General features: G+C 47.4%; 1 protein-coding gene across 3 annotated transcripts; it reads left to right on the top strand.

Moving 5' to 3' along the window:
• Positions 1-10,380: 10,380 nt before the first annotated feature.
• Positions 10,381-66,677, top strand: LOC140394505 (meiosis regulator and mRNA stability factor 1-like). 3 transcript variants are annotated; one of them, XM_072481835.1, is made up of 27 exons: positions 10,381-10,515; positions 19,298-19,511; positions 21,359-22,027; positions 24,225-24,393; positions 28,851-29,074; positions 29,485-29,602; positions 29,949-30,121; positions 30,814-31,248; positions 34,618-34,778; positions 35,650-35,808; positions 36,061-36,244; positions 38,487-38,665; positions 40,331-40,411; positions 41,162-41,398; positions 41,739-41,864; positions 45,479-45,654; positions 48,168-48,388; positions 49,586-49,728; positions 50,414-50,547; positions 51,778-51,980; positions 55,648-55,875; positions 55,969-56,199; positions 57,414-57,626; positions 60,048-60,108; positions 60,396-60,539; positions 61,946-62,116; positions 64,409-66,677. In XM_072481835.1, the coding sequence occupies exons 2-27, from the start codon at positions 19,359-19,361 to the stop codon at positions 64,630-64,632; spliced, it is 5,217 nt and encodes a 1,738-aa protein (XP_072337936.1). In that variant the 5' UTR covers positions 10,381-10,515; positions 19,298-19,358; the 3' UTR covers positions 64,633-66,677. The 3 variants fall into 3 exon arrangements, with proteins under 3 accessions (XP_072337936.1, XP_072337934.1, XP_072337935.1); XM_072481833.1 differs by having other exon boundaries at positions 64,391-66,677; XM_072481834.1 differs by lacking the exon at positions 10,381-10,515 and having other exon boundaries at positions 19,293-19,511; positions 64,391-66,677.
• The last annotated feature ends 304 nt before the right edge of the window (positions 66,678-66,981 follow it).

Below are 66,981 nucleotides of genomic sequence, written 5' to 3'. Positions count from 1 at the left end.
CCCTCCCATTCCCCCCCAACCCCCCTCCCATTCCCCCCCAACCCCCCCTCCCATTCCACCCCAACCCCCTCCCATTCCACCCCAACCCCCCTCCCATTCCACCCCAACCCCCCTCCCATTCCCCCCACTCCATTCCCCCCACACCCCCTCCCATTCGCCCCACACCCCCTCCCATCCCCCCACACCCCCTCCCATTCCCCCCAACCCCCTCCCATTCCCCCCACCCCCCTCCTATTCCCCCCCACCCCCCTCCCATTCCCCCCCACCCCCCTCCCATTTCCCCCACACCCCCTCCCATTCCCCCCCACTCCCCCTCCCATTTCCCCCCACTCCCCCTCCCATTCCCCCCACTCCCCCTCCCCATTCCCCCCACCCCCCTCCCATTTCCCCCCTCCTCCCATTCCCCCCCACCCCCCTCCCATTCCCCCCCCACCCCCTCCCATTCCCCCCCACCCCCCTCCCATTCCCCCCCACCCCCTCCCTTTCCCCCCCACCCCCTCCCATTCCCCCCCACCCCCTCCCATTCCCCCCCCCCCACCCCTCCCATTCCCCCCCTACCCCCTCCCATTCCCCCCCAACCCCCCTCCCATTCCCCCCAACTCCCCCTCCCATTCCCCCCCACTCCCCCCGCCACTCCCCCTCCCATTCCCCCCCACCCCCTCCCATTCCCCCCACTCCCATTCCCCCCCCACTCCCCCTCCCATTTCCCCCGACACCCCCTCCATTTCCCCCCACACCCCCCTCCCATTCCCCCCCACCCCCCTCCCATTCCCCCCCACACCCCCTCCCATTCCCCCCCACCCCCCTCCCATTCCCCCCCACCCCCCTCCCATTCCCCCCACCCCTCCCATTCCCCCCACCCCCTCCCCCTCCATTCCCCCCATCCCCTCCATTCCCCCCCACCCCCCTCCCATTCCCCCCACCCCCCTCCCATTCCCCCCCACCCCCCTCCCATTCCCCCCCACCCCCCTCCCATTCCCCCCCCACCCCCCTCCCATTCCCCCCCCACCCCCCTCCTATTCCCCCCCAACCCCCTCCCATTCCCCCCAACCCCCTCCATTCCCCCAACCCCCCTCCCATTCCCCCCCAACCCCCCTCCCATTCCCCCCCAACCCCCCTCCCATTCCCCCCCAACCCCCCTCCCATTCCACCCCAACCCCCCCCATTCCACCCCAACCCCCCTCCCATTCCACCCCAACCCCCCTCCCATTCCCCCCACTCCCATTCCCCCCCACCCCCTCCCATTCCCCCCACACCCCCTCCCATTCCCCCCCACACCCCCTCCCATTCCCCCCACACCCCCTCCCATTCCCCCCACCCCTCCTATCCCCCCACCCCCCTCCCATTCCCCCCCACCCCCCCTCCCATTTCCCCCCACCCCCCTCCCATTCCCCCCCACTCCCCCTCCCATTCCCCCCACTCCCCTCCCATTCCCCCACCCCCTCCCATCCCCCACCCCCTCCCATTCCCCCACCCCCTCCCATTTCCCCCCTCCCCATCCCCCCCCCCCCCTCCCATTCCCCCCCACCCCCTCCCATTCCCCCCCACCCCCCTCCCATTCCCCCCCACCCCCCTCCCTTTCCCCCCCACCGCCTCCCATCCCCCCCCACCCCCTCCCATTCCCCCCCCCACCCCCTCCCATTCCCCCCCCTACCCCCTCCCATTCCCCCCCAACCCCCCTCCCATTCCCCCCCAACTCCCCCTCCCATTCCCCCCAACTCCCCACCCATTCCCCCCAACCCCCCTCCCATTCCCCCCCAAACCCCCTCCCATTCCCCCCCAAACCCCCTCCCATTCCCCCCCCACTCCCCCTCCCAAACCCCCCCACTCCCCTCCCATTCCCCCCCACTCCCCTCCCAAACACCCCCACCCATTCCCCCCCACACCCCCTCCCATTCCCCCCCACACCCCCTCCCATTCCCCCTACCCCCCATACCCCCTCCCATTCCCCCTACCCCCCCACTCCCATTCCCCCCCACCCCCTCCCATTCCCCCCCCACCCCCCTCCATTCCCCCCCCACCCCCCTCCCATTCCCCCCCACCCCCCTCCCATTCCCCCCCCACCCCCTCCCATTCCCCCCCACCCCCCTCCCATTCCCCCCCACCCCCACCCCCCTCCCATTCCCCCCCCACCCCCCTCCCATTCCCCCCCCCACCCCCCTCCAACCCCCCTCCCATTCCCCCCCCACCCCCTCCCATTCCCCCCCAACCCCCCTCCCATTCCCCCCCAACCCCCCTCCCATTCCCCCCCAACCCCCCCTCCCATTCTCCCCCAACCCCCCTCCCATTCCCCCCCAACCCCCTCCCATTCTCCCCCAACCCCCCTCCCATTCTCCTCCAACCCCCCTCCCATTCTCCCCAACCCCCCTCCCATTCCCCCCCAACCCCCCTCCCATTCCCCCCAACCCCCCTCCCATTCCCCCCCAACCCCCTCCCATTCCCCCCCAACCCCCCTCCCATTCCACCCCAACCCCCCTCCCATTCCCCCCCACTCCCCCTCCCATTCCCCCCCACACCCCTCCCATTCACCCCCACACCCCCTCCCATTCCCCCCCACACCCCCTCCCATTCCCCCCCACACCCCTCCCATTCCCCCCCACACCCCCTCCCATTCCCCCTACCCCCCTACCCCCCCACCCCTCCATTCCCCCCCACCCCCTCCCATTCCCCGCCAACCCCCCTCCCATTCCCCCCAACCCCCCTCCCATTCCCCCCAACCCCCCTCCCTTTCCCCCCCAACCCCCCCCCTTCCCCCCCAACCCCCCTCCCATTCCCCCCCAACCCCCCCCTCCCAACCCCCTCCAACTCCCCCCCAACCCCCCTCCCATTCCCCCCAACCCCCCTCCATTCCCCCCAACCCCCTCCCATTCCCCCCAACCCCCTCCCATTCCCCCAACCCCCCTCCATTCTCCCCCAACCCCCCTCCATTCCCCCCCAACCCCCCTCCCATTCCCCCCAACCCCCCTCCCATTCCCCCCCAACCCCCCTCCCATTCCCCCAACCCCCTCCCATTCCCCCACCCCCTCCCATTCCCCCCACACCCCCTCCCATCCCCCTCACCCCCTCCCATTCACCCCCACACCCCCTCCCATTCCCCCCCACCCCCCTCCCATTCCCCCCACCCCCCTCCCATTCCCCCCCACCCCCCTCCCATTCCCCCCCACCCCCCTCCCATTCCCCCCCACCCCCCTCCCATTTCCCCCCACCCATTTCCCCCCACACCCCCTCCCATTCCCCCCCACCCCCTCCCATTCCCCCCACTCCCCCCTCCCATTCCCCCCACTCCCATTCCCCCCCACTCCCCCTCCCATTTCCCCCCACTCCCCCTCCCATTCCCCCCACTCCCATCCCCCCACCCCCCCCCTCCCATTCCCCCCACCCCCCCTCCCATTCCCCCCACCCCCCCTCCCATTCCCCCCCACCCCCCTCCCATTCCCCCCCACCCCCCTCCCATTTCCCCCCACCCATTCCCCCCACACCCCCTCCCATTCCCCCCCACCCCCTCCCATTCCCCCCACTCCCCCTCCCATTCCCCCCACTCCCATCCCCCCCATTTCCCCCCACTCCCCCTCCCATTCCCCCCACTCCCCCTCCCATTCCCCCCACTCCCATCCCCCCCACCCCCCAACCCCCATTCCCCCCCACCCCCCCCCCAACCCCCCCCCCCTCCCATTCCCCCCCCACCCCCTCCCATTCCCCCCCCACCCCCTCCCATTCCCCCCCCACCCCCCCTCCCATTCCCCCCCCACCCCCCCTCCCATTCCCCCCCACCCCCCCCTCCCATTTCCCCACTCCCCCCACCCCCCCTCCTCCCATTCCCCCCCACCCCCCCTCCCATTTCCCCCACTCCCCCCCACCCCCCCTCCCATTTCCCCACCCCCCCCACCCCCCCTCCCATTTCCCCCCCCTCCTCCCATTCCCCCCCCCACCCCCCCTCCCATTCCCCCCCCCACCCCCCCTCCCATTCCCCCCCCACCCCCCTCCCATTCCCCCCCACCCCCCTCCCATTCCCCCCCCACCCCCCCTCCCATTCCCCCCCCACCCCCCCTCCCATTCCCCCCCCCACCCCCCCTCCCATTCCCCCCCCACCCCCCCTCCCATTCCCCCCCACCCCCCCTCCCATTCCCCCGACCCCCCCTCCCATTCCCCCCCCCCCACCCCCCCTCCCATTCCCCCCCCCCACCCCCCTCCCATTCCCCCCCCCCACCCCCCCTCCCATTCACCCCCCCACCCCCCCTCCCATTCCCCCCCCACCCCCCCTCCCATTCCCCCCCCACCCCCCCTCCCATTCCCCCCCCCCACCCCCCTCCCATTCCCCCCCCACCCCCCCTCCCATTCCCCCCCCCACCCCCCCTCCCATTCCCCCCCCACCCCCCCTCCCACCCCCCCCTCCCATTCCCCCCCGCACCCTCCCCCCTCCCATTCCCCCCCCCCACCCCCCCTCCCATTCCCCCCGCACCACCCCCCTCCCATTCCCCCCCCCACCCCCCCTCCCATTCCCCCCCCACCCCCCCTCCCATTCCCCCCCCACCCCCCCTCCCATTCCCCCCCCCACCCCCCCCTCCCATTCCCCCCCCCACCCCCCTCCCATTCCCCCCCCACCCCCCCTCCCCCCCTCCCATTCCCCCCCCACCCCCCCTCCCATTCCCCCCCCACCCCCCTCCCATTCCCCCCCCCACCCCCCCTCCCCCCTCCCATTCCCCCCCCTCCCCCCTCCCCCCCTCCCATTCCCCCCCACCCCCTCCCATTCCCCCCCCCACCCCCCCTCCCCTCCCCCCCCCACCCCCCCTCCCATTCCCCCCCACCCCCCCTCCCATTCCCCCCCCCACCCCCCCTCCCATTCCCCAACCCCCATTCCCCCCCCCACCCCCCCTCACCCCCCCTCCCATTCCCCCCCTCCCATTCCCCCCCCCACCCCCCTCCCATTCCCCCCTCCCATTCCCCCCCCCACCCCCCCTCCCATTCCCCCCCACCCCCCCTCCCATTCCCCCCCACCCCCCCTCCCATTCCCCCCCACCCCCCCTCCCATTCCCCCCCCACCCCCCCTCCCATTCCCCCCCCACCCCCCCTCCCATTCCCCCCCCACCCCCCCTCCCATCCCATTCCCCCCCACCCCGCCTCCCATTCCCCCCCCACCCCCCCCCCCCCATCCCCCCCCCCACCCCCCCTCCCATTCTCCCCCCCCCACCCCCTCCCATCTCCCCCCCCACCCCCCTCCCATTCCCACCCACCCCCTCCCATTCCCCCCCCACCCCCCCTCCATTCCCCCCCCCACCCATTCTCCCCCCTCCCACTCCCCCCTCCCACTCCCCCCCCACCCATTCTCCCCCCCTCCCACTCCCCCCCACACACCCCCCCCTCCCCCCCCCCACCCCCCCCCCTCCCACTCCCCCCCCCACCCCCTCCCATTCCCCCCCCCTACCCCCTCCTATTCCCCCCCAACCCACTCCCCCCCAACTCCCCCTCCCATTCCCCCCCAACTCCCCTCCCATTCCCCCCCAACCCCCCTCCCATTCCCCCCCAAACCCCCTCCCATTCCCCCCCAAACCCCCTCCCATTCCCCCCCACTCCCCCTCCCAAACCCCCCCACTCCCCCTCCCAAACCCCCCACTCCCCCTCCCCCCCACACCCCCTCCCATTCCCCTACCCCCCATACCCCCTCCCATTCCCCCTACCCCCCCCCATTCCCCCCCCACCCCCTCCCATTCCCCCCCCACCCCCCTCCCATTCCCCCCACCCCCCTCCCATTCCCCCCCACTCCCTCCCATTCCCCCCCCACCCCCCTCCCATTCCCCCCCCACCCCCCTCCATTCCCCCCCCACCCCCCTCCCATTCCCCCCCCACTCCCTCCCATTCCCCCCCCACCCCCCTCCCATTCCCCCCCCACCCCCCTCCCATTCCCCCCCCACCCATTCCCCCCCAACCCCCCTCCCATTCCCCCCCCACCCATTCCCCCCCAACCCCCCTCCCATTCCCCCCAACCCCCCTCCCATTCTCCCCCAACCCCCCTCCCATTCCCCCCAACCCCCCTCCCATTCCCCCCAACCCCCCTCCCATTCCCCCCAACCCCCCTCCCATTCCCCCCCAACCCCCCTCCCATTCCCCCCAACCCCCCTCCCATTCCCCCCCAACCCCCCTCCCATTCCCCCCAACCCCCCTCCCATTCCACCCCAACCCCCCTCCCATTCCCCCCCACTCCCCCTCCCATTCCCCCCCACTCCCCCTCCCATTCCCCCCCACACCCCCTCCCATTCCCCCCCACACCCCCTCCCATTCCCCCCCACACCCCCTCCCATTCCCCCTACCCCCCCACCCCCCTCCCATTCCCCCCCAACCCCCCTCCCATTCCCCCCCAACCCCCCTCCCATTCCCCCCCAACCCCCCTCCCACTCCCCGCCAACCCCCCTCCCATTCCCCCCCAACCCCCCTCCCATTCCCCCCCAACCCCCCTCCCATTCCCCCCCAACCCCTCTCCCATTCCCCCCCAACCCCCTCCCATTCCCTCCCAACCCCCCTCCCATTCCCCCCCAACCCCCCTCCCATTCCCCCCCAACCCCCCTCGCATTCCCCCCCAACCCCCCTCCCATTCTCCCCAACCCCCCTCGCATTCCCCCCCAACCCCCCTCCCATTCTCCCCCAACCCCCTCCCATTCTCCCCCAACCCCCCTCCCATTCCCCCCCAACCCCCCTCCCATTCCCCCCCAACCCCCCCTCCCATTCCCCCCCAACCCCCCTCCCATTCCCCCCAACCCCCTCCCATTCCCCCCCACACCCCCTCCCATTCCCCCCCACACCCCCTCCCATTCCCCCCCACCCCCCTCCCATTCCCCCCCACCCCCCTCCCATTCCCCCCCACACCCCCTCCCATTCCCCCCCACCCCCCTCCCATTCCCCCCACCCCCCTCCCATTCTCCCCCAACCCCCCTCCCATTCCCCCCAACCCCCCTCCCATTCCCCCCAACCCCCCTCCCATTCCCCCCCAACCCCCCTCCCATTCCCCCCCAACCCCCCTCCCATTCCCCCCCAACCCCCCTCCCATTCCCCCCCACTCCCCCTCCCCCTCCCATTCCCCCCCACTCCCCCTCCCATTCCCCCCCACACCCCTCCCATTCCCCCCCACACCCCCTCCCATTCCCCCTACCCCCCCACCCCCCTCCCATTCCCCCCCAACCCCCCTCCCATTCCCCGCCAACCCCCCTCCCATTCCCCCCCAACCCCCCTCCCATTCCCCCCCAACCCCCCTCCCATTCCCCCCAACCCCTCTCCCATTCCCCCCAACCCCCTCCCATTCCCTCCCATTCCCCCCCAACCCCCCTCCCATTCCCCCCCAACCCCCCTCGCATTCCCCCCCAACCCCCCTCCCATTCCCCCCCAACCCCCCTCCCATTCTCCCCCAACCCCCCTCGCATTCCCCCCCAACCCCCCTCCCATTCCCCCCCAACCCCCCTCCCCCAACCCCCCTCCCATTCCCCCCCAACCCCCCTCCCATTCCCCCCCAACCCCCCTCCCATTCCCCCCCACACCACCTCCCATTCCCCCCCACACCACCTCCCATTCCCCCCCACCCCCCTCCCATTCCCCCCCACCCCCCCTCCCATTCCCCCCCACACCCCCTCCCATTCCCCCCCCCACACCCCCTCCCATTCCCCCCCACCCCCCCTCCCATTCCCCCCCACCCCCCTCCCATTCCCCCCCCACCCCCCCTCCCATTCCCCCCCCACCCCCCTCCCATTCCCCCCACCCCCCTCCCATTCCCCCCACCCCCCTCCCATTTCCCCCCACCCCCCACCCATTTCCCCCCACCCCCCACCCATTTCCCCCCCACTCCCATTTCCACCCACCCCCCACCCATTTCCACCCATTTCCCCCCCACCCATTCCCCCCACCCCCCACCCATTTCCCCCCACCCCCCACCCATTTCCCCCCACCCCCCACCCATTTCCCCCCACCCCCCACCCATTTCCCCCCACACCCCCTCCCATTCCCCCCCCACCCCCCCCCCCATTCCCCCCCCCACCCCCCCTCCCATTCCCCCCCCACCCCCCCTCCCATTCCCCCCCCACCCCATTCCCCCCCCACCCCCCCTCCCATTCCCCCCCCCACCCCCCTCCCATTCCCCCCCCACCCCCCCCCCACCCCCCCTCCCATTCCCCCCCCCACCCCCCTCCCATTCCCCCCCCCACCCCCCCTCCCCCCCCACCCCCCCTCCCATTCCCCCCCCCTCCCATTCCCCCCCACCCCCCCTCCCATTCCCCCCCCACCCCCCCTCCCATTCCCCCCACCCCCCCCTCCCATTCCCCCCCCACCCCCCCCCTCCCATTCCCCCCCCACCCCCCCCTCCCATTCCCCCCCCACCCCCCCCTCCATTCCCCCCCACCCCCCCCTCCCATTCCCCCCCCCACCCCCCCCCCACCCACCCACCCCCCCTCCCACCCCCCCATTCCCCCCCCCACCCACCCTCCCCTCCCACCCCCCCCATTCCCCCCCACCCACCCCCCCCATTCCCCCCCTCCCATTCCCCCCCCCCATTCCCCCCCCCCTCCCATTCCCCCCCCACCCCCTCCCATTCCCCCCCCCACCCCCCCTCCCATTCCCCCCCCACCCCCCCTCCCATTCCCCCCCCCACCCATTCCCCCGCCACCCCCCCTACCCCCCCCACCCCCCCCCACCCCCTCCCATTCCCCCCCCACCCCCTCCCATTCCCCCCCCACCCCCCTCCCCTCCCCCCACCCCCCCACCCCCCCTCCCCTCCCCCCACCCCTCCCCCCCCCCTCCCCCTCCCCCCACCCCCCCCTCCCATTCCCCCCCCCACCCCCCCTCCCATTCCCCCCCCCACCCCCCCTCCCATTCCCCCCCCCACCCCCCCTCCCATTCCCCCCCCCCACCCCCCCTCCCATTCCCCCCCCACTCCCATTCCCCCCCCCACTCCCATTCCCCCCCCCACTCCCCCCCCACTCCCATTCCCCCCCCCACTCCCCCCCCACTCCCATTCCCCCCCACCCCCCCTCCCATTCCCCCCCCACCCCCCTCCCATTCCCCCCCCACCCCCCCTCCCATTCCCCCCCCCACTCCCATTCCCCCCCCCCACTCCCATTCCCCCCCCACCCCCCCTCCCATTCCCCCCCACTCCCATTCCCCCCCCCCCACTCCCATTCCCCCCCCCCCACTCCCATTCCCCCCCCCACCCCCCCTCCCATTCCCCCCCCCACCCCCCCTCCCATTCCCCCCCCCACCCCCCCTCCCATTCCCCCCCCACCCATTCCCCAACCCCCATTCCCCCCCCACCCCCCCTCCCCCCTCCCATTCCCCCCCCCACCCCCCCTCCCCCCTCCCATTCCCCCCCCCACCCCCCCTCCCATTCCCCCCCCCCCCCCCACCCCCCCCTCCCATTCCCCCCCCCACCCACCCCCCCTCCCATTCCCCCCCACCCCCCCTCCCATTCCCCCCCCCACCCCCCCTCCCATTCCCCAACCCCCATTCCCCCCCCACCCCCCTCCCATTCCCCCCCACCCCCCCTCCCATTCCCCAACCCCCATCCCCCCCCCACCCCCCCTCCCATTCCCCAACCCCCATTCCCCCCCCACCCCCCCTCCCATTCCCCAACCCCCATTCCCCCCCCACCCCCCTCCCATTCCCCCCCCACCCCCCCTCCCATTACCCCCCCACCCCCCCTCCATTCCCCCCCCACCCCCCCTCCCATTCCCCCCCCACCCCCCCTCCCATTTCCCCCCCACCCCCTCCCATTTCCCCCCCACCCCCTCCCATTCCCCCCCCACCCCCCCTCCCATCCCCCCCCCACCCCCCCTCCCATTCCCCCCCCACCCCCCCTCCCATTCCCCCCCCACCCCCCTCCCATTCCCCCCCCACCCCCCCTCCCATTCCCCCCCCACCCCCCCTCCCATTCCCCCCCCACCCCCCCTCCCCCCCCCCTCCCATCCCCCCCCCCCTCCCATTCCCCCCCCTCCCATCCCCCCTCCCATTCTCCAACCCCCATTTCCCCCCCCCCATTCCCCCCCCCCACCCCCTCCCATTCCCCCCCCACCCCCTCCCATTCCCCCCCCACCCCCCTCCCATTCCCCCCCTCCCATTCCCCCACCCCCCTCCCATTCCCCCACCCCCTCCCATTCCCCCCCCCACTCCCCTCCCATTCCCCCCCACCCCCCTCAACCCCCCTCCCCACCCCTCCCACTCCCCCCCACCCCTCCCACTCCCCCCCACCCCTCCCACTCCCCCCCTCCCCCACCCCCCCACTCCACTCCCCACCCCTCCCACTCCCCCTCCCATTCCCCCCACCCCCCTCCTCTGACTCTCGCGCTCCCACCAACCGCCAGCGAGGCCCCTGCCGCTCAGCCTGAGAAACCCCGTCTCCGCGCTTCGCGACAGCGACCCGCTTTGCGGCAACTGGTGCGGAGGCGGCGAGCGCGGGAGGGAGGGAGTGAGTGAGGGAGAGGGGCGGAGGTGGAGTGAGTGAGGGGCGGAGAGAGGGACAGCGGGAATGTCGGGCGGCTGAAGCAGGTAACCACCGTCCCTGCGGCCAGGCCGCCCTTCAGCGCCGAGCATCTTCCCGCTCGGGGAAGTCAACAAATGTTTCTGCGTCAAAGGGTTTCGGTTTCTGTCTGTGGGCGAGAAAGGCCCGATCGTAAACCCCGCCGGCCGCGGGTGGGGATGGAGATTGGGGGGGGGGGGGGGGGGGGGTGATAGTGTGGGGTCAGAGATGGTCCTACCCCGGGGCCCAGCCTGTCTGCACCGCCCGTTTACAGCTCTGTCTATGTGTGTGTGAGTATGTGGTGTGTGTCAAACTGCACTCATTGCAAAGATGTCCTTTCAGACATATAAACACCTTCCTTTCATCGCCTGTGGTTTGCTTATCTTTTTGCAATCCTGACCTCAGAAATGAATCTTGGCCCATTTATCCCCCCCCCCCCCTGTTATGAATTGCATAAATCGGGGGATGCAGTTGAGCTTTGTCAGGTCCTTGTTGCACACTGTTTTATGCAGGGACATCACAGAAATAAATTCAGCCTCATCGCTCGCCCAAACCTCTAGCAGTGTTTCATTGTCGATGGGTGCTCCCAAGAAATCTGTACCTATTGAGTCCCCCCTCCTTGGCTGTACAGGTTGGGAACTGCCTAGGTTTGATTGCGAACGTCTGCTGAATTTGCAGATTTTCCCCTTGGGTTAGAGAAGGAAGATTGGCCAGGATTGTTGTCTCTTCCTTCCCAGAGGTGTCCTGTGACCAGTGCTGGAAAGCATATGTGGATCTCTAACGAGGACTGGATGAGGCTCAATTGTGATATCTTATGTAGTTGCATAGTCTATCTGCCACGGTTAATACATGAATAATGGTCAAAGAATCAAAGTGTAGCTGATTCCTTTTCGAATTGTACTTCTAAGAGCCGGGTGGTTATGATGGAGCTGTATAAAATGTACAGCTAGTGTACTGTGTGGTCGCCGCACTGGAGGAAGGATGTGATTGCGCTAGAAAGGATGCAGAGGAGATTCACCAGGATGTTGGTTGGACTGAAGCGTTTCCATAGAAACCCTCCAGTGCAGAAGGAGGTCATTCAGCCCATTGAGTCTTCACCGACCCTCCAAAAGAGCACTCTACCGAGGACCATTCTGTCGCACTATCATGGCCAACACACCTAACCTGTGCACTTCTTTGCACTAAGGGGCAATTTATCATGGCCGATCCACCTAACCTACACATCTTTGGACTGTAGGGAGGAAACTGGAGCATCCGGAGGAAACCCACGCAGACACAGGGAGAACGTGCAAACTCCACACAGTCACACACAGCCGGAATTGAACCCAGGTCCCTCGTGCTCTGAGGCAGCCATGCGAACCACTGTGCCACAGCTATGAAGAGAGGCTGGTTAGACTGGGATTATTTTTCTTAGGGCAGAGACGGCTGAGGGGGATTTGATTACAGTGCACAAAATTATGAGGGATTATATACAGGGTAGATAGGGAGAAATCTTTCCCATTAGTAGGGCATAGATTTAAGGTAAGGGGCAGGGGATTGAGGAAACACTGTTTCACCTAGAGGGTGGTGGGAATCTGTAACTCTGCCTGTAAGGGTGGTAGAGACGGGAACCCTCACAACAATTAAGGAAACATTAAATAAAATTGAAATGAGCATTTAGATGAGCACTTGAAACACCATAGTATGTAAGGCCATGAACCAAATGCTGGAAAATGAGATTAGGATAGGTACTTGATGGTCAGTGCATACATGATGGGCCAGTGAGACTCTTTCTGTGCTGTATACTGCTATGACCAAGACAATTCTTACTGGAGACATTTGCCTAAAAGTAATTATATAGATGGTATGCGGTTGAGATTTCTGCTGTTGTCAGTTTCTGTCGTCTCTACCTACTTCGTTGATGATCAGGACAGTAGCTGCATTCATATTTGACAATAGGCAACCAGGTCACTGGAGGTCAAATTGTGTCCTAATAGGAGTGAACCGTGGTATCTGATTAACACACTGAGCAATCAGATATGTTACTGTGCTAACATGTAACAACTAAATGTGACTTGTTTATGCACAAATGTAGTCCTGCCAAATTCAAATAATAATAATCTTTATTAGTGTCACAAGTAGGCTTACATTAACACTGCAGTGAAGTTACTGTGAAAATCCCCTAGTCGCCACACTCCGGCACCTGTTTGGGCACATTCAGGGAGAATTCAGAATGTCCAATTCACCTCACAAACACGTCTTTCGGGACCAGTGGAAGGAAACCTACGCAGACATGGGGAAATTTGAATGTAAAGAAAATAAATTTAATGGCACTCGATGGATATTGTGGTGCAGTGGTAGCGCCCTTGTCTCTAAGTCCGAAGGTGTTCCAGTCCCAACCCAAGGCTTAATGGCCAAGGAAGTTGCTTTCATAATGCAGCCAAATAGGTTGATTGTCAATCTGCAAATCCTTCCAAATGCCAATGACAGGCGATAAGAGTAGGAGAAATTTGGTGGACATGGTTCATGGACTAAATTTGTTGAAGTCAGTGTTGAATCCAGAAGATTAATGTGCCTAATGGGAAGATGAGGTACTGTTCCTCCAGCTAGTGCTGGGCTTCACTGGGACATTGCAGCAGGTCGAGGACAGAGATGAGAGCAAGACGGCGAATTGAAATGGAAAGTGACAGGAAGGTCGAGGTCATGCTTGTCAACAGAAGAAGATAATAATAATCGCTTATTGTCACAAGTAGGCTCCAATGAAGTTACTGTGAAAAGTCCCTAGTCGCCACATTCCGGCGCCTGTTCGGGGAGGCTGGTACAGGAATTGAACCGTGCTGCTGGCCTGCCTTGGTCTGCTTTCAAAGCCAGCGATTTAGCCCTGTGCTAAACTAGCCCCTAAGTTACTGTGAAAAGTCCCTCGTCACCACATTCCTGGCGCCTGTTCGGGGAGGCCGGCACGGGAATTGAACCTGCGCTGCTGGCCTTGTTCTACATTGCAAGCCAGCTGTTTAGCCCACTGTGCTAAACCAGCCACTGCAAAGCAGTGACCCAGACTGTTTAGCCTCCCCAATGTAGAGGAGATCACATTGGGAGCAGCGAATACAGTACAATAAATTGAATGTACAAGTAAATCACTGCTTCACCTGGAAGGAGTGTATGGGGCCTTGGGCAGTGAGGAGGTAAAGGGTCAGGTGTTACACCTGCAATTGCATGGGGAGGGGATGAGATGTTGGCCATGATAGAGAAGTGGACCAAATTGTCACAGGGAACAGTCTCCTTGGAGTGCTGATGGGACAGCTGAGGGGTGATGTGTTTGGTATCATGCTGGAGTTGGCAGAAATGGTAATGGGTGATTCTTTGAATTCAGAAGCTGGTGGGGTGGAAAGTGAGGACGAGGAGAACCGTATCATGGTGCTGAGGGGAAGGGGTGAGGGCAGAAATGGATCAAACATGGTTGAGGGCCCTGTCAACCATAATGAGGGAGAATCCTTGGCTGAGGAAAAAGGAATATCTGTCAGAAGTGCTGTTATGGAATGTAGGATCATCAGAGCAGATGAGATGGAGAAACTAGGATTGTGGAATGGGGTCCTTATAGGAAGTAGGGTGTGAGGAGGTATGGTTGAGGGTTTTTTCCTTTTATCTGTATGTTTTAGTCATGTTGGTTGAGGGATAAATGTTGATCAGGACACTGGGGAGAACTCCCTGATCTTCCTTAAAATAGAACCCATAGATTTGATGTACTTCTGAATTTGTGTAGTAGAAAGCTCACAGTTAATTTATGGTGTATCAGCCCTCCTTTGAAGATCATATTTGATGTTACGGGATGACAGTATTGCCGAGAGTCTTCGAGTATAATTGTGTCTTGTGAACAAATGGCTATTGAACTAAGAGTATTTTTACTATTGTTCTAGAGAGATATTAGAGAGCCACGACTAGTTATAACTGCGTTGCTGACATGTTCCAAGTTCACTCACTTTCTGCAGCAGGATCAGTTAAACCATTTGTCAGAAGACTTCTTCTGATGATTTATTTATTCTTGATTGGATTAATGAACTTGGTTGACGAATCTGCTCAGAATGTTCACCTAAAAATTGTAGCCAGTATCAATGCAAGTAAAAAAAAATCAGAACGTGAAAAGAATGCAAAATCGAAGTGAAAATAGTGTGAAATTTAAAAAAGTGATTTGGAGTTACAAATACATTTATTCTTTTTGTTTGTATTATATTTCTTGCATCTGTAACTTAATCAAGATCCATAGTTTTGTGCACATATGGGCTGCGGCCCAGTGAGTAATTCTCTTTTTTGATTTCTCAATAGTGATATGCAAACATTGTATGTGATTAATTTGCATTTGTACCAAGTGCATGTTATGAAACATACAACCAAATCTCTATAAAGCCAGTCACTCTGATACGTCAGTCTTTCATGATTCTTGAGAACAGAAGTGCATTTTGCTTTGGTCTTCCGACAAACAAAGTGAGTACAAATGGGTCAACCACAAACAGCAGAGTGTAGTTTGCAGCTCTCTGCTTGAGTACCACTTTACTATAGCTTGGGTTCTGGTGTAAATGTCGTTACGGTGCGTTAGAATCACTGGGTTGCCTGGCCCTGCAAGAGAATTGTTTCATTTCATCAGAGACATAGGAAATTAGCATTTAATCTCCACCTTTAAACTGTTCTTTTGTTCACCTCCACTCTTTACTGCCTCTAATTGCTTAAAATCTGTTTAAAAAAAAATTATTTTGGGACCAATGCCATTCTTCTGTCCCGTTTGTAACATGGTGGTCAACGCTGTTCACCCAGTTGTGGCTCGTTTGCTGAAAAGATGCATGATTCGCTGGCCTCTGTTTTCTTGGGCATTCATAGCCAGCTGAGCTGATTGTTTCTGATCGCTTCTTCCAATGCCCTTCCAAACAGTCAACCTCCAGAGATCAAGGCCATGAGCGACTGTCTCCCAGTTATCAGGTACTGTCTGCCACCTTCATATCTTGCTTGCAGGTGTTCTTGTGCTGGAGGTATGGATGCTCAAGAGGTCATGACCCAGTGGCAAGTTCACTGTGCAGAAGGTCTTTGGATAGATGATGGCTGTAAATCCAATGAACGTGGCCAAGCCAGAACAGACATTGTTGACTTGGAAATGAATGCTCTCTGATGGAAGTAACACACTGAGTTGGTGATCTTGTCCTGCCAATGAATGCCAAGGATATGTCTGAGACAGCAAAGGCGGAAATTGTTCAGTCTTTTCTCCTGCCTAAGACCTGTTGTACAGGAGTGTGTTGAGGATGCAGGCATGGTAGATTTGTAGATTGGTGTTGTCAGTCAGGTTGGACATAACAGATGCAATGTGTACATTGATTTCAGCATCAAGTGACAGATTGCTAGTGATTGTGGAACTGAGAGTTTTGAAGCTATCCACAATCTCCAGATTCTCATTGTCAATGCTGAAACATGGCAGTATGACAACATCCTGGACTATGACATTTGTCTTCTGATTCTGATGGGCATACCAAGACATGAGAGAGTCTGTTCATTTACTGCTGAAAGGGTTCCTTTGTATCAAATGCTAGTGCGGCATGGAGCAAATCCCTGATAAGGACTTGGTGTGCCTTTATCTTGGATTTCAGGCAGACAAGACATTACAACCTTCCATCAGTTCTGGTATGTAAATAGATACCCTTAGTAGATGACCTGAAGGCATATGGGAGCAATAAAGGGAAGAATATACCAAAAGAGTGTCAGTGCCAGAACACATCCCTGTTTGACCCACTGAGGATTCCAAAGAGTTCTGATGTTGCCCTGTCATGGCTGACCTTACCCATTATGTTGTCATGGAAAAAGATTGTAAACATGAGGAGCATGGAGCAGAAAAAAGTGAAATTCAATGAGAACATTGTAACTTCTATGAATTACGATGAATGAGTTGTACCTGTAAAACCTCCGGTACCTACGACCAATTTATTTATTCAAACGTTTTACCGAGGGGTGTCTTTATTTATGAGGAAGCAAACCACAATTCAACAATATTTATTAATACAATTAACCCTTATATTACCTCATAAAACAAGAGGATACACCAAATTCATGTATACTGCCCGCAAAGATGGCTTGGTCGGCTGTGGGTCTGATCGCTGGAATTCCTCTGGTCCGTCTTTCACAAAGGTGGTTTTTGCTGGAGGTGTTAGGAGCAGGAGTTCAGCCCTTCAAACGCCTTCGAACCTGCTGTGACATTTAATAAGATCATAGCTGATCTGGTTGTGGTCTCAATTCCACTTTGCTGTCTACCATTCATAATCCTTGTTATGTTTGTTAAGTTTAGTTTTATTTCTGATGCCTGATTCTGCTCTTGAATTGTTCTACACCAAACACTATTAAACAAATCCAGCCATAGTTTGAACATCATTAAGAATGCGACATTGCTAAAGGACCATTTCATTTTTAGGTCACCTTGAAAAGGTGTTAAGAATTTAAAGGACATAATTTGACATTTTAATAACTGCTTTCTTTTATAATTTCTACATAGGCAACAGTAATATGATTGGCAACTTAATTATTACAAAACTTACAATAATTTGGATTTGCAACAGCATTATATTTAACACAGCATGACCCAATTTTATATTAAAGTATCGCACCCTTAACCAGTTCATGAAACAGCTTTACATTTTCATGGTTCATTAACAGGCTTTCTTTTATTAATATCGTGCACATATAGTCTTTTGCTTCTGCAGACTTAACTTGCATAGACTGTAGGTTCCTCACCTACATTTTCTTCAAATCATTCAAAGTTCTTCAATCATCTTTTCAGCCTACAAGTTACTCCTATACCCCCAACCCTGGCTCAGCTCCGTTAATTTGCCAGGATTAAAGCATCGTTACGCCAGATAGTCTGGGCAAACTCCCCAGAAAAGTGTAGAATTTCAATTAAAACTGCACTAACACATGTGAAGGCGTTAATGGTACAGCATATTTTATGCCTGTATAATGCATCGCAAAAGCTGTTAATTAAAAGTTTGGGTTATTTTCAAAGTTGCCCCCAAAACCTTGGCTGAGGTTTTCCGCTCCCGTTCTTCTATGTGGTTTGGAGACGGAGTGGAAAATCCTGCGAGAGGCCCAAATCATGTTTTACGCCAACACGGAGTCTCGCTGCGTTTGTCCCCAGCAGCGACGTAACGGGAATCCCAACGTTCAATGTTGGGAATTCCATTGTAATAAATTTGAATCTAATAATCAGGCCTTTATGCCTTACCACCCCCGTTAGATTATCGATTCCACCATTAATTACGACTGGTCTCCCACGCTGGGAGGCAGACCCACCGGAAGAGCTCCGGGCCCATTCTAGCATGTGTGTACCGGGGCGGCCTTTATAAATAGTGCGCCGATCTTTAAAAAAACAAAGTTGTTGGTTGGCTCCTGTCAGTGCCAAGTTGTGAGATCCAGCCCTTCAAGTTTTTAAAAACTACGTTCTGAGCAATACTACAGAGAAAGCTGCCTTTGGGGCCGGTGGCATCAATGCTATTCTTCCCACCCATTGCCACACTCTGCATTTAAAAAAAGGAAAAAGACCCTTGTTATGTCAGCTTATTGCTGACTGGAGAAATAAATGTTTGAATAATTGAATCCTTTGCTTACCGGTAAATCTAAGGGTCAACAGGTCACTGGTTACTACCTAATAAAGGCTTAAGGAACCAGAGAACTTGAGTATTGCTTAAAAAAGAGACATGCTGTCGAAACTTTCTTTTTGTACTTGTCAGGGCAGATGCAAGAATACCAAATTTCAACGGGTACAACAATTTATACTGTATGAGAAAAGGGATACTGGCAAACAAAAAGAACATTTTGCAGGCATTGAGCCTTTTTTGAATTAAGCAAAAGCATGGAGAACAATAATGCCTGGTGCATTTTCCATGGCAGCACCTCGACTAATCAGCCGACTTGCCAACCAATCAACAGCCTTTTGCTCAAGCAGTTTGAATGATTGGACTACCAAGAAACACAGAATAGAAGAATCAGCAGACTTTAATCTAATAAAACATTAACCGTAGAATATGTCAGTGACAAGATAACTGAAACCAAGAGTAGTCTTTGTTTTAATGAGTGTACTTTGGACAGAAGTGTATTAGTTTTAGTTTTGCCTTGTGCAGGGCTGCCTCCCTTTTATTCAATATGATCCAGTGAGGAACCAATGCACCATTGCTAAGAATGTATTTTTGTGACTTTAATTGTTACGTAGACGTATGAGCAGCTTCAATGATATACCCCTGGGAACATGTGAGATATAATTGATTCAAGTTGCAAAACTGCTGGTGTCTCTTGGGCTGCAGTAATATATGATCTGCTCTTATCTGTTGAATAAAGATCACAAAAAGACTGCATGTTGTGTATTGCAGAGTCTCAAACCTGGTATTAATTACACCCTGTTGAATGAGTAATTTCAGAAATAATCTAACTGCCTGATAGACACACTAGTAAATTTAGTTGTCTCACTAACTTCATTTGTTACTTCGCATCTACGTCAAAAAAGTTTATCTTGTTGTGGACAAAACTATCTTGCATTCTAACATTGTGGCTGGGAGGGGGGAACTCTAATTTGTACCATTGTTTCTTTGTGAGTGTGTAAGCTGTGCTTAGTTACTAATTTGCTTTGTGGTGCTAATAACCACGTAAAGAAGTTAACCAAATAATGCTGACTTGCTGTTGCATGTCCTAACTTTGTGTTATGTAGATGAAAGTAGTGTAGACTGGGAAAAGCTAAATGCAAGACAAAAAGCTGATGCAGCTGCTTCACCATTTCCTTCTGAACAATATTTTCTTATATTTTTGTAAGTACAGGAAGGAAGAATGAAAGGAAGTACAGATAAAAGGATGCTGAGGAAGTATGTAAAGCTATATAATGGATGGCAACAGAAAGGAGAACGCTTGCAGTAGGCCAGCTGGATGGCTGAATCAACCAGACGATGATGGCAGCTTTTCCAAACCTTGGCTCTGGAAAATCTCCAATTGCTTTTCAACAGTTGAACAGATATTGCCGACGAGTAGCAAAACGGTAAATTCTCATTGCAGCCAATTATATTTACTAACTTTCCAGTCATTGTAACAGCAAATAGATTTACTTCTGAAATATAGTGGTAAGATTTTGTATTCAGTGCAAGCAAGGCTGCATGTTGTGTATTGCAGAGTCTCAAACCTGGTATTAATTACACCCTGTTGAATGAGTAATTTCAGAAATAATCTAACTTCCTACAAGTGCATGTTTTGAAGTTGCACACTCCAGTTAGAAAATAGCAATGGTTGATTATAATTCACTTAATGGATGAGATATCCTACAACACTGACTAGGATCATTTTCAATTGGTTTCACTGAAATTCTTTTTTAAAATAAATTTAAGAATACCCAATTAATTTTTCCAATTAAGGGGCAATTTAGTGTGGCCAATCCACCTACCCTGCACATCTTTGGGTTGTGGGGGCAAAACCCACGCAAACACGGGGAGAATGTGCAAACTCCACACGGACAGTGACCCAGAGCTGGGATCGAACCTGGGACCTCGGCGCCGTGAGGCTGCAGTGCTACCACCTAGCCATGCTGCCCATCACTGAAATTTTCTTGAAAACCTAATGAGTTTCCTTTCGCTGTGTAAATTAATGTTTTGTCATTGTAAGTGTTCTCCTCCATGAGACATTGTCCATTTATGGGCAGTGTTTGTCACCGTGTAACAGTTTTTGTTTAGCAAACGTTCCACTTGTCACAAGCATAATACAGTAATACCCTCACCATAATCAAGGAAATTCTAGGTCTTGACTTTTATTTTATTTTATGTTGGCCACTCCATTTCAATTAGTGGGTTACAGAATTTTGTGTAATACCTGCAGTTGTGTTAGAAGTTGGGAATGAATTGTCGTATAGTACTATCTGCTGGAACAAAAGCTGAAGTTTGAAATGGGTACTTTTAGTCAGAATATATTTTTACATGTGAGCTATTGAGTGGCTGCACTGCTGCCCAAGCTTGGAAATTGATACATGCTCACAAGATGATTTGTGTACGATAATGATTTGCGCTGAAAAGAATTATTTTACAGAGTCGGGGCTCTACAACGTAGAAAGATATTTCGGAACTTGGGACTCTTTAGATGAGACCTCAAGAGTTCTAAAAATTGCTATGGCTAAAAATCGGGGAAAGCAGTGAAAAATCCTTTGTAATGTTGGCCTTTGATTATAGTCTCACTCTCCCCCCCCCCCCCAATGCAACAAGGTGCATTCTGGGGCTGGTTTAGCACACTCTGGGCTGGTTTAGCACACTGGGCTAAAAAGCTGGCTTTTAAAGGCCAGCAGCACAGTTCAATTCCCTTACCAGCCTTCCCGAACAGGCGCCGGAATGTGGTGACTAGGGGCTTTTCACAGTAACTTCATTTGAAGCCTACTTGTGACAATAAGCGATTTTCATTTAATTTAATTTCTTTCATTCATTCATTCATTGGCATACAAATGCAATGCCCTAACATGAAAGGAAACAAAATAAAGAAATCCTGACATGAACTAATCTGTTATCTCGGTTTCATTGTATTGTTGCATATTCTGCTTTGTAAATGATACTTTGAATTGTTATGACTCTAAATGGTGAATTGTTATGGACATTTAAAGTAGGACAGTATAATTAATAATTACAATCGTTTCCATAATATTGTAAATATCAATACTTTGTGTATGTGTGAATTCTTTTGTAACAATCTTTGCTCATGTGAAAGGAAATGACTGCATTATTTTCGAATGCAGATTCTATAACTTGTGTGTGAAACGTAACAAGTGTATTTTGTATTGGGAGCAATAGTTGTATACCATACCAGTATCAGAAATTTAGATACTAATCATAAGTATTTTGTCTTTTCTTTCAGAAAAATTGCATGGAGAGCAACAAACCCATGTTAGATTTGAAGGATCTTCCACCTCCCCCCTGTCATGCTATTTCTAATTTATTTGTAAGTGCTCCACCGTCTGGCATTCAGGCCTTTCAACAGCAGCAGTCAACTGGCACTAAAGTAAGCTGCTGTCCTCATGGTGGCAATGAGGCTTCTTGCCCCCTCCAAATTCCCAATGGTGATGGTTGCATTCACTCTGTAAAAGCTGGAGCTTTAGAACACACAAATACTGCAACAGTCACATGTCAGATAGGCGCAAGGCCTACTTTCCACTCATCAAAATCTTGTAAGGTGGCTGTAACTAATGACCGTTTAGCTGGTCCCTGTGTCGAGAATGTTGTCTCTGGTTATCAGCTTCAGCCACCTCTTTCCCAGCATCTGTCCTGTTGTGGCAATCTCTTCAAACAGCTGCAACCTTTCCACAGCAGTATCCACAAGCAGAATCAAACATCTCTGAAACAGAGCTACAATGCATCCAGCTTCTTTTCCTGCATGGAACTCACAGGTGGGATTAGTGGGCACTTGGAAGATCGTGTGAATCAATCTGAGCTACCTAAACGTGTTTGCACTAACTCCTTACATTTTCACATGGCACCTATGTTTCTGAAAGGTTCACATCATTACTGTGATGATTGTTTCAACAAGGTTAGTATAATTTTACATTTTGTTTGATTCAAAGATATAAGAATGAAAAGTGGATGTTTAGAAATTCAATTCTTTAGCTTCAAGCTTGAATTCAATTTAAAAATGCTGACTAGTTTGCACTAGCAGAATGTTCAGCTTATCTGAGATATATTAATCTTTATAGCATGTGTAACTCCTCGCATTATTTATGCAGTCTGCAGGTAACCAATGGAGTATTTATGTATTTGTGGCACTTAACTGTGTCAGAAAAGATGTTGCAAATGTGAAAAATATGATAGCACAGAAAATAGTATAGTCACATCAACAATATTGTTATGCAAAAAAAAAACACAATCAAAGCCCAATTTTCACATATTTTTGCTGTTCTGTCAAGCCTCATTCCTCCCAGCTGCACCTTAATTGTCACTGGGAGAACATTATCATCTGGCCTCCCCAAAGAGTCACTTCATTACATGAATGTTACGTGTGGATCATACACAAGCCGTACCCATCTAAATAGTAATACCGTATACATTAAATACTTGCTTTTGATTGGTAATTTTTGTTTCCTCACCTTCTCCAATGTGTGCATTCTATTCAGTGTCCTTTGTGAAATCTCATTTTATCACCCAGGCCCCCACATATGTTATTCTCCACTATTCTAAAATAAACATCAGTGTACAATTGTATTGATCAACCCAGTTGAGTTAATAGTAGGCAGTTCAACCAGCGGGGTAGGGGTGCCATTATGTTCAAGCTTGATCCAATTCTAATGATGGTGTCCATATGTGCACGTCTTGTAGGAACGAGCAGAAATTACAGATGGGGTTTTCCACGCACCCCCGCGGTGTGTTTCGCGGCACACTCTTGGCCGGCGTTTCCTGTTGTATGCATCCCCACCATCGGGAACCCCGCCGGCGGAAACGGCCAGAAAATTCCGGCATAAAGTGGGAACCCATGTTGAAATACTTTTAAACTTTCATGATCCAGAAATTCCAGTGATCATTTTAGGGACTACTGCTGGTGGATTGAAATTAGCTGCGAGAACCCTTCTGTGTGACTTCACATCGGTACAGTCCCAGATGTCCTCCCCACTGCACCAGTCTGCAGCGTAACCTCTTGCAGAGACATTTTTTCTTACCTTTATAAATTTAGAGTACCCAATTCATTTTTTTCCAATTAAAGGGCAATTTAGCGTGGCCGATACACCTACCCTGCACATCTTTGGGTTGTGAGGGCGAAACCCACGCAAACACGGGGAGAATGTGCAAACTCCACACGGACAGTGACCCAGAGCAGAGATCAAACCTGGGACCTCGCGCCGTGAGGCAGCAGCACTAACCACTGCGCCACCGTGCCGCCCTATTTTTCCTTACCTTTTGGCCGCTATTCACTGTGCTGAGCCTAGTGCACTAAAACTTTTATTCAATATATCTCCAATTGGATGCTAAAAAGGTGCAGGAGCAAAGTGTGATAACCTCACTTGAAACTGGGAAGGAATTCCAGTCAGTCCAGCTCCAAGTGTACATCATGTAGTTTGCTGCCAGAGGGCTGCAGCTGCACCAGTATGCCCAATTTGGAGTGGCTTCTCTCCCCAGAAATGGCCTGACAGATGTGGCCACATTTTAGATTCACACATGAAAAAGTCATAAGTTGTCTCCATCTCGAGGCACCCTCTTGTTCCCCTAGCTAGAATAGCAGCACCCATCCCTCTTGGTCGTGCTCATGAAATTCCAGGGTTGGACTGCCTCCTATTGGCCCTACGGATCTGGCTTAATTGGCTCTCAGAAGTGTCCATATAGGACAACCCCCTCGAAAAATCACCCAATGGGTGCCTTTGTCAGCTGATCTGTAATTACTTTCCCCTTAAATATGCAATATGTGCTGAGCCATGTTAAAAGATAAATGCATTTTAATACAGAACTGTATTACTGGATAAATAATTTGGTGAAATCATTTTCAAATATTGTGCTTTCAAACGAGAGTTGGCAGTTGATATTCAAATACGAACTTCTTTCTGCAAGTATGACTGACTTTGTCGGTATTGTAAAAGTTGAAATGCATAGAATAATGTAACTTAGACAGAGAATATCCATTGCCTGATTATTTGCAGAAATAATACTTCTGTATGAATTTCTTAAAATTAAAACAGGTTGCTTTGCATGTAATCTGAAGAGATGTCAGAGTTTGTTTTTAAAAAAAAAATATTTTTTTACAGCCACCCAGGCGCCCTGTTATCGACGTAACAAAGATTTGGCCAAATATTGCTCCTCCTGCTCAGCCTGTTCCAGTACCCATGTCTTTGTGTAATGCTGTTCAAATGGAAGGTCAAACTTCAGAGCCACCAATTACAGCAGGAAGCTTGGGTCTCCAGCCGCAAAAATATGGTATGTGTGATTAGAATGTTATCCTAACTTATGCTTTATTACTCTTTCCCATAGATATTAACATCTTCTTTAAAAAAAAAAGATAATTGTATACATCTACGTTGAAACCACCCCCGTCCCCCCAAAACAAAGTTTAATTACATTTTGGGAAGCAGTCAGATGAAGTATTTCAAGCTTCAGGAGACTTTGCTACATTGCTTATGATCAGCCCTCTGCAAAGATATTGAATCACAAACTGACTACTATCAGTTATCTTGGGAGCAGGTTAAAGAAGATTGAGCAGTCAATTTTAATAATGTTTAAAAAAAATAAATTTAGAGTACCCAATTCATTTTTTCCAATTAAGGGGCAATTTAGCGTGGCCAATCCACTTACCCTGCACATCTTTGGATTATGGGGGCAAAACCCACACGAACACAGGGAGAATGTGCAAACTCCACACGGACACTGACCCAGAGCCAGGATCGAACCTGGGACCTCGGCGCTGTGAGGCTGCAGGGCTGACCCACCCGGTTCCAATCCCGGCCCTGGGTCACTGTTCATGTGGAGTGAGTTTGCACATTCTCCAGTGTCTGCGTGGGTTTCACCCCCACAACCCAAAAAGATGTGCAGGTTAGGTGAATTGGCTATGCTAAATTGCCCCTTAATTCGCAAAAAAATAATTGGGTACTCTAAATTTAAAAAAAAAAAATGTAGTTCTAAGAGTCCGGTTGTGCTGCAGAATAGAAACCAATCAGATTCCCTTAATTATTGCTTTAAAATGGAAAAGATAGTTTTTAAAAATTCAGTTTTATGGGATGTGGGCTTCGCTGACTGGGCCAGCATTTATTGTCCATCCCCAATTGCCCTCGAGTAGGTGGTGGTGAGCTGCCTTTTTGAACTGTTGCAATCTGTCCACCCACAGGTGTGTGTGTGTGTGTGTGGGGGAAGAGAAAGTTCCAGGCATTTGACACAGTGCCTCTGAAGGAACAGCGATATATTTCCAAGTTGGGATGGGGAGTGATTTGGAGGGGAACTTCCAGGTGGAGAGGTTCCGAGGTATCTGCTGCTCTTGTTCTTCTAGATGGTAGTGATTGTGGGTTTGGAAGGTGCTGTCTAAGGAGCCTTGGTGAGTTCTTGCAGTGCCTCTTGTATATGGTGCACACGGCTGCTACTGTGTGTCAGTAATAGAGGGAGTGAATGCTTATGAATGGGGTGCAAATCAAGCAGGCTGCTTTGTCTTCGATGGTGTCAAGCTTCGAATGTTGTTGGAGCTGCACTTATCCAGGCAAGTGAGGAACTGGAGCACAAGTCTTCAGTACTATTGCTGGAATATTTGGGGGGCCCCCATAGTGGATGGAATCTTTCAGTCCTGCCAGCTGTGGGAAACGTGAGGCAACTTAATTTTGTGGGAGGCAAAAAGTCAGTTTTCCCAGTGGATATTGAACTTTAACAATTAAGTTCTTTGGACTTTAAACAAAGAACAGTGTCGGGAAGCTTTTTTGCCTGCATCAGCAAGTCATGTATGCTCATTAAAACTTCCCCCACCAAGAAATTGGAAAGTTCACATTCATGGCTGCAGATAGTGACGTGCACCTGGTGTGGTCGACTTTGTGATTAATGGGGAGTTGCCACTTCGTTGACCTCTTTGGGGATGGTCTGGTCTGTTGGTGTCAGTCACGTGTTATTGTCACGTGTACCGAGGTACAGTGAAAAGTATTTTTCTGCGAGCAGCTCAACAGATCATTAAGTCCATGGAAAGAAAAGGGAATAAAAGAAAATACATAATAGGGCAACACAAGGTATACAACGCAACTACATAAGCACCAGCATCGGATGAAGCAGACAGGGTGTAGTAATGAGGTCAGTCCATAAGAGGGTCATTAAGAGTCTGGTAACAGCGGGGAAGAAGCTGTTTGAGTCTGTTTGTGCATGTTCTCAGACTTCTGTATCTCCTGCCCAATGGAAGAAGTTGGAAGAGTGAGTAAACCGGGTGGGAGGGATCTTTGATTATGCTGCCCGCTTTCTCCGGCAGCGGGAGGTGTAGATGGAGTCAATGGATGGGAGGCAGGTTCGTGTGATGGACCGGGCGGTGTTCACGACTCTCTGAAGTTTCTTGCGGTCCTGGGCCGAGCAGTTGCCATACCCAGGCTGTGATGCAGCCAAATAGGATGCTTTCTATGGTGCATCTGTAAAGGTTGGTACAGGTTAATGTGGACATGCCGAATTTCCTTAGTTTCCTGAGGAAGTATAGGCGCTGTTGTGCTTTCTTTGTGGTAGCATAGACGTGGGTGGACCAGGACAGATTTTTGGAGATGTGCACCCCGAGGAATTTGAAACTGCTAACCATCTCCACCTCGGCCCCGTTGATGCTGACAGGGGTGGGTACAGTACTTTTCTTCCTGAAGTCAATGACCAGCTCTTTAGTTTTGCTGGCATGGAGGGAGAGATTGTTGTCGCTGCACCATTCCACTAGGTTCTCTATATCCCTCCTGTATTCTGACTCGTCGTTATTCAAAGTCCGGCCCACTATGGTCGTATCGTCAGCAAACTTGTAGATGGAGTTGGAACCAACTTTTGCCACGCAGTCATGTGTGTACAGGGGCTAAGTACGCAGCCTTGCGGGGCGCCGGTGTTGAGGACTATTGTGGAGGAGGTGTTGTTCATTCTTACTGATTGTGGTCTGTTCGTCAGAAAATAGAGGATCCAGTTGCAGAGTGGGGAGCTAAGTCCTAGGTTTTGGAGCTTTGATATGAGCTTGGCTGGGATTATGGTGTTGAAGGCGGAGCTGTAGTCAATAAATAGGAGTCTAATGTAGGAGTCCTTGTTGTCGAGATGCGCCAGGGATGAGTGTAGGGCCAGGGAAATGGCATCTGCTGTAGACCAGTTGCGATGGTATGCGAATTGCAGTGGATCAAGGTGTTCTGGGAGTATGGAGGTGATGCACTTAATGATCAACCTCTCAAAGCACTTTGTTACAACTGAAGTCAGGGCCACCGGACGGTCGTCATTGAGGCACGTTGCCTGGTTCTTCTTTGGCATCGGTATAATGGTGGTCTTCATGAAGCAGATGGGGACCTCTGAGTGGAGTAGGGACAGGTTAAAGATGTCCGCGAATACCTCTGCCAGCTGGTCCGCGCAGGCTCGGAGTGCACGACCAGGGATCCCGTCCGGGCCCGTCGCCTTTCGAGGGTTCACTTTCAGGAAGGCCAATCTAACTTCAGAAGCTGTAATGGTGGGTATGGGCGAGTTATGGGCTGCTGAGGCACTCAACAGCGGATTGTTGGTTACCTGCTCGAACCGAGCATAGAATGCATTGAGTTCATTGGGGCGGGGTGCGTTGCTGCCGGAGATACTGCTCAGCTTCACTTTGTAGACCGTTATGTTGTTTAGTCCTTGCCACAATCGCAGAGAGTCTGTCTGTGACTCTAGCTTGGTTCAATATTCTCTCTTGGCATCTCGGATGGCTTTGCGGAGGTCGTACCTGGATTTCTAGGTCAGGGTCATCTGACTTGAACGTCTCAGATCTGTTCTTCAGTAGGGAGTCAATCTCGTGATTGAGTCATGGCTTCGGGTTGGGGAACGTACGTACTGCTTTCTTTGGCACGCAGTCGTCCACACATTTGCTAATGAAGTTTGTGACGGTGGTGGCATACTCATTTAAGTTGGTTGCTGAGTTCTTAAATATGGACCAGTCCACTGTCTCTAAGCAGTCACGTAAGAGCTCTTCTGTTTCCTCGGACCAGCACTGCACGACCTTCTTAGCTGGAGGAGTGGTTAGTGGGTAAATGTGGAGCAGTAGGTAGGCCGTGATTGAATGGCGGAGCAGACCCGATGGGCCGAGTGGCCTAATTCTGCTCCTAAGTCTTAAGTACAGTGCAAGCTGCCTGGGCATCCTTTAAACATGTCGCCTGAATTTCAACCCTACGAGGTAACCGCAGGAAGAGTGATTTCATGCCTGCCCCACTGCAAGAATTGGCAAGCTCCTTGTGAATGTGTATGTAATGAGCTGAACAGCACAAGACCACGTGTGGGTCAGCAATTCCCCCACACAGTGGAATTCACTCTCACGTCTGCGCCGGTCACTGAACTTAAGACTCCAGAATGGAAGATTCTGCTCACCTATTCTTTCAAATGGATACCCGTTTACCAGTTTAAAACTTTCAGATGTGCAAATAAGACGGATTTAAAAATATTTTTTAGCTTTCTTACTCCCTTTGCACACCTTCCAGAATATTATTTACATTGACTTACATTTCTCAATGTATCTAATATGGTTTTGTTTATATCAAAATGTTTCTGATACCCTGATTAACGGGTGGCAGTAATGGTTCAATGAACTATTCTATTTTTTGTGTTAGCTTTAAATTAAAAATAAAATGGTCGGCGAATGCAACTTTAATTGTTAGCTGTAACAGTTACTCAAAAAGAAACTGCACTATAAAATGTGCTTCTAATTCTGGGATGAATTTTTACAGGATCACCGGATGTTGTTACGCTTGCACAGCAGGAGAATCTACCTCCAATTGGGGTATTTTGGGATATAGAAAACTGCTCCGTCCCGACAGGAAGATCAGCCATGACAATAGTACAGCGAATCCGTCAACGTTTTTTTCAGGGCCATAGAGAGGCAGAATTCATGTGTGTGTGTGATATTAGCAAAGAGAACAAGGAAGTTATCCAGGAACTTAACAACTGCCAGGTAAGACAGCTGTGTGACATATTAATACTAGTAAACTGTACTTTCTGAATCCAAGGAATATAATGTGCGGTTTACTTAAATAAGAGACAAGCAATTTGTCAGTAAGGGTTTTTAAAATGAAGGAATTATGATCTTTCTTGCATTTTAGACTTTTGGACAGTTAGTAAATATATGCTGTTGTTCGCATTCAAATAAATACCTCCTCGATTTGTAATATTTCATGGACTTCAAAATTGTAAAATTGTAAATTGGATGTTCAATCTGATCTGTCAGGCTATGTTACCTCTACCAGTCACCCCCTGTTCTTGACTCAATCCCCTGGGTTACGTGTATGAGACTGTACTGGTACCTTTTAGCTCTGAGGTTTAGTGATTGAAGATGTGTGCTATTTTATCACTTCTGTGTTGCAGGTAACTGTTGCACATATCAATGCAACAGCAAAGAATGCTGCAGACGACAAACTTAGACAGAGTTTGAGGCGATTTGCTGACACTCACACAGCTCCGTCCACTGTTATTTTGGTGTCCTGTAAGTAATTAATGCCCACAAAATTTAAATTTTCATTTGAAACACCAGAAAGGAACAGATCTGGAAAGCAACTCTGATGTTGTCATCACCATTAAATATAAAAATTATTTGGGATTGCGACTTGAAAATGGATGAATGTGTAACGTAGCAGTAGCATTTATTCTCTTTGTGGAGATCAAGATAAATTTTTGCAAAGTATTAATAGTTTAGCAGTTTAACTTTGTACCCCTTACCAACATTTCACTGAACATGGAGGAAACTTTGGGCTTTTGTAGTTTAAAATAGAAGGGTGAAAATTTTATGTCAGAATTTATTTTCTCTAATACTTGCGACTATCATTTTGCAGCTGATGTTAACTTTGCCTTAGAACTGAGCGACCTTCGACATCGACATGGTTTTCACATTATTTTGCTGCATAAGAATCAAGTTTCAGATGCACTTTTACAACATGCACATAAGCATATCAAATTTGAGGAATTTGTTTCCAATTTACCACCAAGATTACCAGAAAAAACACCAGTAAGTATCTTCTAAGATAATGGGCTAAACTAAAATTAACAAATGATGAAATCTGAAGAATTAATGGAGTATTTGAGACTTGGTGGAGTAGGTAATTTTACCCTTTCTTTTCTCTTTGCAGCATTTCAGTTGTCTGCACAAGCTGCAATCCTCTTTCCCCTATTCTGACATAGCTTACCTAATCTGAAATGGTTTACATAAAATGTTACATCTTAAATTATTCCCAAAAGGCTTGACTAGTTAGATTTTTTAAAAAAATATTTTTTATCCTCCACCTTTTTCATTTAGTTAGATTCTAATGGGAACTCTTAATATTCATAGATTTCAGTACTTTACTGACAGGTGCAGCTTGTTAATTTGTTTTCCCAGTAAGGCTGCCTTTCTCCTGCAACACTTGTAATTGAACAATGATTTAGGTTTTCACACTGAAATGAAAGGTAGCCTGGGTACTTGTGACCCTTCAGATGGAAATAATTGAATTGGAAGACCCTACAAGTCCTGTCTGTAGGATTTAGTCCTACAGAACCCGTCATTCTGTAGGAATTTGAACCTACAAATTCAATATTTGTATATTAAATGCAAATATGTATTTGCAATTAAAGTGTATTGTATTTTTATTCTTAACTGAAAAAGCACATTTAATTTGTTTTCTTATGTACTCCTGCTGACTCAACTGCTTTCTTGCTTTCCAGCAATGTCACACGCTTCTGTATGCATACAATTTACCACTCAACAGGGACAGCAAGCAAGTAAGCAACAGACTGCGTCGTTTGTCTGATAATTGTGGTGGAAAAGTTTTAAGCATTTCTGGCAGCAGCGCAATCCTTCGCTTTACAAGCCAGGAAAGTGCTGAGCGTGCCCAGAAACGAATGGAAAATGAAGATGTCTTTGGCAATAAGATCCTAGTATCATTTATCCCAAAAAACAAAGATTTTTGTGAGAGCAAAAATAACTGCTTTACCGTTGAAAAAGCCAAATCCCCCAAAAAGGCAAGCAAGCTGACAAAACCCTCACAGCGGAACAAAGGCCTTGATGAGCAGTTGCAGAATGGTAAAAGTTCTACAGTAAAGAATTCACAGACACCACAAGGATCAGCAATTAAAGACAGCAATGTCAGGAGTTTACAGGTAAATTGTTCATTAATGCAGTTCAAGTTAATGGGAGACCAGAGGACAGACAATAAAATATTACTGTGATCAATGTCGGTATAAAATGGACAAAACAGAAAATCCTGGTGAATCTGGTTAGACAAAATTACAAGAGCATCCAAAGCAATTGAAACTATTGGGTGTGATTCGGAGGCTTCTCATGATACACAAATTGGCATTGAAATGGGAGGAGGTTAAAAATTGAGGAATCTGGGCATATTTTGGTGGCGAGTTGTTGATACTTACAGACTTGTAAAGTCCCAGCTTCAATCACCACTTCTTGCTCTTCATTGCAATCAAGTAGCCAGTTGGAAGGCCTAAAAGATGAAAAAAGCCTTGGTTACAGCTGTGTCCCCCCCCCCCCCCCCAACTTACAAAGTCTCTCAACCCTCACTGTTAAAATGAATGGCACTTGGGAAAGGCATTGCAGAGCAATCCTAAAGCGTAGTCATCATTGGCAAGGAAGAGGCAGGGCAAAAAAACTGGCAAAGGAAGAATAACACAAGAAAGTGGAATGAAGGCATGCTTGCCTTTATTGGCCAGGGCATGGAGTATAAGAATTGGCAAGTCATGTTGCAGCTGTATAGAACCTTAGTTAGGCCACACTTGGAGTATAGTGTTCAATTCTGGTCGCCACACTACCAGAAGGATGTGGAGGCTTTAGAGAGGGTGCAGAAGAGATTTACTAGAATGTTGCCTGGTATGGAGGGCATTAGCTATGAGGAGCGGTTGAATAAACTCGGTTTGTTCTCACTGGAACGACGGAGGTTGAGGGGCGACCTGATAGAGGTCTACAAAAGTATGAGGGGCATAGACAGTATGGATAGTCAGAGGCTTTTTCCTGGGGTAGAGGGGTCAGTTACTAGGGGGCATAGGTTTAAGGTGCAAGGTTTAGAGGAGATGTACGAAGCAAGCTTTTAAAAAAATTATACACAGAGGGTAGTGGGTGTCTGGAACTCGTTGCCAGACGAGGTGGTGGAAGCAGGGACGATAGTGACATTTAAGGGGCATCCTGATAAATACATGAGTAGGAAGAGACTAGAGGAATACAGAGCCAGGAAGTGTAGAAGATTTGAATTATACATTCCCCCCCCATATATCTCAACCTCTCCCTGACTCCTAACAATTGTGTCCCAACTATTTTGATTGGCTCTCAATAGTTAACCCTATAAACTAGATAATTTAGCCAGTCCCCTTGAAAGGATGCAATTGGCCAAGTACCAATTGCTTTTACTGCATTTTTTCAAAGGAAATACATGTTTAATGAGCCTCTGCCTGTGCAGTGGAATGTTAAAAATAACTATTTGGAGTTGTGTGTCAATGCAACATTCCTCCTTCAAACCAGGCCAACAAAAAAAATTAAATTGGATGTTGCATGATATTGCTGTGTTTAAATGGTGCCATATTTGTCGACATGACTGCACTTCAAAATAATTAATTGTGTGTGATTGATAGGGCACATTAAGTGCAGTTTCTTCATTCATGGCCATCACTTATTGTTTGTCAGACTTTGAAACTTTTCTTCATCCAACTCTTTGGATATTGTGCAAATTGAAAACCTTATTGCGTAGGTGCCATAAAAAGTTTGTCTGATTGTCAATCTAAGCTTCATAGTTTATTGGAGGAGGATTGGAAACAATTTTGTATTGCTGAAAAATGTGATATTGTTGATAATCATGTACATAATATTTTCGAATGTGCATAATACTTGATTGCTGTCTAGTGTCATAGAGTATTAGTTCCATTTTTAAATGTGAGTTGGGATACGATTGGGAGAGAATTCTACATTGGTGTTCACCTAACTGAGGTGGAAGTGAGGGGCCACTGAAATAAGTTTGTTTTGTAAATTGTGAAGAAGGACAAAATTATGCATTTAACATTTTTCAAAGGTAACTTTAAAGTAGATTGTTTTTTTTCTATCACTTTTGTATTGATGACTCAACAGATTTTATTTCTGTAATTAGTAACCAGTTTCTTTCCAAATCGACATGACATAACTGTATCGGTACAAAAAAAGATAGTTTGCAAGAAAGGATAGCATTGTACTGATTTACCTTCTTTCGATCTGGATGTATTTTAAATTCAGGTCAATCAGTCCTTAATCAGACTAAACAATTTCTTAGAAGACAGTTAATGCAGAATGTAACTCCTAAGTAATTGATTGATTAGTTAATAATGTGTTACAGGTGCACTGCCTCACAAGGCATAGAAAAGGAGGCTGACTGGACCACCTAGCCTTCTTTCTTCTCATCCCTGTTGCTAAGCAACTTAGTTCATCTTGTTTGCCTATAGTATGGAAGTTTAAGCTCCAATTTAGAGTCCAGTGTGGTGTTTGAGCAGAATGCTTAACAGTTTAATTTGGAAACTTTTAGTCCTTTGGCAGACCTGTCATTATGCTAAACGTAGCAGGGGTTGCTGTTAAGCAGCTTTTCAGGATGGGAATACTGAGTTTTACCAATGTCTCTACTAGTTTACTAAAGCTTATTAGGTTTCAGTAAATACAGAAATGGAATACTTTTAGCAAGGTATCTTTTGTTATCTCATTCCCAATCACCTCACTCATGTCTTTTTGAAATAATAGTAGATACTTTGTCTTTGGTATCTGTATATCTGACACTGCAGAATTGAGCCAAATAATATAGACAAATGGAAACATCAGTGTTAGATTTCTAAAATGGGCTACAGTTCATCCACAATATTTGTTTCTAAATATATGCATCTGGTGGTCTTGTGAGTTTTCACATGAGTAGCTTAGTGGGGATAGGCCAAGTTTCATGAAAATGGAACAAAATGTATTTTGATTTCTTAAGCTGAGGAGTTATTTCCTGAAATTGTTTACTTGACGGAGAGTGAAGGCAAATGCCCTAGACTTGGCATTAGGAGGTTACTGGGAAAAAGTAGCCATTTGGCTTTGTAGAAGTAGGATGTTGGCAGCAAAAGTGAGTTTAAAAGCTATTGCAACCTTTAATAGATGATAGGTAAACCTTGAAGTTCACGGGGAGATTATCTGACTGTGTTTACTGCTGCAATTTGTAGTAACTGGAAGTTTGGTCAGGAAAACTAAACTTTTGATAAAGCCCAGAGCCCAGCTTTACCAGAACAGAAACAACATGTTATTGGACCAATCCCTTCTCTGTTTACTGCTTACTTGCACTTCCTGGCTCTGAGAACAAAGGTTCCTCCTCCGCCTTATTTAAATTTAACTCCTTGGATTTTGAATGTTAGTTGCAATTTATTTGCAACTCCTAATTAAAGGCTGGCTTTATTCCCTGGTTGATTTAGGTTGTTGAAACCATTTTTTTGCATTAAATTGCATTGATTTAAGCAGTTAATTATTTATTTTGTAAGGAGCTCTGTGGAATGGAATCCAAAACAAAGCAAGGTGTATGTACCCAGAAGATTAAAAAGCAAGGAACAGAATCTCCACCAGTCAGCCATTGCATTTCCATTTACCCCCTGGCCTCTGCCAAAAATTTAGAAAATGGTGATTCGTTCAGTGGAAACATTAAGTGAGTTAATATATTTAACATTTATAAAATGGCGGGCTTTTAATTGATAACATTTTGATGAACTCATTTTTAAGTGTACTTTTTGGAATTATTTAAGCACAACCAAAAAATTGTAATTTCATTATTGAGTTAAGGAATTGACATGTTTGAATTGCTTTGCATAAATTCATTTAAGTGGCATTGTTCAAGGACTAGTTTGCCTGTTATTTTGTCAATTTAATTTTTATCTCAATGCTGGAAATTCATAGGTAATTTTATATTTGAAGGGAAATCAATATTTTGAGCACAATATTAATTGGAAACAAATTCTTGATTAAATACCACACTTTGCCTGTTCAAGTAAGCGCAATCTAGGATGCCACAAACTGTTATTGGTGGTACAATATTAATTTACAACCCGGGAGTGTGAAGTACTACAGGAATAATAAATGCAATGGATGAAGTGCTATTATTTGTCTATCCAAATGTGAATCCGAGAAACCGACGACAGTATGTTGGGTGGGATAGCAGTTAGTATCAACAATTTACCCAAACAAAGTGACTAACCCTAATTGCATCTGAGAGTGAGCAAGTAGTGATGACTAGTTTAGTTGTATCTAAATGTTAACTTAATTGCCTGTGAATTTAGTCAGTCGGAAGTCCTGGTTACAGGATACTTATTGAGCAAATCTGTCAAAATAGGAAAGTTCTTTATGCCAAATATTTCTGGAGAACTTGCTGTTTCCTAATGCCACTCTTTGTATGGAAAATTAATTAAACGGAAAGACACTTCTGATGTTAAACGTGCTCGGCTATAACAGACATATTTCAAGTAATATTTAGAGGAAGTAAACTGAACAAACTGCTTAAAATCTACATTTTTCTTTAATAGGAGAGAAACCCCAACATCCAGAAGTTCCCTGGAATCTCCTATAGATAAGATTGAGAAGAAAGTTGACTTCCACGTCAGTTCTCCTTCTGCTTTTTCTAAGCTGCCAGTTTCAAGACATAACACCCCTCCTATTCCAGGCCATGGTATCTGGTCTGCAAGGTAGCTTACTTTATGTAACTTCTATTTCCTTTTTTTTTTAAAGAACGCATACGTCATCAAAAGAGTTAGTTTCAGACAAACCTTTAAAACCACCATTGGTAGAGAACAGGAAATCTGAGCTTGCTGAGTTGTATTGTAATAGGAGCTTGAGAGTGCAAATTCAGTAATGGGAACTTTGGCTGCATGAGCACTGCTTTGATAGATAATTCTGGTAAAGGTTCAATGTATACATTGTTTGACACTTTATCCTAGGAGTCTATCCCCAAGCCTTTCAAACGGATCCCCTTCTATCAATGCAAATCAACCTCATTATTCTGACTCTCGGACTGGCCCATTTGCAAATGGAGCAGACATACAGGTCAACAACTTGGATTACAGGATGTCCAGAAAGGAACTACAGCAAACATTGCTTGACATTTTCTTCAGACATGGCAAGGTAAACTCGCTGAATGCTCAAAGAGTAAGGTTTCAGGCTGAACATTGTTTTTTGGCTGCACTCCAGTACAGTGAAATTACAGAGCTCTAAATTTCAAGGCCAGTAGTAGCTGTGAAGTTGTAACCTGCTATTTTATTTGTTATAATGTCCTGTATTTAGAGGCAGATTTATTTCTGAAATAATTGTATTTGATTAGACATTGATTGGGAATGTACTTTTCTAACTAAACCCCAGAGTGTTCAGATGGGCATAGAGGGATATGGTCCCCGGGAGGGTAGGGGATTTTAGTTCAGGCGGGCAGCATGGTCGGTGCAGGCTTGGAGGGCCAAAGGGCTTGTTCCTGTGCTGTAATTTTCTTTGTTCTTTGCATTGAGTATGGTAACATTAATTGCAGATTTGTACCATTTTAACTGTTTTGTGCTGCTGTTAGAAAATGTGAGAGTGACCATAAACTCAATTTCAAGTTTTAAAGTTTGCATAGGGCTGGTTTAGCACACTGGGCTAAATCGCTGGCTTTGAAAGCAGACCAGGGCAGGCCAGCAGCACGGTTCAATTCCCGTACCAGCCTCCCCGAACAGGCGCTGGAATGTGGCGACTAGGGACTTTTTCACGGTAACTTCATTTGAAGCCTACTGTGACAAGCGATTTTCATATCATTCATTTTCATTTCATTTTATGATTGTGCTTAATTCTTTCATCTCTTGCCCAATGCTTATTAAAATGTCCATGTTTTAATGTCTGCCTCCATACTGTGAATGTAATGACTTGCATTTTTCAGGTCCTTATGGATTCTCTCTTCCCTGTTCGAAAAGTTATTTGTGTCGTGGCATCTTGTAATTACTTAGCTACAGGGCGGCACGGTGGTGCAGTGGTTAGCACTGAGGACCCGGGTTCAATCCCGGCCCCGTGTGGCGTTTCCACATTCTCCCTGTGTCTGCGTGGGTCTCGGCCCCACAACCCAAAGATGTGCGGTGTAGGTGTATTGGCTACACTTAATTCCCCCTTAATTGGAAAAATGTTAATAAAATAAAAAGTAATTACTTCGCCACAAATTATGTTGCCATTATTCAGGTTCAGGTTTTGAATGTGATTCTGTTTTTAGTCTTATTCAAAAATTAACCCAAAACATTCTGTGAAGCTGATAGTCTGAGTAGCAATCATTTTTGCAACCTGTCAAATTAAAGATTAGCTATACTTGCAATGATGTTTGTTGTCCTCTCCCTGGGGACAGGAGGAGTGTTCAGTGAGAGGAGCCAAGATGTAAATCGTCATTTGTACCGTAGCTTATATGCTTCTTAACGATCACTAACTTTACGCTAAGATGCAGTGTCAGAATAAAAGGGATCTGTTTACCTAAGTTGATTCTGTAATCTGGTGTTTCCCAGGACCTTTGCTTCAGCATATGTTTTCCCATCCATTTATGAATTTAATTCTGTTTTAATTGATCTGCTTCATCTGAACAAGTTAACCAGGCAAGCTTTTTTGGGGGGGGAAGTGAGGGCAAACAATTTGGATCTAGAGCACGCTTTCTTCCCAGGTTGCTGATCATGTACTGTTGAGTGGGAGCAATTGCTGGGCTGAGGACTAAAACCGTGACTTTCTTTCCTGTGCTACCACACTGGCTACATTAGCTTGGCACATAAATGTAAGCCCCGCATGGTCTACATGACTCAGGACCACACCAGGTTAATTTGACATTGAGCCATGAATGGAATAGGTGTGACCTATTTCTTGGAGTTTCTATAAGTTTCATTAATGGACTGCAGTTAGATGTATGTTCTCATTATTAGTACATATAAGTTCATATAATTTACAGTGCAGAAGGAGGCCATTCGGCCCATCAAGTCTGTACCGGCTCTTGGAAAGAGCACCCTACCCAAGCCCACACCACCCTACCCCCATAACCCAGTAACCCCATTCAACCTACACTCAGGGCAATTTTTGCACAATAAGGGCAATTTAGCATAGCCAATCCACCTAACCTGCACATCTTTAGACTGTGGGAGGAAACCGGAGCACCCGGAGGAAACCCACGCACACACTGGGAGAACGTGCAGACTCCGCATAGACTGTGACCCAGCTGGGAATCTAACCTGGGACCCTGGAGCTGTGAAGCAATTGCGCTAACCACTATGCTACCGTGCATCTCTGGCACGGCTAATTTAAAACATCAAAACTTAATAATTACCTGAAAATGAGCCATAACAGGAATCTTTGTTTGTCCCAACCCCTGGATATGTAGGTAAAAAATGTGGAACTAAGTCCTCATACTGATTATCAGCTGAAGGCAACAGTTCAGATGGGGAACCTCCAGGAAGCGATCTCGGCTGTCAATAGTTTGCACAGGTACAAAATAGGAAGCAAGCGAGTCCAAGTATCATTGGCTACTGGAAGCATCAATAAACCTCTGGCTTTACTTGGGTAAGATTTGTTTCTGTTTCTTACCTACCACATGTTTAAAGTTTTCGGGTTCCATGATCTTTATCAACTATATTTACCAAACTGACTATTTTGGGGGGGTGTGAAGGAAGCGATAGTGTACGCTATATTTTAAATAAAGATTTTTTATAAATGTATTTAAACTTTTTTTAAACCTTCCAAGTTTCTCGTGGTTAGAGGAAAACTAACAGCATGATGCAACTAAATGTGAAGAAAGTCTCATTGCGAGCGCGCTTAGCTGTGTGTTTCCTTGTGCTCGCTGGGCCGAAAAACGCATGGTTATAAACTGCCCGCGTTTGATAAGATACATCAATGGAGAATGTGCCGACAAGGCTGCACATAGCCCGTTTTGTGCGCCACTCACCGGCATGTGTAGCCGTCAGTGTAGCAGTCCGATATCAGAGGACAACCCCCCCGCCCCCGGCATACTATAGAAACGTCCGCAGGGCACCTCTGGCCCGATCGTCTGAGCACTCTGCAAACTTAGCACAGTGCCTTCAGTACCTTCTTCCAGATCATTAATGTATATTGTAAAAAGTTGTGGTCCCAACACAGACCTTTGAGGCACACCACTAGTCACCGGCTGCTATCTTGAAAAAGATCCTTTTTATCCCCATTCTTTGCCTTCTGCCAGTCAGCCAATCCTCTATCCATCCCATGAACTTACCCTGAACACCATGAGCTTGTAACTTATTTAACAGTTAAGAATTGAACCCGCGCTGCTGCCTTGTTCTGCATTACAAGTCAGCTGTTTAGCCCACTGTGCTAAACCAACTCCTAATTAATTAAAAAGTGTGCTTGAGACTTCGTCATGGCCACACCTGCAAGCTTGGGTGTTTTTCATACCAATGCTGACCTGATCTAACCTAACACAATAAAGTGTTGTAATAGATTACAATGGAAAATCCACCTTTTATAGATAAGCAAAGAAAAAACATTTCTGAGGAGAAACATCTGTTTGAATGGAGTACTGATAAAAGCTCCAGTAATCTGTCCTCGAAATTCTGGGTGCGAATAGTGGGGTTTGACACTGAGAATGACCCCGCTATCAAACGGGACCTTTTTTTTGCCCTCTGCAGTGAACACCCCGCCGAGGCCGCTCTTGCCTCACTTCCTGCACTGACCAGCTCAGCTCGTTAGCGCAGGAAGAGATCGGGGCTCCATTTTTAAATACTGCGCCAATATCTCAACCGTTTATGTTTTGGACCAGTCCTAAGCACGTCATGGCGAGGTCTCCCGGGCGTGGGTGTTCCCTGGGCCTCAAGAGAATTCGGCAGCCACATTTGAATGAGCCTAATGTCCCACTTAAATGTGTAAATCTGGATCTCGCCCAGCGAGGGAGAGGATCTCGCCCAGTGAGGGAGAGATCCAGATCGCAATGCTCCGAGCGTCGTACATCTCGCGAGAGCTTAAAAGGCCTCACCATATCACCCGAGTCGGGTGCGATGAGGAGGTTTGATCGCGCCCAAGCTGTTTTGTTCATGAAAATAGTTTCAGAAATTAAAGTGCTCCCTTCACCTGTTTTTGGATTGTTGTCATTAGCTGAGTAGTCAAAAATAAATCTTACAAAACTACTTGGCAATAATGGCTTGTGTATTATCCAGAAATGTCGTGAATATCTTACTCTGATTTTATTTTTGATTACAGCACTGAAGCCATGTCCATTCTTCAGGATTCCCCAGCATGTTGCTTGCCACTGTTCAAATTGACAGAGATTTATGAGAAAAGGTAGATTGTAGTTCTGTGAACTTTGCACTTATTGCCACAGAATAGTTGGTAAACTATGTGATTGATGTGAGAAGCGTATGAGGGAAAGGGGAGTAAATTTAGCAGTGGAGACTTGCTTTGTCCACCCACTGATTTAGGAGACAGGTACCCCTTCTCCCTTTTGGACTGTCTTCTATAGTGTAAAAGAGTTGATTTATTTTTGCATGGAAATTAACTAATGCATTTTTTTTCAACGTGACTATTTTATCAGTTCCATTATTGGCAGATTTACACACTAAATTTGCAAGCTGCTGTCTTTCACACAAGAATGTTCGTACCTCTTCAGTTCTGTAGTAATAGATATTAATACTGATATGCAGTTTTTAAATGCAATTATTCTGAAGTAGGGAATTGGTGCTGTATGACGATTCATATTTGGTTGAGGGGGGTTGGGGGATAAGAACTACCTGAGAGAGAGGGCACGTGGAGAGAGAGCTGCTGAGATGGGTCGCAAAAAAAGGAGGGGCGGGGGGGAGAGAAGGAAAAGAGAACCCTTTGTTGAGATATGAAATATATTATTCTGTTTGGCAAAATGGAAAGTTTATTACTGTTACTGGTTTACTTGTCAAATTATTTTGCTCAATTCCATATTTATATTCCAATTTCTGAGCACATTTGTATTTTATACATAATATTTGGTATAACAAACTGGTTAACACATTTCAGAAAATTCTATATCTCTTTAAGTAACTTTAATCTACCTCCCTCCAGATTTGGACACAAATTGATTGTGTCTGATTTATATAAATTAACGGACACAGTGGCTATTCGCGACCAAGTAAATGGAAGAATGGTTTGTCTCCTGCCCAGCAGTCAGGCTCGGCAGAGCCCATTGGGTTCCGTATTATCATATGATGGTTCGTCATCCAATTGCAGCCCAGTGATATTTGAAGAACTGGAATACCATGAACCAATCTGCAAACAGCACTGCTCCAATAATAGCTATAGGTAGGAATCATGTTTCCTTTCATAGCTGTCTATATTTCAGCAACAGCTCTTCAGGTATATTAAACAGTTGAGAATGAGCATCATGATTGCTTTTGCTGCCTCCTTTAATAATTGTCTGTTATATGCCACACTATTTCAGAGAGTAATAGAGATGTACAATATGAGAGCAAATGTTTCAGTAATTGTTTCGTACAAGCCCAGTGAGACTTCACTTTTGCACGTCCCAAAGCCACTTAATCGTTTTAGCAGTATTTTGTTATGTTAAATCAATGACAACCTTTGAATTAGATGAATGTAGAAAGTTCATGCCTGAGAACAACATTGGGTTGTTTTTTTTCAGTTGCAGTGAAAATGAATTTGATCCGGATTCTTACAAAATGCCATTCATAATATTGTCCCTGAAAACATTTGCACCACAGGTACATAGCCTGTTACATATCCATGAGGGTACTGTGCCCCTCCTTAGGTGAGTACTTGTTTCCCTATTATTTGCATGATGCAATTCATTGGTGGATCGGGGAGAAAATTGAAAAATGTTTCCAAAACTGTCATCCCCACCTGGTGATGTATATAAACTCTTCAGAACTCCTGTATTCTCATTGCTTCACTTTGTTGGGTCAATGTGCAAACCTACTTTATGCTGGCTTTACTTCTCTGCTTGCCCTCTCTCTTAGGTGGTTCTTATTTCACTCCCCCCTCCACAGTCCCTCTCTCTCTCCTGCTGAGATCCTGGGACAGTATCTCCCAATTGACAGCTGCAGCACCTGAGGGACTTTAGTTGATACTGGAATATTGCAATATGTAGATATTATAGTACCAGGTGTCCTCGTACATGCTCACACAAGATAGTATACAGATACAGCAAGTGATTAGGAAGGCGATTTGGGTGGCACGGTAGTACAGTGGTTAGCACTGAGGCTTCACAGCAGCAGGGTCCCAGGTTCGATTCCCTGCTGGGTCACTGTCTATGCGGAGTCTGCACATTCTCTCCGTGTCTGCGTGGGTTTCCTCCGGGTGCTTTGGTTTCCTCCCACAGTCCACAGATGTGCAGGTTAGGTGGATTGGCCATGCTAAATTATTCTTTAGTATTCAAAGGCTAGGTAGTGTAACAGGATCTGCCGGGTGCAGTTCTAGTGAACCAGTTAGCGGGACAGCCAGGTCTGCTCTCACCCAGCGGGACAGCCAGATCCATTCGCACCCAGCGGGACAGCCAGATCCACTCGCGCCCAGCGGGACAGCCAGATCCACTCGCGCCCAGCGGGACAGCCAGATCCACTCGCGCACAGCGGGACAGCCAGATCCACTCGCGCCCAGCGGGACAGCCAGATCCACTCGCGCCCAGCGGGACAGCCAGATCCACTCGCGCCCAGCGGGACAGCCAGATCCACTCGCGCCCAGCGGGACAGCCAGATCCACTCGCGCCCAGCGGGACAGCCAGATCCACTCGCGCCCAGCGGGACAGCCAGATCCACTCGCGCCCAGCGGGACAGCCAGATCCACTCGCGCCCAGCGGGACAGCCAGATCCACTCGCGCCCAGCGGGACAGCCAGGTCCACTCGCGCCCAGCGGGACAGCCAGATCCACTCGCGCCCAGCGGGACAGCCAGATCCACTCGCGCCCAGCGGGACAGCCAGATCCACTCGCGCCCAGCGGGACAGCCAGATCCACTCGCGCCCAGCGGGACAGCCAGATCCACTCGCGCCCAGCGGGACAGCCAGATCCACTCGCGCCCAGCGGGACAGCCAGATCCACTCGCGCCCAGCGGGACAGCCAGATCCACTCGCGCCCAGCGGGACAGCCAGGTCCACTCGCGCCCAGCGGGACAGCCAGGTCCCAGCGCGACAGCCAGGTCCCCTCGCGCCCAGCGCGACAGCCAGGTCCCCTCGCGCCCAGCGCGACAGCCAGATCCCCTCGCGCCCAGCGCGACAGCCAGATCCCCTCGCGCCCAGCGCGACAGCCAGATCCCCTCGCGCCCAGCGCGACAGCCAGATCCCCTCGCGCCCAGCGCGACAGCCAGATCCCCTCGCGCCCAGCGCGACAGCCAGATCCCCTCGCGCCCAGCGCGACAGCCAGATCCCCTCGCGCCCAGCGCGACAGCCAGGTCCCCTCGCGCCCAGCGCGACAGCCAGGTCCCCTCGCGCCCAGCGCGACAGCCAGGTCCCCTCGCGCCCAGCGCGACAGCCAGGTCCCCTCGCGCCCAGCGCGACAGCCAGATCCCCTCGCGCCCAGCGCGACAGCCAGATCCCCTCGCGCCCAGCGCGACAGCCAGATCCCCTCGCGCCCAGCGCGACAGCCAGATCCCCTCGCGCCCAGCGCGACAGCCAGATCCCCTCGCGCCCAGCGCGACAGCCAGATCCCCTCGCGCCCAGCGCGACAGCCAGGTCCCCTCGCGCCCAGCGCGACAGCCAGGTCCCCTCGCGCCCAGCGCGACAGCCAGATCCCCTCGCGCCCAGCGCGGCAGCCAGATCCCCTCGCGCCCAGCGCGGCAGCCAGATCCCCTCGCGCCCAGCGCGGCAGCCAGATCCCCTCGCGCCCAGCGCGGCAGCCAGATCCCCTCGCGCCCAGCGCGGCAGCCAGATCCCCTCGCGCCCAGCGCGGCAGCCAGATCCCCTCGCGCCCAGCGCGGCAGCCAGATCCCCTCGCGCCCAGCGCGGCAGCCAGATCCCCTCGCGCCCAGCGCGGCAGCCAGATCCCCTCGCGCCCAGCGCGGCAGCCAGATCCCCTCGCGCCCAGCGCGGCAGCCAGATCCCCTCGCGCCCAGCGCGGCAGCCAGATCCCCTCGCGCCCAGCGCGGCAGCCAGATCCCCTCGCGCCCAGCGCGACACTTCGAACGTCCCCGTTAAATCACACCCACTGTGTTCCTGCACGCAAGGTGGGCGACAATATTTAATGCCACCTCTGTGTTAAAACAATGAGCATTGTTACTCGACCCAGTCATGTCTTCAACTATTAATACACATTTTGCGAATATCTCAATCACTCAGGAACTGGGAGCTCGCTGGCCTCTTCCCATCTTCCCCAATCCCAGGAATGTTGAGACCAATTATTGCAGTTTAGCAGTCCCAGCTGAAACTACTTGGCTGATTAGTTGAGAATCAAACCTACAATTCCTGATCAATCCCAGTCATCAACCCATGGAAGGTGAGAGCATAGGAGCCACTTGGCCCATGTACATACTGGCTGTTCATTGTAGCAGTTCCAAGGTTCTCCATTGCCTCACTTTCTCCCTGTAGCCTTTTCTAGCCCTTTGCTTTAAATCTTATCTACATTTTCCCTTTAGATGCAGTCGTTTCTCCATTAATCATTCCCTGTAGCATAGCCTTCCCCTTCCATGAGCCCTCTATTTAAATAAATTTTATCTAGGCTGCGATTTCACTCCCGTTTCCCAGGCGGGTTTGGTGACGGGAGTTTAAAAATCTCACATGAGGCCCAAAACGTGTTTTACATTGGCAGGCAGTCTCGTCACGATCTCTACGCTGCCCCAATAACGTAACAGGAATCCTGATTTGGGGGGGTGGGTGGACATTGTCATGATCAGGCAGCACCCGAGGATTTGGGGGGGGGGGCTCTATTCCAACTTTTGTGTAACGGGTGGCCTCTAAACACAGCACCCTGAGTTGCTGGTGGGCGAGCTTGATCAGTCCACCCCGCCAGCGTGTCGTCTGGGACCCACCCCTTCAAGATGTTTTAACTAATTTCTGAGCAATACGGCAGATGGGGCCGGTGGCGTCGATGCTGTTTTTTCCGCCTGCTCCCATACTCTGCATTAAAAAGGGAAACTTCTGCCCCTAATATATCTCTTCACTTGGTGGTTTTGAGGTTGGTCGCATCACTGACACCCCAGCTCAGTTACAGAATGAACTGCTCACTAGGGATAGCGAGTTGAATTGAAAATATCTGAGCCCGTGCTTTGAGCATACGTAATTTCAGTATTCACATAAACTTTCTAAGCCTCCTTGCTCTGTATAAGTGTGCAGGGTTTTATTTGTTCAGTTAATGTGTTGATTTATTTTGATTCAAGCTTTATTACTATATATAAATACTATTTAATTTGACTTAATTTTGATTTATTTTCTTTAGCTTTCTGGACTGCTATGCTGCAGAGTTTACCATTCTGCGGACAGTGGAAGAGGGGGAGGGCGGTGTTCCTTTGGAGCACCTCATTACCTGTGTCCCTGGTGTTAACATTGTTACTACGCAGGATGGCATTAAAGTTGTAAAATGGGTGCAGAACAAGCCGCCACCTCCTAATGCAGGTAAGCTGATACTAGTTCACCATTTAAAGTAAGCAAAGGAAATGCATACATTAATCTGTAAGATATATAGTCATAGAGTTTTACAGCATGGAAAGAGGCCCTTCGGCCCATTACTTCCATGCTGACCACCAAGCACCTAACTATTCTTATCACGTTTTCCAGCATTTGGTCCCTAGCCATGTATGCAATGGCATTTCAAGTGCTCATCTAAATACTAAAAAGTTGAGGGATCCCGCCTCTACCACCTTTCAGGCAGTGAGTTCCACATTCCAACCACCCTCTACCTAAGAAAGGTTTTCCTACATCTCCTCTAAACCTCCTACCCATTATCTTAAATCTATGCCCCCCTGATTATTGACCCCTCCACTAAGGGAACAAGTACCTTGCTATCCACCCTATGTCCTCAATTAGGTCTCCCCTCAGCCTTCTCTGCTTCAGCCTCTTGAAAGCTGAAGCAGTCTAGCCCAAGCAGCATTCTGAATCTCCTCTACACCCTCTCCAGTGCAATCACTTTCTATGGTGTGACCAGAACTGTACACAGTATTCCAGCTGGGGCCGAACCAGTGTTTTGTACAACTCCAGTATAACCTCCCTGCTCTTGTATTCAAGTTAATAAAGGCAAGAATTCCATAGGCTGCCTTAAACCACATTATCTACTTGTCTTGCTGTCTTCAGAGAGCAAACATAATTGCTATGGTTATTTTAAAAAAAAAAAAATTCAGACCCAATTTATTTTTCCCCAATTAAGGGGAAATTTAGCGTGGCCAATTCACCTACCCTGCACATCTTTGGGTTGTGGTGGTGAGACCCAGAAGACACTGGGAGAATGTGCAAACTCCACACAGACAGTGAGCCAGGGTCGAACCCAGGTTCTCAACGCTGTGAGGCAGCAGTGCTAACCACTGCGCATCATGCCGCCCCCACTGCTTTGGTTATTCTGATTTTATTCTGTGAATGTTTCCACCACCTGTGCATCTGTACTAATTTTATAATTTTCTTTATATAAAGTTTTCATCTTAAATCTTTGAACTAGTCTTCTGCTGTGGAATTGCCTCAAGTCAAAACCAAGAATAGAGTTAGGGCATGGTGGATAGTTGGTCCAAGATGGATATAATTCACTCCCATCTTAGCCATGCATTTATCATAATATTTCTAATATAGGTTTTTAAGTCTCCCCTTTGTAACAAACTGGCAGAGATGCTGCATTGTAATTGCACCGACTGCCATTGTGGCACTGTATGATCCCATGACACAGCGGCATAACGTTTCATTTATGGATGTGGATATAGGAACTTTAATGAAAAATAAACACAAATGAAAGGCATTTAATTGATGGATAATTAGTTAGCTGACATAGAATTGAATCAATAAAGTAATGGCTATTTTTTTAAGAAGACTGGCAGCATTTGACAAACCAACATGTCAACATTATTTTTAGAAGAGGGTTTTGTGAGAAAGTGGCGAAGAGAGCAATGGTGCTTGTCTATGTATGGATGTACTTTGATCGATTGTGAACAATTACGAGTATCACACTCCCCCTCATTTGGGCATTACACTGGATTGCTATGTCCAATTTTCCCTTTTTCCTGAATTCTAACATCCTCTAAAGGGTGAAACCTGAACAATTAAATGGCTGTGATTTTGAATTCCGTATCCTGCATTAGAAAGCAGCAAACAATGCTATAAAAGCCGCCATGCTGAAGGTGTACAGCAACTTTGGCCTAGTTGAGCATTTAAAAATGTTTCACTAATTCTAGTTACCGATAAATTGCCTGTGCATGAAAATGGTTCAGCAAAATGCTATAAAATTCTATCCCAAGGTTAGAGAGACTTGAGTTACGTGGAGATAGAGAAAGATTCTGCGCCATTTAAAGACATTGGAGAGGGCCTTATAGAGGCAAGTAAGATTAAAATCTGGCACAGCCACTTTGAAGGCACAATTGGAAGGCACGTTTGTTACTGCTAGGGTGAACCATGAAGACGATAACCCAATACATTCAAAGTGTGGTTAAATGCTGTGACAGAATATGCATTTGAAATTGGCTGGATCATGACCTCATTTCAGGAATTTAAGGTATTAGGGTATCTCCGTTTGTTATGGTGCTTTTGCGTTACTACAGAATTTATTCGCCGTTTTAAATTGGATTTCAAGCATAAGCTGTATCAACTAGTTCAAGCTCCCATCAGCTACCTCATTTGAAGGGGTGCAGTCGAATCTTTTTAAGTTGTCAAAAAATTTAACCCCCACTTGCAATGAAAAAATTCCATATAATTTGCCAAGCACCTTGCATAGAAAATATATTTGTTTGTTAACCTTGATTACAAGATGCTGCTACTAGTTTTCATAATGAAAACTGAGCGGACTCTGGTAAAGTTTGGGGTTTTTAACTCTGCTATTGAGCTATTACTGTGGAACAAGTTCATCAGAACTAATGATTTTGATTACCGTACTTTTTCCTATTCTCACATCTGACTTGCTGAATCCAGTGAACACTCTGTATTCTGTTCTATAGATCCCTGGTTGCTGCGCTGTAAGAGTCCGGTAGGAAATCCTCAGCTTATTCAGTTTAGTAGAGAAGTAATCGATCTCCTAAAGAACCAGACTCACTGTCACATATGTCAGCATAAATTCATCCCAACCTACCATCATCATTTTGGGAAGCAGTGCAGAGTTTCAGACTATGGCTATTCCAAACTAGTGGAGTTGCTGGAAGCAGTGCCTCATGTTTTGCAGGTGAGATTTGTGTCACAGAAATTAGTTTTAATCGTAAACCACTGTCCGAGGCTCTTTCTACCAGTCGGCAGAGTTTTGAAAATGCTTACTAGATTGTTTTAATGAATGCAGTGATTTTTAAAAAAACGCTAAATGTGTATTACTAGTTGCTGTAATCCACATTTTCAGTGAGTTTGAGTTTAAGACGTGGAGGCAAAAGTTGCACTTTTTGTAGTCTGAGCTTTTAAATCTCACTTGGAAGGTTCAAAATAAATATGAAATGATATATTTTGAACAATTTTAGAAGGTTCTTATGATTGAAAGAGGAGCTAATTGGTCCTGAAACTACTATTGGAATGATAGGGAATTGAATTTCCATCTATAAAGTTTTGTGTTCCTATCTATTATGTCTTGTGGATGCCTGCCCTTCCTGTTCACATTTGCCCTTACTTCCTGTGTTACAATCTTAGAATTGTAAGGCCTTTGTCCATCACTACCTGCCCTGTAATGTTGGTTGGCCTCTTCTATGTCACTGCTACCGTCTTTTTTGATGGTGCACTTATCTCATTCTCGGCCTCTGACAACTTCTTCAATGCAGCTGGCTGTAATGGCATTGCTTGGCCTTGATTTCTGATATCCGTGAAGGTGCATGTGCTTTTTTAATGATCTTTATTGGTGTCTCAAGTAGGCATACATTAGCACGGCAATGAAGTTACTGTGAAAAGCCCCTAGTCGCCACACTCCGGCGCCTGTTCGGGTACACAGAGGGAGAATTCAGAATGTCCAGTTCACCTAACAGCACGTCTTTCGGGACTTGTGGGAGGAAACCGGAGCACCCGGAGGAAACCCACGCAGACACAGGGAGAACGTGCAGACTCTGCACAGGCAGTGACTCGAGCCGGGAATGGAACCCAGAACCCGGGCGCTGTGAAACAACAGTGCTAACCACTGTGCTGCCGCCCTTTGTAGTCTCCCAAGTCCACAAACAATCTAACTAAACCGAAAAGGGATTGCAATGTGATATCATGGAGAAAAAATTATAATTGAGCTAAATGTTGTTCGTTAATTGAATAAACAAAATGTATTGAAAAGCTGCGGATATTCCTGGAAATGTTCTGACCGTAACTTGTTAATGTAAGTCACGCATGTTTTTGGGTGTGCCCTTCGAGATACTAACCATTGCAGTCTGAATCACTTTCGCTGTATGATTTATTATAGATCCTTGGCTTGGGCGCTAAACGTCTACTTACCTTGACTCATCGAGCACAAGTAAAGCGCTTTACCCAAGATCTACTTAAACTTCTCAAATCCCAAGCCAGTAAACAGGTTTTCATAAAAGAATTTGGACAAGCATATCATTGGTAAGTGTGATCTTAAAATTCTGCAATTCAGTTTAGTTATTTAAATTTCAGTTATTTTCATGTGATTCATTTTAATGAGGAATGGAATGTTTCCATCTTGGCACCTTAACATAAACATCTAACTGTCTGTCTCAGCCTAACCAGATCATCTTCAGCACGGTGGTGAATTATATCCTTTTGTTACATTTTCTTGTTCTGGTATGTGTCACATCTGGACAGTTTAGTATTCTGAATCCTTCCTTATTTTCATCTGAATGGAAATCACTTTTCCCCCAAAAAAAGTTTGTCACTAAATGACTGCTAACAGGTTTCGGCCCTTTCTTTCCTAATTAATCATACCTAATTAATTATCTTTCATGTTGTTGACTCTTGCTCTTGTGCCTTTGTGTATGAAGGATGGAGAGTTGATCAGTGAACCTAGACCTGTTAGATAGGTTGTTCCTCGGGGTGGGCATCATGGTCTCCATTTACAAAGGATGTGCAAGAGAAGGCCTTCTGGCCCCGCGTGATACTGAAGCATCAGCCTGTAGCAATTCAGTCGAGCATCCATGTGTGTTGTGTGACACTTCAAATGACTTGTGTAGCAGTTGGTAACCCTGAACAGAATCAAATAACGGTGAGATAAAGATTGTACTGTGGGGAAGACTATATTGGATTAAATTTTCTACGTCTTGATTTCTGCTAGGTGTTTTTCGAAGGACTGGAATGTCACAGACTATGGTGTGTGTGAACTGGCTGATCTTCTTTCAGAAATGTCAGATGCTACAATTTGCGTATCGCAACAAGATGATGACACTGTGATTTCTATCCCAAAGCGAGGTGCTGATTTTTTTTTTTTTTTACTGGTCTATGTTGTCATAAGAATTATGTTTGGCATATTTAATTTAAATAAAAATGAGTTCCTGTTAAACCAGGTACTCCACCAATATTGTATGTAAGTCTCTGTCCACTTTAATTCCGCCTCCTGAGATTTACTTTGCTGACACAGGCTGGGGAGGACTTCATGCTGTTCACGTGATGGGTGGATAGATTGGTGCTGAGTTTCATGAAGTAGGGAACAGTATTTTGGACTAACGGTAGATTGTGTCACGTGATTGTTCACAACGCTGTATTTCTGTGAAAAGTCTGCTTGTAGACCATAGTCCACAGGGAGAGAGGGAGGTGGTGGAAAAAGGGTGGTAAAGTGTGTCAGTTGCCCACTCAATTACCTCCGTGGTATTTTGTGCCTTCCTCATCATCTAAAAGAATTGTGGACCTCTGGGTGCAGGGAAGGTATAGAAAAGTAGAATTTTCAGCTGTAATGGCATGAAGAAAGAGTTAACCCAACCTATCCTTCACAGCTGATGAAGTTCTAGTCTTGTCTTGTATGCACACATTTCCTATTATGATTTTCATGTTGGGATTTATTATCATTCCTGGTTGCTCTAATGCCATGAGTCAACCATATAGTGTGGCATAGCTGATGCCGACTGCCCTGGGTAGAGGTGGAATTTTCCATTTTCTGAAGGAAATTGGCGAACTAACCATCTAGCAATCTTCATTTTATCGTGCCCACAAATGAACCAGTTGAATGAATTCAGTTTCGCATCTTGTTAAGGATTTGAATTTGCAACCTCGATTCCCAGTCCAGTGCCATAACTTCAGAGTTACCTTACAGCTACATAAACAGCTTCATAAACGTTATATAACGTTTAGAATGGAAATCTGAATGTATAGAGATGCCTGTAACAATGCAAATGAGAGCCTCAGACCACTAGATGGTGCCGAGAAGTGTTTGAAATTCCTTTATTTCAAAATTGTGTTTGTACTATAGTCTATGCACGCACATGTATTGAAAAAAGAAATTTAAAAACTTGCATTCATCAATTGACCGTGGGTTAAATCAAAGGTAGCTCATTACGTTTTTAGAACTGATCCAGGTTGTGCATCTTCTATTTGTAGTTCCACTTCAATATGCTGCTGGTTTAATGTTGCTATTGAATAACATTTTGTGCTTTTGAAAACTGCAAACTGGTTCAATCTTTGAAAAGTTATTGAATTTTATTCTAGAACGTACACCAGAAGAAATAGAGAGGACAAAGCAGTTTGCAAAAGAGGTTGTGGATTTACTGCGCCATCAGTCGCATTGCCGTATGCCCTTTAATAGATTTATACCCGCATACCACCACCACTTTGGACGTCAGTGCAAGCTCACTTACTACGGATTTAACAAACTCATGGAACTATTTGAAGCTATACCTGATGTGTTGCAGGTGAGTGCAAGGGCATGTGAACTTGACAGCTAACTGCAGTAAGTCCGGAATATGCTGATATTCAAACAGAACTTAAACAAGTTCTAGAAATGCAAACCATGCTCTCACATTGCAGTTGAATTAAAATGATGCCCATTCTTTTAAGTAACCCTGGCTTGTCATTTATGCATACTCCGTATCAGGAGCCTGAAGTTGTAATAATGATCCTATGAATTAGGAGCAGGATTGGGTCATTCACCTCCTAGAGCCTGCTCCACCATTCAATAAGAGCATGGGTTATTGTGATCTCAGTTCCACATTCCCACCTACCCCCGATAACCTTTGACTCTCGATCACCAAGAATCTATCCACGTCCGCCTTAACAAATAATCAATGACCCTGCCTGGGGAAGAGTTCAAAAGATTCACCATGCTCTTGAGAGAGATGAAATGTCTCCAAATTAAATGGGGCACCCCTTATTTTTAAAATCTGTCCCTAGTTCTAGTCTCTCCCACAAGGTGAAGCACCCATCTGGTTGAGTCCCCTCAGGATCTCATATGCTTCAATATGGTCACAACTCATTCTTGCGTTATAATTTTTTAAAAAATCTTTCTCTGTATGTAGGCCAGCATTTCTATTGTCTATCCCTAATTTCCCTCAAAGGTGGTGGTGAGCTGCCTTCTTCAACAGCTGAAGTCCATATGGTGTTGGTACATTCACAGTGCTGTTTGGGAAGGAGTTTAGGATTTTGACACCGTGACAGTGAAGGAACAGCTATTTTGTTCCATGTCAGGATGGTGTGTGGCTTGGAGAGGAACTTGCGGGTGGTGGTGTTCCCATGCATCGGCTGCCCTTGTCCTTTTATGTGTTAGAGGTCACTGGTTTGGAAGATGTTGTTGAAGGAGCCTTGGTGAGTTGTTGCATTGCATCTTGTATATGCTGCACCCTGCTGCCAGTGTACGTCGGTGGCCGAGAGTGAATGTTTGTGGAAGGGATGCCAATCACGTGAGCTAATTTGTCCTGGATGGTGTCGATCCTTTGGAATTGCATTTATCCAGGCAAATGGAAACTATTCCATTAGATTCCTGACATGTGCCTTGTAGCTGGTGGACAGACTTTGGAGAGTTAGGATGTGAGTTACTGTCTGCAGAATTCCCACAGCATTTATGTGGCTGGATCAGTTTCTGGTTGCCCCAGGATGTTGATGGGGGGAGGATTAGTGATGGTCAGGCTATGGAATGTCATGGGAGCTGGTTGGATTCTCTCTTGCCAGACATTTGGGTGGTGTGAATATTGCTTCTCACTTATAAGCCCAAGCCTGTTAACCAGGTCATGCTGCATATAGGCATGGACTGCTTCAGTATCTGAAGACACCCAAATGGTGCTGAACATTGTGGAATCATCAGCGAATATCCTCACTTCTGTCCTTGTGGAGGGAAGAAGCTGAAGATGGTTAGACCTGTTGCTAACTTTGCCTTAGTTTAATTGCTCTGTTTTTTCACCTTTGCTCTTGAGTCGCCAGGTATTAAGATACCGCCACGTGGTTCAAGTCCGAGTAATGATCAATAATTCAATACACCGCTTAGTAAGATTTAAATCAAAGCACATTTATTATACACCGTAATCACTACTCATGTACAAATTCTACGTCTAAGTCACTTCTACAGCTAACAGGCCAATACTTAACTTCGAACTGGCCCACTACTGAACTTGGAACTGGCCCACTACTGAACTTGGAACTGGCCCACCAGGTCAGGGAAACGAATGGCCTTTCGTTCGGATTCTGAGCCTGCAGGATTTGAAGTTGGTACAGATTGATAGCTAGGAGCGCCTATCTCGTAGCGAGCGTTGAAGTAAGACTTGCAGTTCTGCCCAGCTGCTGAAGAGTTAAGAGAGCTGGAAACGGTTGAAGAGGGAGCGCCTTGAACTTGGGGCTCAATTCTTATAGTCTCCAGGGGCTTTCCCACCTTTCGGGGTGGACCCTGTACCTGGTTCCAAGTGATTGGACTTTGTCGCAATCACTTGGTTCGATTTTCTCCAATGCTGGAGCAGTTCCCTGATCGATGGGCTGTCCTGAGGTGGTCGTTCACCTTCCTTTGTGTAGGCTTCTGCTGGCGCCAAAGAGTCTGGTTTTGCTTTATGTATCTAAATGTTTCTCATTGTTCCCGGGGATTGCTCATTAGTATGCAGATGGCTGGTGTTTTGTTATGCTGATGGTTGCCGATATCGATCTTGTCTGGCCTTTCCAGAGGTAAATGCACAGTCAACCTGCAGCTGCTCGTTTGTGTCCTGTTGGCTGACTTTCCCATCAGCCTTTGCCATTCGCCATTTTAAATCGGGAGTTAGCCATTTTAACTGGCTACAGACCTAAGACAATAAAATGAGTACAGATATTTTTGACCAACCAGTAAAGTTTATAAGCTAAAAAATTGGCCTTGTTTAAATTCATTTTCTCAAGAGCTGTGTCTGTAACTCTGAAATGGTCCACTTTGATTCAGTCCCATCTCGGTTGATGTTTTCTTGAATTGGACATGCACATTCAATATACTGTGTCAAGAGGCTGCATTTGCTATACTATTTTCATGTGTTTTTTAAATGATATACAAATATTGATGTTAATGCTAAGATATGTGAATTTTACTGCGTAATGGTGCTTTGGTTGGCTAATTTAATGCTTTTCACACCCACATGCAGCTGTTTTTAGATGAGAATTCAGCCCTGTATGTTCCTCTGTAACCATAATGGTGTGATAATGTAGGAATTTCTGATATGTTGTATTATATGCATCTGGTGCAGTAATGGTTTTAAAAGCCTGGGTTAGGCTATGTATATCTGCTGCAGTAATGATTTTTAAAATCCTGGTTTAAGAGAAAGACACTGGCTGCAGAAAGTGCAATTATGGTTTTGTGAAAGTGAGATCATTGTTATTTCAGGCCATGCTTATGTTTACAAAAACAAGCCTGTGGACTTTAATGATTTCCAGGGTGTAGATAATTAGATACATTGTGTTTAAAAAAAACTTCAGCAAGTAGATCATAAGATTTGAGTGGATTGGGGATGATGTAATGAATGGGAGGAACCAGGTCTCTAGCAGACAATTCAGTTAGTATTGCTGGGAGCTGAACAACAGTTTCTGCAGAAGGCTGTCCGAGATGAAGCATTAATCTGACAGGATCTCTCTCTTTCTCCACTCTCTTCAAGCAGTCTTTTAAAGGAATTCTTTACCCAGAGGTTCGCAAATAATCCTGTGTTTACTAACTTATTGAAAAGTTGGTTTTGCTTGATTGGTGATTAAGAAAGTAGCAGTTCGGAATTACAAGACTTTCATTTTAGTGTTAAGCATTGTTTAATTGGTAATTGGAAGCTATATTTCTGTGCTGTTAAAGATAGTCTAATACTGTGTTAATAATGATGTTTGTTTAATATACCATATTCCTATTTGGGTGTGGAATCATTGCTGGAATCATTTCATTTTCATTTTTGGAGTGAAGTACCCTTTCCTCACAGTTTTACAAATTATAAAAAAAGGAATTGAAGACCCTGTCCAGTCTGGTCTGGCATCGTAATATCGATGATGTTCTAGTCTAACGATAGCGAGCAGTTGAGTACCGGAGATTATACTTTCAGAAAGCGCACTGCATTTGTGAACTCTAAAAAATGTTAATGATGCGAAACATGTTGTCCACAGGTTCTGGAGTGTGGAGAAGAAAAAATCCTTGTTTTAACAGAAAATGAGCAAATTAAAGCATTGACGGCCCAACTTGTTAAATTGCTCAGATCACAAAAGGACAATTGTATGACACTTTCAGATTTCCTCCTGGAGTATAACAATACTTATGGATATACTCTGCGCCTTCAAGACTATGACGTTAACACTGTGGCAGAGCTTATGCAGAAACTCTGCCATGTTGCAAAGGTATGTTATATGGTTACTTTCGTGACTTCCCTGTTGAGATTTTTATTTGAGCATCTCCTAATTAAGTATAACTTTTCTTCCCCCAACCAAAAGATTGCCAGCACACCAGCAGGAAAACAGCTCCAGCTGATAAACAGGAAGTCCCTCCGCACTCTAACTGCTCAACTTCTAGTGCTGTTGATGTCTCTGGATGGTGTCTCACTCCTCAAAGTCGATGATCTTAAGAAACATTTTGATGCTTCATACGGAAATCCTCTTGTCCCATCTGAATATGGTTTCATGTCTTTGTCAGAATTATTGAAGAGTTTGCCGTACCTGGTTGAGGTACGAGTTCTGAAATTCTCTAACTAAGCATTGTTATGGGATTATTTCTGGCAGCATATAAAAGCATCTTTTATTTCATATCATAATAGTGTAAATAGAAATTGCTGCATATTCACCTCCGGACTCTGTCCTAATGGTGTTCACTTCCTATGTGTCTGTGTGGAGTTCGCACATTCTCCCCGTGTCTGCGTGGGTTTCCTCATGGTGCTCCGAGCAGGTTAGGTGGATTGGCTATGCTAAATTGCCCTTCGTGTCCAAAAAGGATAGGTTAGGTTACGAGGATGGGCTGAAGGTTTGGGCTTAAGTGGGATGCTCTTGCCAAGGGCTGGTGCAGACTCGATGGGCCGAATGGCCTCCTTCTGCACTGTAGATTTTATATTCCTTTCTGCTCCATGTCTAAATTGAAGAGCAGGTGTGTCCTTTCCTGAGGTTTCTGATGAGAATAATCTTGACCCATCTGAAAATGTTTGACTTGAGTTAGTTTTCTTCGGTATCCTAAGGATATACGACTGGGGGGAGTGCCGTAGGCCTATTTGGGTGAGGGCAGAGGACACCTATCTAGATCGCATTGGACATATGAATAGTAAAATTTCTGTTTTCCTTTGCATGGTTATGTATTAAAGATTCATCACCTCAACAATACTGTTTCAGTTTGCACAAGTGAGAGAACAATAGAACCTGCAACTTCCTCCAGCATTGCACTATAAGGATGTGCCAGACTGGTGCTGATGTTAATTATGGCCCCTTCATCTGCACAAAGCTGGCTTCTTTAGGTTGCCAAAGTTTTAGTGATGTGACCAAGTCTGGGAAATCCTGATCGAAGTGCTTGTTTACACAGTGCCTTGTTTTGAAGAGGATATTCCAAATCACATTGCTATTCCTCTTCTCCCAGTTTGAATAATTGCATTGGCTTTGTATGGAATGTGCTATCGTTTTGTATCATGTAGTGAAATAAACATCTTCCTTTCTACAATATGGGCTGGAATTAAATCTTCACTGAATTTAAAAAGTAACGTTCATAACCCTAACATTGGAGTCTACCTCAAGGATGTAACATTTAAAGAGGGCTGTAAAAAAGGTTCATTTCATGGTTGTTGACATTATCTATGTGTAGTTTGCCGTTTTCTTAGTAGTGTTGCAGGAATGTGAACAGGATTTGGATGGGGAGTAATGCTGGTTATTGAACGTTACATTTTTTGGTTTATTCATGACAGATAGTCACTGAGGACACAGGAGAAGAATATGTGAAACTTACCAAGGTGTACCAGTTTGCTAAAAATGTGCGAGCCTTGCTACACACCTACCACTACCAGCAGATTTTCCTGACAGAATTTCCCTCTACTTACCACAAGTACACAGGTGAAGTACTACAGCCTAAAGTATATGGGTATGCAAGTATAGAGGATCTCCTTATTGCTATACCACAGGTAAGTGTGCCTATTGATTGCAAGTTATCTGTTGCTCTTAAAACTGTGAAATAGTCTTTTTGTTTAACCCTTTCCAGAGACCTGCTGCATGTTAGTCTCCTGAGGACTGCTGGTTATTTTTGGCATACTGTGATTGTGAGACAAGTTGCAGTGATAAATGTCCCATTATTTTAAAATGAACCCTAAAATACAAAAAGTTTAAATTCAATCCCTTCCCCTAACTTCATTGAAGCCTACTTGTGACAATAGGCTATTATTATTCTTTCTCTTCCCTCTTTCTCCCCCCGCCCCCCTTTTTGAATGCTCAGCATTATCCTTCTTACTGTTCTGTCTCTAGTGAGACTAGGTCTTGGGGATTGGAATTCATTTTTAAACGTGTGTATTGGCTATTTTAGCCAGTCAGTAGAAGGTTCCATCAAAAGAACAAAAAGAACAAAGAACAAAGAAATGTACAGCACAGGAACAGGCCCTTCGGCCCTCCAAGCCCGTGCCGACCATACTGCCCGACTAAACTACAATCTTCTACACTTCCTGGGTCCGTATCCTTCTATTCCCATCCTATTCATATATTTGTCAAGATGCCCCTTAAATGTCCCTATCGTCCCTGCCTCCACTACCTCCTCCGGTAGTGAGTTCCAGGCACCCACTACCCTCTGCGTAAAAAACTTGCCTCGTACATCTACTCTAAACTTTGCCCCTCTCACCTTAAACCTATGCCCCCTAGTAATTGACCCCTCTACCCTGGGGAAAAGCCTCTGACTATCCACTCTGTCTATGCCCCTCATAATTTTGTATACCTCTATCAGGTCGCCCCTCAACCTCCTTCGTTCCAGTGAGAACAAACCGAGTTTATTCAATCGCTCCTCATAGCTTATGCCCTCCATACCAGGCAACATTCTGGTAAATCTCTTCTGCACCCTCTCTAAAGCCTCCACATCCTTCTGGTAGTGTGGCGACCAGAATTGAACACTATACTCCAAGTGTGACACTATACTCCAAGTGTGACACTATACTCCAAGTGTGACACTATACTCCAAGTGTGACACTATACTCCAAGTGTGACACTATACTCCAAGTGTGACACTATACTCCAAGTGTGACACTATACTCCAAGTGTGACACTATACTCCAAGTGTGACACTATACTCCAAGTGTGACACTATACTCCAAGTGTGACACTATACTCCAAGTGTGACACTATACTCCAAGTGTGACACTATACTCCAAGTGTGACACTATACTCCAAGTGTGACACTATACTCCAAGTGTGACACTATACTCCAAGTGTGACACTATACTCCAAGTGTGACACTATACTCCAAGTATAGTGGAGTATAGTGGAAAGTGCTGTGCTAACTGAACTAAATAACAAATCTATCTGTGCTGCTGTGCGGATTAATGGTGATTATTATATTCATCAGCTGTCTGCCAATCATCAAGATCCATTTACATCTGCAACATTGTAATAGCCTGTTCAGGAGATTTTTTTTGTACATTGGTAAAACATGAGATGTGCAGGGGTCTAAATGCAGCCACAGATGTGCAGTTAAATGTGAAAATCCAAGAGTAAAATCAGTGCTACGCTGTCCCACACAGGTTGTGCTGTTGCAGTCTTCACTGATGGACTCTGTCTTATGGAAAATTGTCCCCTATTCTTGCTATAAAAGGCTGGGGAATGTTCAGTAACTTAAGCTTTTAATGGCATTGTAAGCGATGGTTGCTGCAGAACAACCTCTCTAGCCTTGAAACAGTAATGTGACTGGTCTCAGATTTTTATTTCAATCTCGTTTTCTTAGTTTGCTCTTGTGTATTTTCCAATCCTTCCTGTATAATGTTTTGAATGTAGTTTATATTTAGTTTTTCGCAAGACACCACTCAGATAGAGGGTGCTGAATTTATAGTGCTGCCAGATGAGAAGCGCACTAAACCTATAGGCCAGTGTACATGAGGTGAATGGCAAGAGCCACTCCTTCATCATTCAGCCCCAAAATGTGGGCCATTGTGGAATGGCTGATACTATAACTCATTCTGAAGCCATGCTGGTTGTCCTGTTTGTGGGTTGCAATGCACTCCCCTGGGCATGGATTCAAAAGTAGCTTATTTAACAGAATGAAAGCCCCCTGCCTTGCTGCTCACTGTGAAGTAACCTTTGTGCAGTTTTTAAGCTGAATTTTGTCCCTGGCGACCTGCTCCATTTTGAGCCAGAGATCTAATAACTTTGAGCAGATAGCTCTTGCAAATTCTGCCACTTAGTGCTGTAGATCTTGGCCAAGAGTGACACTATACGAAAGAACATCAACACAACGCTGACCATACTACATGAAATGTCAGCCAGAATTTCAAGGAACACCTTTTTTAGATAATATTTTAGTATAATATCTGTGGAGTTTTGTCTTAACAATATTTTCCAATTTTTAACAGGTCATCTGGATAAAAGGACATGGACACAAAAGAATAGTAGTTTTAAAAAATGATATGAAAGGTAGAGTTTATTTTAAATTTAACAAGGTTTTCTGCTTTTTAAGTCCTGTTTTTTCCATTTTTGTTTTACGGTAATTGTTGAAAGGAAAGTCTGGAGAAACATTTTAAAGCTGCTCTACTTGAAAATTACTAACTCTGGAGACCAGGAAAGCAAAATAATGTGTTTAATAAATGCTATTGCTGTGTATTTAAATAGTCCTTCTGACTGTGAATTAATTTTTCGGGTTATTTTTTTTTACCGTGGTTCCATGGTCTTATTTTTTTTCTTCTTTCCTTTGCTCCTGGCAGTTCGTAATAGCTCCACTTGTTGTTCCCCTGCGTTTTTGGTTGAAGAATATGAACAGCCACCAGAAGACCCAAAGCGACCAGTAACCTTGGCCGTAAACCACTCCAATGACAACGAGACACAGGAGTTTGAAACTGGCAGCTCCTGTAAGTGTAATAGATTTCATAGTCAACGTGTTGCAACAATTGGATGCCCTTCTAGCTCAGGAACCCCATATACTGTCACCGCCAACTCTTTCTCCATTGTGACCCCTTATTGCCACTGGCTCAGCAACTTAAAACCGCATTCTGAGAGCAAATTCGCCAGATAGCCTGGATCAGAGCAGTCTGGACAGAGTAGAGAAACTGTTCGCGCTCAGGATCTGGAACAAGGGGGCACTGATTTAATGTGATTGATAAAAGTGACAATAGAAAAAGCTTTTTCACGCAATGAGTAGTAAAGTGTGGGATGCACCACGCGTTTGTGGTGGAGGCAGGTTAAATCAAATGGAATTAGGCTGTTTTGTGAAAAGGAAGAATGTGGGGACTGTTACAGGGAGAAAGCGGAAGAATGACACTAGGTGAATTGGTCACTTGACGAGCTGGTGCAGACACGATAGGTCATATGGCCTCTTGTGCTATAACAATTCTATGAATTCTGGAGTGGTTCCAAGATTGATGCCTGTTAGGGCAACTTGGAGCAGGTAATAAATGCCAGTCTTTCCAATATCATCCACATCCCGAAAGTAAATAATCTTTTAAAACTGGAAGTAAGTCTCGCAAACATGCAAAAGAAAAGTTTAGTCCTGTGAGTTCTCCTAGCACTGGTATAGGTGCAATCCCACAACAGCTATTATTTGAGAACTAGGTGATGCTTACAAAGAACACTAGTTCTACTACACAAAGTGCTGGCCAAATTGCTCCATGATGACCAGAGTTGCTATTGGAAAGCTGTGAAGCAACTTGGATATTGAAAATATGCAACCCTCTCTCCAAGTACCAGAATGTGTAGTGCTTTAGTAACTGAAATTGAAACGGCGTGGTATATTCTTTGGGATCAAAGACAAATCTCAAGAAATGAAATGAAAATCGCTTATTGTCACAAGTAGGCTTCAATGAAGTTACTATGAAAAGTCTCTAGTCGCCACATTCCGGCGCCTGTTCGGGGAGGCTGGTACGGGAATTGAACCGTGCTGCTGGCCTGCCTTGGTCGTCTTTCAAAGCCAGCGATTTAGCCCAGTGTGCTAAACCAGCCCCAGATAAAGAAGCCACTAGATGCACCCGAATCCTGCAAAGTCCCCAAATCATCACATGTTCAGCGAAGCAGTGACTGAAAAATATCTGTTAAAACCATAAGTGTTTGTTGTACTCAGTTTTATGATATACAGTGGTATTTTATTGCTATTGTAAACTCATAACATGTAATACAGATATGGAGTTTTCAAATGTACCCTTTGTTCCAAAATTCAGGTGTTGTATGAGATTTTTATGGGAAGGTATTGCAGGATAGGGTGTTGACTGTTAAATATGTTCAGTAATGTGCACAACCTGTAATTTGTATCACTTTTTCTTAGGTTCAAACCAGCCTGAACAAGAACTTCTCTGCCTTAGTAACCGATCTCCCGTTGACTTGCTGTGTGGACCCGTCCCATCATGCTTGCCGTCCCCTCAGCTCAGACCAGACCCGGTTATTCTTGAAAACGCCGATCTTATTCAGTTTGAGGAACAGTCACCTAATGTTGCAGGTTGAGAGCAAACCTTTGTCTTTCCTTTTTTTAAAACACTGAGTACCCAATTATTTTTTTCCCCCATTAAGAAGCAATTTAGCGTGGCCAATCCACCTAACCTGCTTATCTTTGTGTTGTGGAATGAGACCCACGCAAGAACTGGGAGAATGCAAACTCCACACGGACAGTGACGGGGCCGGCATCGAACCCCGGGTCCTTGTCTTTCCTTTTTAAGTTTCTCCAGACAATGGATTAAATCTCTGCAAAGCAAAGTATTAAGTATGCATTAAAATCCTTCACAAATGGATAAGTAGTAAAAGTATTTAATGTTCGATAATATTGCATTGCTTATAAAACTACACTGCCTGATGCAAGTCTCTGTTTTTAAAAAGAGACTTGCATTTCTCCAACACTTTCATGACCATGGCATTCCAAAATGCTTTACAGCCAGTGAAATATTTTTGAAGTGTAGATGGCAACCGATTTGTTCACAACAAGGAACCGGAAAATAGCAATGAGATTTGACCAGGTAATCTGCTGTTAAATGAGGGATAAATATTGGCCAGGACGCCTCTCTTTAGAATAGTACCACGGGATCTTTTCTGCTAACCTTGGGAAGGCAAGGCCTTGGTTTAACAACTCATCCAAAAGACAGCACGTCAAATAAAGCATCACTCCCTCAGTACTGCATCAGAATCAGTCTAGATTTTGTGCTCAAAAGCTCTGGGATGCGACTTCAGTTTGGACAGAAAAGACTGCATCACCTTACTTATTGCTGTTATCTACCTCTGTCTTTCCTTCTCCATCTGACCCTCTCACATTATCTCCAACACTTTGTATAACTTCCATGCTTGTAGAATAATCCCTTCAAAAATATTTGAGCTTGTTTTTGCTTGTCTTGACGCTCCGTATGATTCTAATTTCATAGAATTTATATAGAATTTACAGTGCAGAAGGAGGGCATTCGGCCCATCGAGTCTGCACCAGCTCTTGGAAAGGGCACCCTACCCAAGGTCAACACCTCCACCCTATCACCATAACCCAGTAACCCCACCCAACAGTTTAAGGGCAATTTTGGACACGGAGCAATTTATCATGGCCAATCCACCTAACCTGCACATCTTTGGACTGTGGGAGGAAACCAGAGCACCCGGAGGAAACCCACGCACACACTGGGAGGATGTGCAGACTCCGAACAGACAGTGACCCAAGCCGGAATCGAACCTGGGACCCTGGAGCTGTGAAGCAATTGTGCTAGCCACAATGCTACCGTGCTGCCCTAATTTGCTAGTTAGTTACTCTGATTTCCCAGATCTAGCCCATTGGCTCTGCTCAGGAAAGGGACTCATGGGCTGAGTAGCACACAATACCAGCAAGCAGTTTTGCAATGGATTGGGTGGAAGATTTTGGGTTTGATGAAGCAGAATAATCAAGCGAGGACCCGAGTGTGAGAGCAAATGAAATTGCTATTAAATATTAATCGTGGAGAATATGAGCACAGAATGAAAATAAAGGCTGCTGTGTGGCATTGACTGGTTCATTTTAAAGCACATGATGTTATTTCCCATCAGCAGTGTTGGATAGACTACAGTCGTGCTGTCTTGACACAGGCATTTTGCCATATTTGATTTGGGCTAATTACAGGGAATTATAACTTTAGCTGTTACCCAAGCTCTCAATTGAGTTATTTGTCTGAAAGTGACCCATGGGACGAAATTGGTTTTACATTTTTACACACTTAAATTTTGTGTAGTTTGCAGCACTTAAAATAACAATAACAATCAGCTGGTGAGGAGGTAGGGGGAGGCGGTGGTGTGGTGGTCATGTCATTGGACGAATAATCCAGAGGCCCAGGCTAATGCTCTGGAGACACTGATTCAGATCTCACCACAACAGCTGGTGGAATTTAAATTGGTTAGTTTCAGTCACGATAACCATAAAACTATCATCTACCGACTACCCTAAAGTTCTTTAGGGAAGGAAATTTGCCATCCTTACTCTTGCCTGCCCTCTAAAGTGGCCGAACAAGGCACTCTGTTCAAGGGCAATTAGGGATGGGCAATAAATGCTGGTCCTACCAGTGATGCCCACGTCCCATGAAAAATAAATTATGCTGTTGGTTAGTTATAAAAGCAGCTGGTCATTTGCTGGGAGATGTTTTTAAATGTAAGACTCGAACTATCTAGCTAATTGGCATCTGAAGTTTTAATGCCAAGGAGTAGAATGCAACGTTTGACATCGAATGGTCAAGTTTTCAAAATGTGTTGTAATGCTGTACAACTTTCTAAACAGACATGTTGATCTTGACAGAGGAGGAGAAAACTGTCCTTCCTGCAGCTATGACCGAAGAGGCTTTTACCAGCAGCAGTGTTACCAACCAGATTAAGGAAAATATTGTGACTGTGTGTCAACCTGAGGATGTACACGAAACCAGACCACTGCACGTGGATGTGACTGACAGTCCTATCAAGAAGCCCAGAAGTAAAGTGAAGTTGGCAGCAAATTTCTCACTGGTATCCCCCATCAATCTTTAAAGTAACTTAAGAGAAAGCTTTGTATACTTATGATTTTTACTAAAAGCACTCAAACAGATTCCAAAGTGCTAAATCCAAAGAATTAAACATCTTTTTATCCCCACCTTCTACTTCTGTATTTAAAATATTTAAGAAAAGCCACAAAACGTTTAGGAAGAAAACTGAGTCTGTATCTGGAGCTAATTTGCTGTAGTCGCTGGTCTTTCCTGGCTGCAATTAAGATTCCAAGATTTTTGTGTAGGTTGTTATAATTTAAAAGTTTGTAATTTTGATCAAGGTTTTTGTTTTTTAAGAAAGTCAGAGCCGTGTCTTCTTGCACCAAAAGCCTATTCATGTTATCTCTCCTCCCAATTTCTAAGGTTTCTCAGTAAAATGCATGGTGTCTCAAAATCTGATAGTTGAGGTTTTCTGATCCTACAGACCAGCAGTAAAGTAAGTCTTGTATAATCTAACTGTACAAGTGTAGTTGAAATGTTTAGAATGTCACTTGAATGGCTTGTAATTAGAATCCAATCTTTGGTTTTGTTCACCTCTCTATAGAAAGAACAGATTGCATTCCATGGTAGTGTTGTTTATAATGTCCTGTAGTTGAAGAGTGGAACTAAAGAACCTCCTAATAATGCAAATTCTGTTGGGATGTGATGGCTTCCCAGAAGGTTTATCTTGAGTTTTTACTGCAAGTTTGTTTAATCAGTTATCTGTAATCTCGTCTTCATGAATTACATCTAGAAATTGAATTGACCATTTGCCTCAGCAATCTGCTACACATATGGTGCACCTCCAGTCTAATGTGAGTGGCACTAGTGTAGAATTGGGAGTTCATTGTGAAATATGCATGTATTGCATAAATCACAGGTCATGGGTCAGATGAGGAAAACGGTTTAAAAGCTTATCATTTCCACTTGCCAGTTGATGGAGCTGAATTTCCCCTTGAAAGAGTGGAAATGTCAAGGTTTTGTTGTTGAACCTTGTTTTTTTTAAAAGCCATGTTTCATTGGGGAGCTGTGTACGTAAAGCCAACAGTTGCAGAAGGTTGGCGTTTTAACGTGAACTGCTTTTATTCCATTGTGTTTTGAGTGGTTACTATTGGGAAGTTTTAAGTATCAGAGTTGGTGACTCGTGCCAGTGTGACGACCTTGGACAAGGTTAGAAGGATTTAATAGTGTGTGGCAGGAGGTCCACTAGGGCCTTCTGGGCAGAACCTGGCTTTTACAATGGGTTGTATTTGCCAGAATGCATACTTTCTAGATTACAATAACCTATTTTTGGAAAACAGAATTCTCCACTGGTGCCGGAGATTGAGTTTGTTAGTAAAATGTGCAATTGCTGAAACTATCTTTCTCTGCAGACTTGCATTTGTGACCATGCAGGTTTATAATGTGCATAAATATTGAAATATTAGCTTCAGAAATACTAGAAAGTAGCAAAACTGGGATAAATTGAACAACTGTGGAAAAATCTGTTCCAAGTTAAAACTGGAACTGCAATGTTGAAGATTTTGACGAGGTGTTTAATGTCTGTACATTAGTACACATATAGGTTTTTTAAAAAATCTTATTAAATGGTGGCAGTTTAGATGCTAAAGAAGTTAATGTGCAGTAACTATTGCCAAACACCTTTTTAATAGTTCCTGCTTGGAACATCAGCAAAGAGGAACAGAAATATTCTGATTTATTACAAGCCAATCAAGTCACTCATAGTAGGTTTCTGGTTTTGTGATGTCTAAAACCCACAGTATGTTATAACTTGTTCTGAAATGGTGGCTTATATATGCAGATCTGCATAAATTTGTGTTGGTAATCTCTAGGCTGATATAAGTAACAGACCTCGTACAACTGATGTAAACTGGTAGAGATGCGTTTGTTTGAGGTCTTTGAACATTATTATGTTGACTTGTGTGTTGAATATATCTGAAAATATGACGAGGGCTCCTGCTTTGTTTCCTGTCCATGGATTTTCAACAAGAAAAATGGCTTAACAAATGCTGGCTGCTTTGTTTGGGACCAAATTTATTTTGCCATGAATAAAATTTTACAGCAAGCATATTTCCTGTTGTCATTTTTGTTCTAAATTTGCACATTACTCAGGGGCGGATAGATGAGACACAGTTAGCTGAAATCTCTGGAGAATGGTTTGTAGGAAGGCCACTTGGAAGTTCTCATTTTCTCCGTTTACAATACATTCTGTACATTCAAATGTGGCCAGGGAGCAATTTTGCAAGACCTCCATCGCGGACACCCTCTGTGTGGGTGGCTGGCAAAACATGTACACTGCCAGGACATGTACACTGCCAGGACGTATGTGCAAACTAGGAATGAGAAAAGACACGTCTGGTTCCCCAGAACCCCG

The sequence above is a fragment of the Scyliorhinus torazame genome, chromosome 17, assembly GCF_047496885.1.
Source record: "Scyliorhinus torazame isolate Kashiwa2021f chromosome 17, sScyTor2.1, whole genome shotgun sequence".
NCBI classification, from domain to species: domain Eukaryota; kingdom Metazoa; phylum Chordata; class Chondrichthyes; order Carcharhiniformes; family Scyliorhinidae; genus Scyliorhinus; species Scyliorhinus torazame.
The sequence above is the reverse complement of the archived record's forward strand: the minus strand, read 5'-3'. Positions and strand labels throughout refer to the sequence as shown.

Coding starts and splice junctions, on each gene's coding strand:
- LOC140394505 (XM_072481833.1), top strand. CDS start 19,359: ATGGATGGCAACAGAAAGGAGAACGCTTGCAGTAGGCCAGCTGGATGG. Junction 30,122..30,813: donor GATTACCAGAAAAAACACCA/GTAAGTATCTTC, acceptor CTTGCTTTCCAG/CAATGTCACACGCTTCTGTA. Junction 45,655..48,167: donor GCCGCCACCTCCTAATGCAG/GTAAGCTGATAC, acceptor TCTGTTCTATAG/ATCCCTGGTTGCTGCGCTGT.